General features: G+C 32.4%; 2 protein-coding genes across 2 annotated transcripts in view; both read right to left on the reverse strand.

Moving 5' to 3' along the window:
* Positions 1-1,504, reverse strand: part of LOC132715202 (monocarboxylate transporter 13-like) — a gene marked incomplete at its 3' end in the record, with an annotated part of 2,124 nt that extends 620 nt beyond the window's left edge. The window contains exons 1-2 of the mRNA XM_060698191.1: positions 1,346-1,504; positions 392-568 (exon numbers count right to left, since the gene is read on the reverse strand). Coding sequence (XP_060554174.1) covers positions 392-568; positions 1,346-1,355 — 187 coding nt within the window. The remainder of the gene's footprint in view (positions 1-391; positions 569-1,345) is intronic.
* A 28,057-nt stretch (positions 1,505-29,561) lies between these two features.
* LOC132715203 (fibronectin type-III domain-containing protein 3A-like) lies at positions 29,562-57,037 on the reverse strand. The gene is made up of 12 exons (XM_060698192.1): positions 56,978-57,037; positions 53,733-53,871; positions 51,812-51,877; positions 44,851-44,963; positions 43,862-43,967; positions 43,226-43,398; positions 40,223-40,414; positions 35,796-36,124; positions 34,803-35,003; positions 34,067-34,233; positions 31,936-32,060; positions 29,562-31,508 (listed from the first exon to the last, which is right to left on the reverse strand). The coding sequence occupies exons 1-12, from the start codon at positions 57,035-57,037 to the stop codon at positions 31,167-31,169; spliced, it is 2,013 nt and encodes a 670-aa protein (XP_060554175.1). The 3' UTR covers positions 29,562-31,166.
* Between the last annotated feature and the right edge of the window lie 6,070 nt (positions 57,038-63,107).

A 63,107-nucleotide genomic window follows, 5' to 3' on the forward strand; every position in this document is an offset into this window, starting at 1 on the left:
GTGCGAGTCTTAAAATTAGCCGGATTTTAGTGAAAAGCGTTGCAACGCATTTTGGGGTCATTTTGAACAATAAAGATGATAATTCTGCGAAAATGTAGTGAGGGAAGGACCTGAAAATGATCACATAAGTTACTAGTCTAGACCTTCATTGAAAGTTACACAAGTCTCGGAAAAAATATTTCCAGTAGTGACATGTCAAAAAAACTCAGTGAAGTCCCTTTCATTTGTAATGAAAGGGAATGTATGTATAAGATTATACAATGTAACAAGTAATCATTAACATTATTCATAACATAATTATCATTATGATTATAAGATCATTTTCACCTATTTATTACTGCCTGTATTATGGAATTACATTGTTTCAATGTGGAAACTATAACATACATACCTACAAAACAACTGCATGCGAATGCAAGTCCACCAATGACAGCCGTTGGTAAAGCATCTGTTTCCAGGCGGTCGATAAAGTCAGTGTACAATATTCCAAAACTAAATATAATACCCCCAGCCAGGAGGTTTGCAAGAAACGCTCCAAACAGAACGATCCATGACCAGTTCTTGTCAACTGAAGGTATGAAGTAATGAAAGCAATTTTATAATTAGTTATCGCGAATTTCGTCAATGTGCACGATGATTTATATCATGTATTACATTTTACATGAAGACAATGTTTATATTTCTAAATTCAGATCATTTTTAATTTTGTCGTTTTAGGCGTTCTTTAATATGATTCAGTTTATTTGTATCTGCTTATTTTAGTACCCACCCGAGATTCAAACAAATCACTTTAGTACCCACCCGAGATTCAAACAAATCACTAACAGTTCGTAGGCAACTGGTATATGTAATTGATATAAAAACATATATTTCAATGAACATGCTGAATGCATAACATACTCTATCAAATAAGACAAAAATAAAGGATTTCTCCCGAGATATAATTGAGCCGCGTCACGACAAAACCAACCGCGCAGTCTGATCAGGATCCATGCAGTTCGCTTACCAACTCTATTACAAGTAGTGAAACTTACAGCGAACAGCATGGATCATGATCAGACTGCGTGGATGCGCAGGCTGGTCTGGATTCATGCTGGTCGCAAACGCACTATGTTGGTTTTGTCGTGACGCGGCTCATATTACTTTGAAATCGTGTATGATTAAATTTTAGTTAGGTTAACGAAGTATTGACTGTTGTACGAACCATCCTTCTATATAAGTATAGTTATCAATATAGCATATACATGTATAAGTTATTCTTATTAAACAAAACACTATTACACCCTTTGAATTATGTATTCTTACTTTTGGATATAAAAATGAATACAAGAACAAGTAAACAAACCTGCATTCATCGTGATTTTCGTGTATCATTTATATCCGGGACAATTTCATCGTCGCTTGTTTTTAGAGATTTACACACCACAAAAAAACGTAAAATGGATAAAAGTTGTATATTTCATAGTTGAATAGACCCCAATAAGCTACATATTGCATTGCCTAGAGTAAGTATATATTATAACCACCTTCGCACATTTCATCACACGCAGTTAAGCTAGCGACGCGTTATTTAATTGAACGAAATGTATATAAAATCAGCATAAATACAAAATACATTTCACGGTTACATTTTATATTTAAAGTTTAAGATGCGTTTAATTGATATATGTTAAGGTCGGGGGCGGATTAATCATCTCTATATTATATTTCAAGTAAACATATTGTGAACTGGAAATAAACGATATAATTTATGCCATTCATGAAAATTTTGTTATTTTGTATGCAAATGTATGATAGTGATAATGACTACTAATGTAACCTGTAATGATAATTATGATAACAAAAAGTGACAACATATGCAAGAACACTCAAAGTTCGCTGCACAAAGTCTAAAAGCATGCACATATGCAAATATAATAGGAATATTATACACATTTGCACATTTATAATTGTTTAAAGACTGCTACATTTACATTATTTGACAATTTCTTCTTGACAGAAAAGATACAGTAAACACAGAAGTAGTATGGCCAGTGAATAGACCGACTCCGAGCGTTGTTTCTTGCTGTCTCAACTAGAGCCTTCTCAGTGACTTATTCTATCTTTGTAAAATATTTTATATTCTATAATTAGTTGGGCGTTCTTTAGCCAAAATATGTTCAGCGGTGTAAATACCGAATGATAACACACATAAAATCAAAGCACTAAAAGTGATGTTAGCGGCAAGTGTGATTACATAATCAAATAGATAACATAACTATTTTTACTGCGCAACAATAAATCAAAGTTATCTTCACTCAAATTCATCCCATTTTTAGAATTTAAATTGTTACTAAAGCGGCTTGCAACATCAAAAAGGGTCGTGCGTGGCCGAGTGGTTAAGGTGATTGACTTCCAGACTTCAAACCACTTGCCCCTCACCGTTGTGGTTTCGAATCCCGATGGCGACTTTGGATTCTTTCATGTGAGGAAGCTATCCAGCTATAACGGAACGTTCTACTCAGGTGCCCGTTCGTGCCTGAGATAATGCATAGAAGGGCAACTTAGGTCTCTCTCCACCAGTAAAGCTGGAACGTCGCCACATGACCTATACTTTGCGGGGTGACGTAGAACCGAATCAAACAAACAATAAAGATATAAGGATATAGCCAATTTGCTTGTAAAAAACGTCTGAACATGGTTCTTGTACATTGTTATTATATAACAGCTATAACATGTTAAACATGCGCCCTCGTAATTTGTACTTTCACATGCCTATTATCAGCATAAAAATACATGCAAGTCGAATCTAGTCGTTTTCATTACTGATTATTGATCAGAATCTTATTATTACTGCTGAAAGTCTTCGGGAGCTGTATCCGAGCGTTTAAGTTATAAAAGGACGATGCCAGTTTCTATGGTTCTAATACGGCTGATATTTTGAGAATTGTCTGTAACAAAGCGCGTTTGTTTTTATTAAGTCTTAGAATTGGTAATTACACCAAACAGACATATCAATTAACGAATAAAGTCATTATGCCAGGCCTACGGTATGTCTTTTTTATTCTCTTACACCTTTGTAAAAGCAGTTTGTATATATAGATCTACTTCTTTTACTGAAACGGCATCAGTTGTTCAGAAACCAAAGATGGGGTTGTACAGTTTCTCGTTATACTTGCTTTTGTCGTTTGCTGTTTTAGAAAATTCCCGCGGTCAAGAATTTGGAACGTTTTTACCAAGGTATGAACGTTCAATCAATACTGACTACGGATATGGATCGAGAATACAGGCTGGAAAAGACGTGGTTAATGATTTGGACATTTTTAAATCGGTTTTTGGGCAATACGGACCTGGCAAACGGGCTGTTTCACTTTTAGAAGGTTATCCAATAAACACTGATTTCGGTTATGGTTCCAGGCTTCGTGCTGGAGAAAACATTGCTCAAATCTGGGACAAGTCCGGATTATTTGGCTTACATGGTCCAGGAAAAAGAAACCATGCGCAACAGTTAAATGATTTTGGAATTACAAAGCGAATCACAACAGATTTTGGTTACGGATCAAGGTCACAGGCGACTGAAAATGCGGCGAAATATCTTTCGCAAGGCGAACTGTTTGGAATTCAAGGACCTGGAAAACGAAACAATGGATTTGTAAAACTAGGTGAAAGTACTGAAAAAGAAATGTCAAAACGTGAAACAACTGATTATGGATACGGAGCAAGAATAGATGCCGGGGAAAATATCGCAAAGGCAGCTGCAACTCGTGATCTCTATGGCATTTATGGTCCTGGTAAAAGAAACACAGATTATGTTGAAGGTGTTGGAAGTGATATTTTCAAACGTAAAACATCTGATTACGGATATGGAGCAAGAATTCAGGTCGGAGAAAATATTGCAAAGGCAGCTGCAAACCGTGGTGTTTATGGAGGTTATGGCTCTGGTAAAAGAACTGACAGTACCGAAGGACGTTTTCATTTGTGATACATTTGACGAAAAATTATGGCAATAATGAATATAGAAATTTGACAATAACTTTTTAATCAAACATGATGAAAATGTAATCAAAACTTTGATGTAATGTAAAAACAAGAGACACTTATCCAATTAATTATATGGAACATAATGGAACCATGTTATGTCTGATTCGGATGATTTTGAGCTTTAACATACAGACGCTGGAGAAAATGAATTTGAGTTTCTGACAGTGAAATAAATAAATCGGTTTCTTTATTAATATTTCATATTTTCTGTCAGTGATTTGAGGAAACAAAAGAAATTTTAAAGATCAACACATTTCTTTCTGTAACTTGATAGGTTAACATTTTGTATATGCACAATTTTCATTAACGGTAATTTAAAACACTGGAAATATGATTTTATATGGATAAATGAGTACTATTGAATCCACAAGTAGGGCTGTCTTAATTTCAAGATATTTTTTTTGCATTTTTAATAAAAATCCTATACAATATAAACTATGCTATTGACGTTTCTGTTCATATTGAGTTTATATTTATAACATTGTAGGTCTCTGGTTCACAGAATCCATGTTTGTTTAAAGCAATTGATTTCATTTTGCTTTCATTAAAATGTACATTGAATTTATTCCTAAACATTATTTCCCGTTCTTAGCGTTTCATGCCGTTGTTTGACGTTTAATCCCGAATATTTAAGAACCGAGTATTACGAAAAAAATCGATACGATCACAGACACCCGGAAGTCAGTAAAACTGACCACACCCGTGTAATGCCTCGTCAACTTTCATTCATTCCAACACTAAATGTCAGTGTCAATGATGAAAACGTGTTCTATTACAATGACTGACCACACCCTTGTTTTTTTTAGTAGTAATTGTTGCACAAGAGGCAGTAACAAGCAATTATCAAGCGCATGGAGCGACAAAAGGGTCAATCGTTGAAATTAATCTTGACGTTCCGTCTCGATTAAATTCCTCTGATTGACCCTTGTTGTTGCCCCATGCACTGATACCATCCGGTAAAATCCTCGTGTATATATTCTATAACTATTACATATGAACACGTATGAACATTTAAAAGGTTTTTTATTGTGCCAGTACCCTTTTTGTGAAGCAATTTAACCCTTTCCCTCATGAGCATATTGTGAAAAATGGCGGTTTTCATTGAATAGCCTCCTGTTACAAGTTCAAACCATAGGAACTCTGGAACAGGACCGCATATTGTGGCGCATAAATCCGAATCCGTACCGGTTTTACATATTGTTTGTCCGACCTTTGAATATCTTTTCATATTATGAGAGCAGGTGGTCTTTAATTATCTAATCTCAATTTAATATAATCTGCTAATTTAAAAATCAAGTCAAATTTACGATATTTTTTTTTATAATACCATTAAAGCTGGTCAACAGTTTTAAAAGGAAAGATTGGATTCAATTGATAATATATTTTTTGAGGTCATATACTCGGATAATACTAAAAGATATTAGATGTAGCAGAAACGTTTTCAAAAACCGTTACACGATCGAAAATATGCGCCGCAATCTGCGGTCCTGTTCTCGAGTTCCTATGGTTCAAACTGCTACAACTTCAAGTGCTGCAACTTCTAAATGGATTGAGATAGAGTCAAAGGCTTTCAGCGTTTGTTACACATTACTTTGTGATCGACCTGGGGTAATTTTTAGCCTCTCACAAGTCCAAAATTTTCTTGGCGAGATGTACCTTTTTCATAGGGGCGGCGCCGAAATTTTAGCAACATTTCCCAAACGTGTTTGGGGCCTTAATAGGGTAATTCCTCAAAAGGTGGGGGGCGAAAAGCCGTCAAAACACGTCTATATGAAGTGAGGGTTAACAAAAAAATGATTTGATGATATTGTTGATCATTATTCCTGAAAAGTTGATTATTCTAACTCAAGCACTCCAGGAACAAATAACAACATAATGAAACGGTTTTACGAAGTCAAGGGCAATAACTCTACAAATACTGGATAATTCCACAAGCGAAACCCAAGGTGCACAACTACATATGCTGAGCAACATTCACGTAAGGTTGTCAAATCCTTTTTGAGTTACATGCGACACAATTTGAAAATTGCAAAATTTTAATAAGTCAAGGGCAATCACTCTAAAAATACTAAATAAATCAACACGAAAAGACCGAAGTGCACAACTACACATGCTGATCAACATTCCTGTAAAGTTTCATTCCTTTTTGAGTTACATGCGACACAAGTTGAAAATTGCAAATTTTTACCAAGTCAAGGGCAATAACTCTAAAAATACTAAATATATCCACACTAAAATACCCAGGTGCACAACTACACATGCTGAAGTACATTTCTGTACAGTTTCATGACTCTAGGTCAAATACTTTTTGCAACGTGCGACACAAAAGAGAACGGACGGACGGAACGATGGACGGAAGGAAGGACGGACGCACAGACAAGGGTAAATGTAAATGCCCCACCCCTAAAGTGGGGGCACAAAAATATATTATTTAAGTTCTCAATTTTCTTCTGTAAAAGTTTTCGCTTTAATTCTAAGCGCGTGCAAGAAAATGCTTCCTGAAATCTAGGTGCATCGTTGTTAAAATTTTGTCTATACTTAATCACGATGCCGTGGCTTAGAAGACATAGAGGGTGTGAAGACGGTGGTTAGCTATCATAAAGTTTGATGAACACGGCAAAACTGATTTAGGTTTACAATCTAAAATTGAAAGTTTAAAATCATTATTTGCTTACAATAAGTATATTGGGTAAGTATTTAATGATGTTTAGCCTAAGCGTTTACTTTTCCATTCATTCATATAACTAGACAACCTGAAATTCAACATTATTTGATTGAACCGAAAAAGTAATTTTTTGAATACTTTGATGGCTTGTTATCGATACAATTTTAGTAAAACGAAGCGTTCAGTAAAGGCAAATGACATAAAGTTTGCAAAATTCCTATGCAAAATGCAGTGTCCATTGTAGGAATTGAACCCAACGGTGACAAGAAGAGATTCCAATGTTGTTTTGACACAAGTGGGCACCTGAATTGAACCATCAACCATAACTTTACGTAAGCTAGCTGGATAGCTTCCTCACATGAACGATCCAAAGTCACTGACGGGATTAGAGAAAGTCATTTGAAGTCGGTTATCTTACCTATAAGACCACGGTGGCCATTTTGAGTGAAAATATAAAGATAAAATAAGAGAACAATTATATTGCAGCTTAATATTTTATTGATAGAATATATATCTCATTATGACCTTCAAATACAGATGTAACTCAGAAAAAAATCAGCGTACAGATGTCAGCATTTATAACAAAGAATACAACACAGTAAATTTCAGCAACATCAGAGAAGGAAAGAGTAACCATGGCAACATGTCAGCAAATATCTAATAACAATGAAATAACAGAAAAAAATACATTGTTTCCTTTAAATTCAAATTTACATGTCGAACAATTTCATGCATCACAACAACGAAATACATATTCATTAATTAGCTGACCATGACATTAAAATATGCTCCAACTATATATGACAGCTGAATATGATCAGACTGTAATTCTCATATAATATACATCTCATGGCAAAAAAAAAATGTGAATTTCATGTGACTGTCAAAATGAAGCTAATTTCAATACCTTTTATTGTACACATTTTACTTATTACATTTCCAAGGCAACACAATATGATAATTAATCCCCCTTTTTTAGTATTTCATTTCATCGAAGACATAAGTCATACGATTTTAACAATAAATATTTTTAAAAACCCACTATTACAAAATGTAGATCAACTCCCATTGTCATTAATGTAGAAATATATTTCTGAGAAATAATAATAAAAAATCTGGCAACATATTTGACAAAGAACAACAATACACTAAAACTTGTTTTTTTTTATTATATAATTTGCATGAATGAGTCAATGTCCGATTCAAACACAACACTTGCTAAGCTTCTAATAAATCCTGCATCCTCAAAAAAGTCCGAAACTATCATAACACCTTTAATAAGTTAAACTTAACAATAAAGTTCTTGTTATTCAAACATAGCCCCACCAATAATACTATTATTTGGCAGGCAGCTAAAGTGTAGATACAGTACTTAGTTGACAAGATTGCCTTTATGAAGTGGTATGAATTTTACAATAAAATCATCTTTATTTTGCTTTAGTTGTCAATATTAAATGCATACTTCAGTTCTCAAAATCAAAAAAAAAAAAATACAAATGACTGATAATAGTATTAAGTGATAAAAAAATGTTTGAATTTTTTTTTAAAAATGACACAATGTTCCCAATATTGCATTTTTTTACCCCATCACAAATCAGACATTACTTGATTGAAATCTCCTTCAAAGTACAAAACAAAATGCCCCAGCCATAGTCCAGTTTAAATCCATTGCCCTATAACAAATAATAACAAATAGAATAATAAAGGTTGATTTGAAAATAATATATGGTGAAATATTATCTATATACATGTACATTTCATTATAGAATAAATATACGATATATTGCACATATATAAACTGGCCCACATCCCACCGTTCACACGGACATCTGTACAAATATGAACACTGTTCAAGCTATGTTTTCCATCATTTTAGCATTTCTTGAAACAAATTTTTACACTTCTACAAACAACAACATGTTCTTTTTTCAAATCTTTTGAGAATTATGCTTCTAAAATACAGTTTTTCATAACTACTGGAATTTTTTTACAAATTATTATCAATTTTCATTTTTGACACTTTTTTTAACATTTCGTGGAAAAATTTTTTTTTTACAATTAATGAAACCGATGTCATATTTTCTACACAAAACTTCCAGTATGAAACAAGTTTGTACCTCGCATCAATTCTTCTACCAAGAGATTTTAAAATCAATTTTAAAAATTTTCAGCTCATTTCAAAATATCAAAGAAATCAACTTCAAAACTTCAATAACTAATCATACACTGTTAATGTTTAAAAAAACAATAACAACAACAATAATGAATAGCAATGACAGAAATGATGCCAGTGTAACATATATATTGTTTATTCAGTGAGAAAAAATAGCTTTCACAGAGTCCACTTCACACAGCTTTCACTGTAAGCAATTGTCATGTAAACAAAACTCACCATCTCTGATACAAACTTTCATGTCATGGTTTTAATGAATAAAAAATTAACATAAAAATTCATTTCAACACAATTGTTTTACATATTAGAAAAATAAATCTACTAACAAAAACTTTGTACAATATATATACTTTATGAAATTCTTCAAATACATGTATATCCTTAATATAGAACACTAAAACATGCAAATGTGTCTTAGAATTCATTTCAACCAATTTTAGATAATTTATTGTGTTATAATTCTTAACTATATTTTAAACAACTTCCACATATTAGTAAGATGTGGAGACTTACTGACTGGCCTGTACAATATATCTCCATAGCAACATGGGCAATGTCATTGCCTCAGTAACCAACACTTAGATATGAATCACCACACTATAAGTTATATAGTATGTCAAGTAACAACATATTATAAAGGCTGTATCTTTTCTAAGTTTACAAATAAAATACTGAATTTAAGTAGAATTTTGATCATGTTTTTTTTTCAAAGGAAAAAGGCCCACCAAAGAAAAATGGCATAACATGCAGTGTATTTAGTATACAACAAAATATCCAAATAAATCCCAACCAAACATTTTTTCATTTTCTCAACAAAATAAATGAATATATTTACAGTGAAATTATTTTTTTAAAAAACCCTCTCTCGACTGTGACTTTTTTTCTATGAAAAAAAAAAAAATTAACCTGTACAAAAAAAAAGTATTTTATCTTGTATCTTAAATTTTTTATGCTCTTTATTTTTTCTGACTGTTTAATTCTTATGTGCATATTTCGTAAACCTGTGTAAAAAAATATGTAAAATAATAAAAACTGTGTAAAGGGTGGTTACTAGTCATTGATTTTATGCGTAAAGTTGTGTTATGAAATTATTTCTGATATGGCTAAATAAATGTTTATATTATCAATTTATTCTTCTTTAATTTTATATGAATGGCTTGGTTCGGCCCAATTTAGTCTATTTTAATAGACAAATCGTCTTTGTCCAAACAGACAGTTTGTATCACAGATGGTGAGTTTTGTTAACATGACAATTGCTTACAGTGAACCCTGTGTGAAGTGGACTCTGTGAAAGCTATTTTTTGTAATAGGGCAATGGATTTAAACTGGTCTAGGGCTGGGTGAGTTTTGTTTTGTACTTTGAAGGAGATTTCAATCAAGTAAAGTCTGTTTTGTGATGGGGTAAAAAAATGCAATATTGGGAACATTATTGTCATTTTTTTTGTTTCAGACATTTTTTTATCACTTATACTATTATCAGTCATTTGTATATTTTTTTGATTTTGAGAACTGAAGTATGCATTTAATATTGACAACTAAAGCAAAATAAAGATGATTTTATTGTAAAATTCATACCATTACATAAAGGCAATCTTGTCAACTAAGTACTGTATCTACACTTTAGCTGCCTGCCAAATAATAGTATTATTGGTGGGGCTATGTTTGAATAACAAGAACTTTATTGTTAAGTTGAACTTATTTAGGGTGTTATGATAGTTTCGGGCTTTTTTTGGGATGCAGGATTTATTAGAGGCTTAGCAAGTGTTGTGTTTGTATCGGACATTGACCCAATCATGAAAATTATATAATAAAAAACATGTTTTAGTGTATTGTTGTTCTTTGTCAAATATGTTGCCAGATTTTTTATTATTATCTCTCAGAAATATATTTCTACATTAATGACAATGGGAGTTGATCTACATTTTGTAATAGTGGGTTTTTAAAAATATTTATTGTTAAAATCGTATGACTTATGTCTTCGATGAAATGAAATACATGTACTAAAAATGTGGGATTAATTATCATATTGTGTTGCCTTGGAAATGTAATAAATAAAATGTGTACAATAAAAGGTATTGAAATTAGCTTCATTTTGACAGGCACATGAAAGTCACATTTTTCTTTGCAATGAGATGTATATTATATGAGAATTACAGTCTGATCATATTCAGCTGTCATATATAGTTGGAGCATATTTTAATGTCATGGTCAGCTAATTAATGAATATATATTTCGTTGTTGTGATGCATGAAATTGTTGGACATGTAAATTTGAATTAATAGGAAACAATGTATTTTTTTCTGTTATTTCATTGTTATTAGATATTAGCTGACATATTGCCATGGTTACTCTTTTCTTCTCTGATGTTGCTGAAATTAACTGTGTTGTATTCTTTGTTATAAATGCTGACATCTGTACGCTGATTTTTTTCTGAGTTACATCTGTATTTGTAGGTCAAAATGAGATATATATTCTATCAATAAAATATTAAGCTGCAATATAATTGTTCTCTTAATTTATCATTATATTTTCACTCAAAATGGCCACCGTGTTCTTGTGGGTAAGATAACCGACTTCAAATGACTTTCTCTTCATCGGTGTGGGTTCTCATCCCGTCAGTGACTTTGGATCGTTCATGTGAGGAAGCTATCCAGCTAGCTTACAGAAAGTTGATGGTTCAATTCAGGTGCCCAATTGTGTCAAAACAACATTGGAATGGCTTCTAGTCACCGTTGGGTTCAATTCCTACAACGGGCACTGAATACTACACTACATAGGAATTTGCAAAATTTCTGTCATTTGGCTTTAGTGAACGCGTCGTTTTACTAAAATTTGCTCTATAACAAGTCATCAAAGTATTCTTTAAAAAGAAAATACGGTTTCAGTTCAATCAAATTATGTTGAATTCCAGGTCATATAGTTATATGAGTGAATGAAAAAGTAAACGCTTTGGCTAAAAATCGTTGAATACTTACCCATACCAAATAATGATTTTAAACTTTCAATTGGTAAACCTTAATTAGATTTGGACAACGCCGTATTCATCAAGCTTTATGATAGCTAACCACTGTCCTGAAGATTCACGGCCTCTATCTCTTCTAAGCCACATTATCGTGATTTAGTATAGACAAAAGCGAAACCTTCCAAGTTTTCTAAAGGAAAACCTCACACTCGAGAGGGGACGCATTGTCGTGTTTAAGATCTTAAATTTTGCTTTGACGTTTCTTCTGGTATTCATCATTTGTACAGAAGAAAATTGCGAAATTCAATAAATTTTCCGAACTTGATGTGTCACTGCAATACCGGAGCGGCTTCCGCTGCTTGTAACCAAACAATCTCTGTTGCATGAACATGTGTACCAAGGTCTTGTCACCTGTATATAAATAAGAAATACAGCTTCATCTCAGCTTTTCTATCGTTTCATTTCGTTTCATTTCCCCGGCCTTACGTTGTTGCTTAATTAGCTTTACAAAAAGGGTACTGGCAAAATAAAAACCCTTTAAAATGATCATACGTGTTCATATTTGCTTGTTACTGCCTTTTGTCTACTACTACTAGTATTTTTACTTACGAACAAATCGCACATCCTGTCCGGCCGCAGCGTTTACAAGAAAAGCGATGTTTTCATTGATAACACAAAACTTAGCCCTATGATATTTAGCACGTGAAAGCCTTAAAATTATTGATTACAGAACATTAAGTGTTGAATATTGAACATTGCTTAAGTCGGTGCTAGTGGTGTGTGAAGTTTGTTGCGTTTTGCCGTTTTCCCTCAAGAATAAACCTAATCTAACCTAGTCTGCATTTTTCATATAATTTTGATTGCTTGTAATCATTGCTTTTATACTTTACAACAGCAAGTGTCAAGTGCTGTGTGGCAGCTCTAAAAATGTCTCGTAATTCACTTCCATGCTGTCATATTTTTCTGATATTTCGGGTACATTGTTGAAGATTGATCACTACTAAAGACGTGAATGGTGTTACATTTTCCCACTGTCCTTCATGACCAGACACAATTTTAAAAAATCATGTACTTTTCATGTTTTCATGGCTTCCGACGGATCACTCTTTTTCCTGATTTTTGACAACATCAAACACACTGACCATGATGTAATGGTGTTTTGAAGAAACTGAAAACTTGTCTTATTTCTTTGTCAATGTAATTAATCAGGTTTGTAAATAGGAAATGAGAAATATTTCTGTATGTTTACACGAAACTAACTATTTTGATAAGTGCTAGGTGTTTTGGTAAGTGATGTAGGTATTATTATATCTTCGGCATTAACTGCTATGGTACTACAAAACATGTAAATAATTTTGAGTAACATTTGCAAAATCTCTTAAAGAATGGCCAACAAATTTTCGGGCATTTTTAAAATTATGATATCAACTGCAGATTTTATGTCTTGTATTAGCACCAGGATGAGATATTCTGCGTTTATTTAGTCGGGACACAGACGGCCGTGCGGCTCAGAATGCGAAAGAAACTCAAAGGCAGAATTCCATGCCTTGCTTAGCCGTTTACATTTCTGCACTCTGCATCAATCTTTCTTTACTGAAATTTGATGGTAAATGCTTCTCTTTTTACATGTATATTCATGAGGAAAATTGTAATAGAACACGTTTTCATCATTGACACAGACATTTAGTGTTGGAATGAATGAAAGTTGACGAGGCATTAGACGGGTGTGGTCAGATTTACTGACTTCCGGGTGTCTGTGATCGTATCGATTCATTGACTCCTCTTTTTTGTAATACTCGTGTCTGAAAAAATCGGAATTAAATGTCAAACAACGGAATGAAACGCCGAGAACGGGAAATAATGTTACGGAATGAAATTCAATTTATACTTTAATGAAAGCAAGATGAAATTGACAAACATATGGATTCTCTGATTCAGAGACCTACAAAGTTATAAATATAAACTCAGTATGAACAGAAACAACAATGGCATAGTTTACATTGTATGGGATTTTTATTAAAAATGCAAAAGAAAAGACAATAAACAACAAGGGACTACTTGTGTATTCAATAGTACTTATATATCCTTAGAAAATCCTATTTCCAGTGTTTTAAATTACCGTTAATGAAAATTGTGCATAAACAAAATGTTTATCTATCAAGTTATAGAAAGAAATATGTTCGTTTTTAATTTCTTCATTTCTTTTGTTTCCTCAAATCACTAAAGGAAATATGAATTATTAATAAAGAAACCGATTTATTTATCTCATTATTATTTTTTGTTATTTATTTCACTGTCAGAAACTCAAATGTATTTTCTCCAGCGTCAGCATATTAAAGTTAAAAATCATCCGAATCATACACAACATGGTATCATTATATTCCAAATTAAAAATTGAATATGTGTCTCTTGTCTTTACATTAAATCAAAGTTTTTGTTTACATTTTCATCATGTTTGATTAAAAAGTCAATGTCAAATTTTCCTATTCATTATGGCAAAATTTTTCGTCGAATGTATCACAAAAGAAAATGTCCTTCGGTACTGTCAGTTCTTTTACCAGGGCCATAAACTCCATAAAGACCACGGTTTGCAGCTGCCTTTGCAATATTTTCTCCGACCTGAATTCTTGCTCCATACCCGTAATCAGATGTTTTACGTTTGAAAATATCACTTCCAACACCTTCAACATAATCTGTGTTTCTTTTACCAGGACCATAAATGCCATAGAGATCACGAGTTGCAGCTGCCTTTGCGATATTTTCCCCGGCATTTATTCTTGCTCCGTATCCATAATCAGTTGTTTCACGTTTTGACAAAATTTTTTCAGTACTTTCACCTAGCTTTACAAATCCATTGTTTCGTTTCCAATGTCCTTCTTTTCCAAACAGCTCGCCGCGTGAAAGATATTTTGCTGCATTTTCAGCCGCCTGCGACCTTGATCCATAACCAAAATCTGTTGTGATTCGCTTTCTTATTCCAAAATCATTTAAATGATGAGCATCGTTTCTTTTTCCTGGACCATGTAGGCCAAATAATCCCGACTTGTCCCAGATTTGAGCAATATTTTCTCCAGCACGAAGCCTTGAACCATAACTGAAATCAGTGTTCATTGGATAACCTTCTAAAAGTGAAACAGCCCGTTTGCCAGGTCCGTATTGCCCAAAAACCGATTTAAAAATGTCCAAATCATTAACCACGTCTGTTCCCGCCTGTATTCTCGATCCATATCCGTAGTCAGTATTGATTGAACGTTCATTCCTTGGTAAATACGTTCCAAAATCTTGACCGCGGGAATTTTCTAATACAGCAAACGCCAAAAGCAAGTATAACGAGAAACTGTACAACCCCATCTTTGGTTTCTGAACGACTGATGCCGTTTCAGTTAAAGAAGTAGATCTATATATACAAACTGTTTTTACAAAGGTGTAAGGGAATATAAAAAGACATTTTGTTATTTTGTATGCAAATGTATGATAGTGATAATGACTGCTAATGTATCCTGCAACGATAATTATGATTACAAAAAGTGACAACATATGCAAGAAGACTCAAAGTTCGCTGCTCAAGGTCTTAAAACATGCACATATGCAAATATAGTAGGAATATTATACATATTTGCACATTTATAATTGTTTAAAGACTGCTACATTTACATTATTTGACGTTTTCTTCTTGACAGAAAAGATACAGTAAACACAAAAGTAGTATGGCCAGTGAATAGACCGACTCCGAGCGTTGTTTCAACTAGAGCCTTCTCAGTGACTTATTCTATCTTTGTAAAATATTTTATATTCTATAATTAGTTGGGCGTTCTTTAGCCAAAATATGTTTAGCGGCGTAAATACCGAATGATAACACACATAAAATCAAAGCACTAAAAGTGATGTTAGCGGCAAGTGTGATTACATAATCAAATAAATAACAAAACTAAAATCTTCACTCATATTCATCTCATTTTCAGAATTTGAGTTGTTACTAAAGCGGCTTGCAACAACAAAAAGGGTCGTCCGTGGCCGAGTGGTTAAGGTCATTGACTTCCAGACTTCAAACCACTTGCCCCTCACCGTTGTGGTTTCGAATCCCGAAGGCGACTTTGGATTCTTTCATGTTAGGAAGATATCCAGCTATTACGGAGCGTTCTACTCAGGTACCCATTCGTGCCTGAGATAATGCATAGAAGGGCACCTGAGGTCTTCCTCCACCCGTAAAGCTGGAACGCCGCCACATTACTTATACTTTGTCGGTGTGACGTAAAACCGAATCAAACAAACAACGATAAAGATATAAGGATATAGCCAGTTCGCTCGTAAAAAGTCTGAACATTGTTCTTGTACATTGTTATTATGTAACAGCTATAACATGTTAAACATGTGCCCTCGTAATTGTAACTTTACGTGCCTATAATCAGCATAATACTGTAACCCAATTTATATTCGCGAATACAAATGTTCGCGTTTTGCCGAGGTCGGACATATTCGCGAATATTAATTTCCGCGTTTTCTCGATTTCCGAAAAAAATATATTCGCGGATTGGAAAGTCCGATGGGGCCGTGAAAACCAATTAGCCAACTATTAATCTTCAATAAGGTAAATTAATTTCAACATCTTATTTTCAAAGCATATTTATATTTTGTACCCACAGTATATCTAGAAAAGCCCTTAAGAAATTTAATTTAAGCGTTTCATAAAAAAATACCTTCTCCAATCAGGGATCGTATACACGCCGAGAAAATTATATGATTCCGCAATCTAACCAACTGAGCTATACAGGCTGTTAAGTTTGACGGGTAAAAATCGATACTAATGAAACCATCTTGTATTTCACTGTTTGTAATTATGTACACACAATACCCTTTTGTGATACTCGATAGGTTTATACCACCTTTGTCTTAACAATTCACTCAAAGAATTATTTTATAGGATCCAAAAAACAATAGCCTTTTGTGATGCTCGATAGTTTTCCCACTTTTGTCAAACGATTTATTCAAACAGTACCCTATACGGAACGTGATTGACAATAGGTCTACTAGTATTTCATAAACTGTATTAAAATGTGGATGTTTATTTTGATTGCTATATTGACATAGAGTTCTTTTGATATTTATAAAATAGTAGTAGTTTACTTAGTTTGTGTTTTTATTGCTTTATGGCAATATTCATAACAAGTCATTACTTCCTAACAGGTGCCCGTAAAATTCGAATATATTTGGTCAAGTAGCTTTGCATGAACAACGTCTAAAATAAAAATTTCTCTCCAATTTATTCGCGAAATCGTGCGGACTTATTCGCGCAAACAAATATTCGCGCTTCGTGGCCATCCGCGAATAAAGCGAATATTAATTGGTCGCGAATATTCGTTGGGTTACAGTAAATACATGCAAGTCGAATCTAGTCGTTTTCATTACTGATTATTGATCAGAATCTTATTATTACTGCTGAAAGTCTTCGGGAGCTGTATCCGAGCGTTTAAATTACAAAAGGACGATGTCAGTTTCTATGGTTCTTATACGGCTGATATTTTGAGAATTGTCAGTAACAAAGCGCGTTTGTTTTTATTAAGTCTTAGAATTGGTAATTACACCAAACAGACATATCAATTAACGAATGAAGTCATTATGCCAGGCCTACGGTCTGTCTTTTTTTTTTAATTCTCTTACACCTTTGTAAAAGCAGTTTGTATATATAGATCTACTTCTTTAACTGAAACGGCAACAGTCGTTCTGAAACCAAAGATGGGGTTGTACAGTTTCTCGTTATACTTGCTTTTGTCGTTTGCTGTTTTAGAAAATTCCCGCGGTCAAGATTTTGGAACGAATTTACCAAGGAATGAACGTTCAATCAATACTGACTCCGGATATGGATCGAGAATACAGGCGGGAACAGACGTGGTTAATGATTTGGACATTTTTAAATCGGTTGTTGGGCAATACGGACCTGGCAAACGGGCTGTTTCACTTTTAGAAAGTTATCCAATGAACACTGATTTCGGTTATGGTTCAAGGCTTCGTGCTGGAGAAAACATTGCTCAAATCTGGGACAAATCGGGATTATTTGGCCTACATGGTCCAGGAAAAAGAAACGGTGAGAACCAGTTAAATGATTTTGGAATTACAAAGCGGTTCACAACAGATTTTGGTTACGGGTCAAGGTCGCACGCGGCTGAAAATGCTGCCAAATATCTTTCGCAAGGCGAACTGTTTGGAATACAAGGACCTGGAAAACGAAACAATGGATTTGTGAAACTAGGTGAAAGTACTGAAAAGGATATGTCAAAACGTGAAACAACTGATTATGGATACGGAGCAAGAATAAATGCCGGGGAAAATATCGCAAAGGCAGCTGCAACTCGTGATCTCTATGGCATTTATGGACCTGGTAAAAGAAACACAGATTATGTGAAGTTAGGTGTTGGAAGTGATATTTTCAAACGTAAAACATCTGATTACGGATATGGAGCAAGAATTCAGGTCGGAGAAAATATTGCAAAGGCAGCTGCAAACCGTGGTCTTTATGGAGTTTATGGCCCTGGTAAAAGAACTGACAGTACCGAAGGACGTTTACTTTTGAGATACATTTGACGAAAACTTTTCCATAATGAATATGAAAATTTGACAATAAGTTTCTAATCAAACATGATGAAAATGTAATCAAACACTTTGATGTAATGTAAAGATAAAAGACACATATTCAATTTAAAAATTGGAATATAATGGTTTCCATATTGTGTATGATTCGGGTGGTTTTTAGCTTTAATATGCAGACGCTGGAGAAAATAGATTTGATTCTCTGACAGAGAAATAAATAAAAAACATTATAATGAGATACCGTAAATAAATCGGTTTCTTTATTAATATTTCATATTTTCTTTCAGTGATTTAAGGAAACAAAGGAAATTTTAAAGACCAACACATTTCTTTCTTTAATTTGATAGGTAAACAGTTTTTATATGCACGATTGTCGTTAACGGTAAAATATGATTTTATAAGAATAAATGAGTACTATTGAATACACAAGTAGGCCTTTATTGTTTATTACTCAATTTCAAGATTTTTTATTTTGCATTTTTTTATAAAAAAAATCCTATATAATGTATACATTTACATATAATATGAAATTGATGTTTCTGTTGATATTGAGTTATAACATTGTAGGTCTCTGATTCAGATAATCCATATGTTTGTTAATTTCATCTTGCTTTCATTAAAATATAAATTGAATTTCATTCCGTAACATTATTTCCCGTTCTCAGCGTTTCATTCCGTTGTTTGACGTTTAATCCCGATTATTTAAGACACGAGTATTACAAAAAAGAGGAGTCAATGATTCGATACGATCACAGACACCCGGAAGTCAGTAAATCTGACCACACCCGTCTAATGCCTCGTCAACTTTCATTCACTCCAACACTAAATGTCTGTGTCAATGTTGAAAACGTGTTCTATTACAATTTTCCTCATGAATATACATGAAAAAAATCAAATTTCAGTAAAGTAAAGATTGATGCAGAGTACAGAAATGTTAACGGCTAAGCAAGGCATGGAATTCTGCCTTTGAGTTTCTGTCGCATTCTGAGCCGCACGGCCGTCTGTGTCCCGGCTAAATAAACGCAGAATATCTCATCCTGGTGCTAATACAAGACATAAAATCTGCAGTTGATATCATAATTTTAAAAATGCCCGAAAATTTATTGGTCTTTCTTTAAGAGATTTTGCAAATGTTACTCAAAATTATTTAAATGTTTTGTAGTACCATAGCAGTTAATGCCGAAGATATAATAATACCTACATCACTTACCAAAATACCTAGCACTTATCAAAATAGTTAGTTTCGTGTAAACATACAGAAATATTTCTCATTTCCTATTTACAAACCTGATAAATTACATTGACAAAGAAATAAGAAAAGTTTTCAGTTTCTTCAAAACACCATGACATCATGATCAGTGTGTTTGATGTTGTCAAAAATCAGGAAAAAGAGTGATCCCTCGGAAGCCATGAAAACATGAAAAGTACATGATTTTTTAAAATTGTGTCTGGTCATGAAGGTTAGTGGGAAAATGTAACACCATTCACGTCTTTAGTGGTGATCAATCTTCAACAATGTACCCGAAATATCAGAAAAATATGACAGCATTGAAGTGAATTACGAGACATTTTTATAGCTGCCACACAACACTTGACACTTGCTGTTGTAAAGTATAAAAGCAATGAAAACAAGCAATCAAAATCATATGAAAAATGCAGACCAGGTTAGGTTGGGTTTATTCATAAGGGAAAACGGCAAAACGCAACAAACTTCACACACCACTAGCACCGACTGTAGCGATGTTCAATATTCAACACTTAATGTGCTGTAATCAATAATCTTAAGGCTTTCATGTGCTAAAGATCATAGGACTAAGTTCTGTGTTATCAAAGCAAACATCGCTTCCGTTGTAAACGCTGCGACCGGACAGGATGCACGATTTGTTCGTAAATAAAATTACTAGTAGTAGTTGCACAAGAGGCAGTAACAAGCAAATATGAACACGTAAGAACATTTAAAAGGGTTTTTATTGTGCCAGTACCATTTTTATGAAGCAAATTAAGCAACAACGTAAGGCCGGGGAAATGAAACGATAGAAAAGCTGAGATAGAGCGGTATTTCTAATTTATTAACAGGTGAGGTAACCTTGGTACACATGTTTATGCACAGAGATTGTTTGGTTACAAGCAGCGGAAGCCGCCACGGTATTGCAGTGGCACATCAAGTTCGAAAAATATATTGAATTTCGCAATTTTCTTCTGTACAAATGATGAATATCTGAAGAAACGACAAAGCAAAATTTAAGATCTTTAACACGACAACGCGTTCCATCAAGAGTGTGATGTTTTCCTTTAGAAAACGTGGAAGGTTTTCGCTTTATTTCTAAGCGCGCGCAAGAAAATGCTTTCTGAAATCTATGTGCATCGTGAAGCATTGTTGTTTAAATTTTGTCTATACTTAATCACGATGCCGTGGCTTGGAAGAGATAGAGGCTGTGAATCTTCAAGACAGTGGCTAGCTATCATAAAGCTTGATGGATACGGCGTTGTCCAAACCTAATTTAGGTTTACCAATTGAAAGTTTAAAATCATTATTTGGTATGGGTAAGTATTTAATGATTTGTAGCCAAAGCGTTTACTTTTTCATTCACTCATATAACTATATGACCTGGAATTCAACATAATTTGATTGAACTGAAACTTTCATTTTAAAGAATACTTTGATGACTTGTTATAGAGCAAATTTTAGTAAAACGAAGAGTTCACTAAAGCCAAATGACAGAAATTTTGCAATTCAGTGTCCCTTGTAGGAATTGAACCCAACGGTGACAAGAAGCGATTCCAATGTTGTTTTGACACAAATGGGCACCTGAAATAAACCATCAACTTTCCGTAAGCTAGCTGGATAGCTTCCTCACATGAACAGACGGGATTAGAACCCACACCGGTGAAGAGAAAGTCATTTGAAGTCGGTTACCTTACCCACAAGGCCACGGAGGCCATTTTGAATGAAAATATAAAGATAAAATAAGAGAACAATTATATTGCAGCTTAATATTTTATTGATAGAATATATATCTCATTTTGACCTACAAATACAGATGTAACTCAGAAAAAAAAATCAGCGTACAGATGTCAGCATTTATAACAAAGAATACAACACAGTAAATTTCAGCAACATCAGAGAAGAAAAGAGTTAACCATGGCAACATGTCAGCAAATATCTAATAACAATGAAATAACAGAAAAAAATACATTGTTTCCTATTAATTCAAATTTACATGTCCAACAATTTCATGCATCACAACAACGAAATATATATTCATTAATTAGCTGACCATGACAGTAAAATATGCTCCAACTATACATGACAGCTGAATATGATCAGACTGTAATTCTCATACAATATACATCTCATGGCAAAAACAAAATGTGAATTTCATGTGCCTGTCAAAATGAAGCTAATTTCAATACCTTTTATTGTACACATTTTTTTATTACATTTCCAAGGCAACACAATATTATAATAATTAATCCCACGTTTTTTAGTATTTCATTTCATCGAAGACTTAAGTCATACGATTTTAACAATAAATATTTTTAAAAACCCACTATTACAAAATGTAGATCAACTCCCATTGTCATTAATGTAGAAATATATTTCTGAGAAATAATAATAAAAAATCTGGCAACATATTTGACAAAGAACAACAATACACTAAAACATGTTTTTTATTATATAATTTGCATGAATGAGTCAATGTCCGATTCAAACACAACACTTGCTAAGCCTCTAATAAATCCTGCATCCCCAAAAAAGCCCGAAACTATCATAAAACTCTTAATAAGTTAAACTTAACAATACAGTTCTTCTTATTCAAACATAGCCCAACCAATAATACTATTATTTGGCAGGCAGCTAAAGTGTAGTTGACAAGATTGCCTTTATGACGTGGTATAAATTTTACAATAAAGTTGTCAATATTAAATGCATACTTCAGTTCTCAAAATCAAAGTAGTATACAAATGACTGATAATAGTATAAGTGATAAAAAATGTCTGAAACAAAAACAAAACATGACACAATGTTCCCAATATTGCATTTTTTTACCCATCACAAAACAGACATTAATTGATTGAAATCTCCTTCAAAGTACAAAACAGAACTCCCCAGCCCTAGACCAGTTTAAATCCATTGCCCTATAACAAATAAAAGAATAAAGGTTGATTTGAAAATAATATATGGTAAAATATTATCTATGTACATGTACATTTCATTATAGAATAAATATACGATATATTGCACATGTATAAACTGGCCCACATCCCACCGTTCACAATGACACCTGTGCAAATATGAACACTGTTCAAGCTATGTTTTCCATCATTTAAGCATTTCTTGAAACAAATTTTTACACTTCTACAAACAACAACATGTTGTTTTTTCCAAATCGTTTGAGAATTTAACGCTTCTATAATACAGTTTTTCATAACTCCTGGAACTTTTTTCACAAATTCATGATCGATTTCTCATTTTTGACACTTTTCTTAACATTTCATGGGAACAAACCCATTTTTTTTGTTTTTATTTATTTTTTTTTATTCTTATTTCACAATTTATGACACCGATGTCATATTTTCCACCCAAAACTTCAAGTATGAAACCAATTTGAACCTCACACAAAGCTCTTTTTCAAAATATCAAAGAAATCAACTTCAAAACTTCAATAACTAATGGTGCACTGTTAATGCATAATGAATTCTGCTTGAAAAACAACAACAATATGAGAATAGAAATGGTAGACATGATACCATACTGTTTATTCAGTGAGAAAAAATTGCTTTCACAGAGTCCACTTCACACAGGGTTCACTGTAAGCAATTGTCATGTAAACAAAACTCACCATCTCTGATACAAACTTTCATGTCATGGTTTCTATGAATAAAATATTAACAAAGATTTCATTTCAACACAACTGTTTTACAGATTTGAAAAATAAATCTACTAACAAAAACTTTGTACAATATATATACTTTATGAAATTCTTCAAATACATGTATATACTTAATATAGAACACTAAAACATGCCAAACTGTCTTAGAATTTATTTAATAATTTATTGTGGTAGATATTGTGATTATTATTGTAAATTATTATTTTAACAACTTCCACACATTAGTAAGATGTGGAGACTAACTGACTGGCCTGTACAATATATCTCCATAGCAACATGGGCAATGGTATTGCCTCAGTAACTAACACTTAGATATGGAGCACCACACTATAAGTTATATAGTATGTCAAATACAACATATTATAAAGGCTGTATCTTTTCTATGTTTACAATTAAAATACTGAATTTTAGTAGAATTTTGATCATGTTTTTTTCAAAGGAAAAAGGCCAACCAACGAAAACAAGAGGGCCATGATGGCCCTGAAGTCGCTCACCTGTATATAGGCCCCCCCCCCAGCAGGGCAAGTTTAAACCCCAGGGCTTTTATTTGAATAAACTTGGTAGACACCCATTAGAAGATGTTTCATGCTAAACATCTAAGGTCTAGCTTGTTGGGTTTTTTAAAAAAAAAAAAATTTAAGTTTTTTCTTTACACATATACTATTATTTAAAAACAATGACACTCCTGGGGCAGGGCCAGTTTTGACCCAAGGGCTTTTATTTGAATAATCTTTGTAGACACTTACTAGAAGATGTTTCATGCTTAATATCTAAACTCTAGCTATTCGGGTTATTTCCATGAAGATTTTTAAGTTTTGCTATACACATATAAGGAAAATCAATGTCCCCCGGGGCGGGGCCAATTTTGACCCCAGGGCTCTTATTTGAACAAACTTGGTAGACATCCATTAGAACATGTTTCATGCAAAATATCTTAGCTCTAGCTCTTTGGGTTCTTTAAAAGAAGATTTTTAAGTTTTTACTATATTCATATAGGGAAAATCAATGACCCCCTGGGGCGGGGCCAATTTTGACCCAAGGGCTCTTATTTGAACAAACTTGGTAGACATCCATTAGAACATGTCTCATGCTAAATATCTTAGCTCTAGCTCTTTGGGTTCTTTAAAAGAAGATTTTTAAGTTTTTACTATATGCATATAGGAAAAATCAATGACCCCCTGGGGCGGGGCCAATTTTGACCCAAGGGCTTTTATTTGAACAAACTTGGTAGACACCCATTAGAAGATGTTTCATGCTAAATATCTTAGCTCTAGCTCTTTGGGTTCTTTAAAAGAAGATTTTTAAAGTTTTTACTATATACATATAGGGAAAATCAATGACCCCCTGGGGCGGGGCCAATTTTGACCCCAGGGCTTTTATTTGAACAAACTTGGTAGACACTCACTAGAAGATGTTTCATGCCAAATATCTAAGCTCTAGCTCTTTTGGTTTTTTAGAAGATGATATTTAAAGTTTTTTCTTTTGGTTGCCATGGCAACCAGAGTTCTGCATGGAATTAAATTCTTTGAACAATTTCTAAAGGTGACCACCAAAGGAACATTCCTGTGAAGTTTGGATGAAATTGGCTCAGTGGTTTATGAGGAGATGTCATTTAAAGTAAAAGTTTACGGACGCCGGACGGACGGACGCCGGACGAAAAGCGATCACAAAAGCTCACCCTGTCACTAAGTGACAGGTGAGCTAAAAAATGGCATAACATGCATTGTATTCAGTGGACTGTGTACAAAAACAACAAATATCCAAATAAAACCCAACCAAATTTTTTTTCATTTTCTCAACAAAAAATGAATGTATTTACAAGTGAAATTATTTTTTTTTAAATCCTCTCGACTGTGACTTTTTTTTCTATTTTACATCTGTATGGTCAAACACATACCTATTCATTCTTAAAATGACCTATTTTGGCAAAGGACCATGAATAAAATAATACATAAAAATATCTGAAGACAGCAAGATATCTGTCCAACCAATATACCTTTACTTATATTATTAATGCAAAATTTAGGCACTGTTCTTATCAGGTGTTTTTTCCCCCAGTTGTTTGAAGATCCGTGATGCTAATTCTATCATGTTCCATAATCTATACAAAATAGTTCCAGTTTTCTATCTCAAAAGCAAGTTTTCATCACAAATGTTTTTAACTTTCATCAATTCCCTGTGAAATTCTCTGTCCCTTTTTGTTTCAATTCTGAATGGGATGGGATGTGGGGGTTATTTTGTTCACTGCAATGGCTGATAATTAGGTGAGCAGAGTTTTTTGTGTTTTGTTTTTCTCTTTTCATGTTGAATCAAAGAACTAATCAAACACAGGCTTTTATTTTACCAGGTAAACATGGTTATTCAGATAACCTGCTGTCTTTAAACACAAAAATCAAAACAATTTGTTTTCCACAAAGTAAGGGAAAAAATACTCTGTACACAACAACTTTATAAAGTGAGAAAAAAAAGATTAAAAACAAAAAGAACCCTCACAATTAGATACTAATAAAATGATTGTTATTATGCAAAATAATGCAATTTTAAAATCAAAGACTGCATGCAAAAAAAAGCCATAAAATATTTTGGTCCAAATACAAGAAATCATCTAATGTACATAGAAAAAAAAATGACATAATTTTTTCCGTTACGTTTTTTTCTTCAATCTTTTCTACATTAAATTGCTGACAGTCCATTTGTACAGACAAAGCTAAACATTTAATTAAGACATGCATCGGACATGTATTTAAATTATTTTAATGTAAACATGTAAAACTTGTATTTCAACATTTTTATGTAAACATGTAAAACTTGTACAAAGTTTTAGCATTGCATTAGAAACTATGACCTATACTATTTCACTCCTGCAAAATATTTCTTGATGGTCACTTTAAATATCGGACACACAAGACTTTCTTTTTTATTCGGATAATTTCTACTAGATTTAAGTCGGACAGTAAAGTAGCTGAAAATACACATTTTATTCTTCAAATTGACTAATATATCCTTTTTTTTTTAAATAGTTAAAATACTATTGAAATATGCATCAACAAGAAGCAAGAAAACCATATCCTTTTACTTGATATGTAAAAACCCTCTTTAAGATACTTCACTTTAACAATTAATGTCGTCCCCTTACTCAACCCTATCCTAACTTATAGATGCTGTTTGGACAAATACGATTTGTCTATTAAAATAGACTAAATTGGGCCGAACCATGCCATTCATAAAAAATTAAAGAAGAATAAATTGATAATTATAAGGAATAAACATTTATTTAGCCATATCAGAAATAATTTCATTACACAACTTTACGCATAAAATCAATGACTAGTAACCACCCTTTACACAGTTTTTATTATTTTACATATTTTTTTTACACAGTTTTACGAAATGTGCACATAATAATTAAACAGGCAGAAAAAATAAAGAGCATAAAAAATTTAAGATACAAGATAAAATACTTTTTTCTGTACAGGTTAATTTTTTTTTTCATATATAATTTGAATAACACATTATTATCTTCACATATATATATATATATATATACATATATATTTATAAACGCCACATTTTATGAGATTATATTATAAAGTTAAATCACTGACAGATTGTATACAAGAATAATTTTGTTTTGTTTTTATAACATATCACATCAATTAAGCAAATTAGCTAACACGAGACAGGCTAACATGTATCTCAATATATACAAATTATTTAATATATATATTTATTATAACATATAACGTTACAGTATTAGTATAAGTGTCATATTTAAATCCGGCAAATTTTGTTGCTATACAAATTCACAAGAGAAAATTCGGCATAACCGAATTTTTTTTAATTTCTAACCCCTTTTCAGTATTTTTTTTAAATAAAACAATACATTTTTAAATTTAAAATGGAGTTGATTTCTATATTCAAACTGATATTAACTCATTTATGTAAGAATAAATTTTATAATATAAATGATACAAAATTTTTGAAAATGCCCACTTTAAATGAATGCTCCTAAAACGCATGCCTACAAAATAAACAAACAAAAGTTGAAGCTAGTTAATAAATACAACCTCTATAATTTATAAGAATTTAAAAAAAACATTTAATTTCATTTCATTTTTCAAACAAGTCACCACCTGCATATTAACTCAACAAATTCATTTTAGACACAATTTTAACACTGTAAAGGAAAAAATGTTACCACAAGTGAAAAACCACAAGTGAAAAATAAAGTATACTTTATTAAATAAAACAAAATTGATTGACTATATTTATAAAGCTATTACCATTTTTTCTTGCAAAGAACTTTTACTAAAAATAGGTCTTGGAAACAGATTTTTGCCAATGGTATAAAAGAATCATTAGTTACAGGGCAAATGCTGTCTTACTCTTGGTTAGGCCTTTTCAACAGCAGTTTTGACAAAATATTGTGTGTGTTTTGCTCAAAATCACACATGTGTTTAGGCAATGCTTATAATTATGTAAAATGCCAAATATTAATAAATAAGATGCAAAAAAATAACTTTAAACATTTGAACTGGTCCATACGAACGTGAGCCATTATTAGAGAAAATATTTACCCTTGTCTATATATCAGAGATGAAGTCACTGTTACAAAATTTTGTATACAACACTTCTATTTTCTAAAAGCAAGCATGTGGCTTAGAATTTAGAAATTCATATTTTCCTGAACTTTAATTCTCAGCTGAAATAAGACCATGATTAACAAATTTGTGTAAAGAAAACAATTAACTTTTTTGTTCATTATTTTTTTTTTCAACACATCATCTAATCATTTTGGTTTTGAAAGTTATTCCTTTAAATGTAAGGCATTTAAAAAAAAGACTATTTGCATAAATTGTATAACTTTAATTATCTTTTACTAAAATTGACTGCCCATGCACTTCTTTAGACTATAATTGCTTCAAACCACCATGATTCTGCTTACAGTTTGAAGCACTATAAAGCTGCATGCCTCCAGATGAGCCAAAATATTTAAAAAAACAACAACAATCTTGAGAAAAATGTACTAAGATATAAAGAAAAGTTAAAAGATTCAAGTAATAATTTGCATGTTATATATTTTGTAATATTTATCATCATATTTTGTGTTTATCACCACATTTCTACTGTGTAAATAACTCAGGCTATATTTGCATATTATGACTTTTGTTTTTGGTAATCTATGTGAATCGTAAGTGCTGTTCGCAATTTGTAAATTACTTTCTTTATTAACTTAACAATATTTTACTTTTGAATACATTTTCAAAATGTTAATAATTTTTTTTTGCATAAATCTGTAGGCATGCTGCTTTAACAGTTAACAATCATGTAACGGCCACTATAACAAATAGTAAGTCATTTCTACTTCCCACATAAAGCAACAAAAATGGGATGAAAATCAGATCTAGTAAGATTTTTTTTCTGGTCCAGACAAAAAAAATATATAAACCCACAAACATTATATTTAATATATATATAACAATGGCATGATGGGGGGGGGGGGACATGAAACCATTCCTAGCCATTTCATATCCTTGGCCTTTCTATAAATACAAAATACATGCCATTCTGAACAAAGTAATATGCTAAAAGGCATAAAACAAAATCTTTCATCTGCAAAATCGAATGCAAATGAACAAAATTCTTCAAATGGTGAAATGAGGAAAAAGACACATAAATGAACCCAATGCATGTAAAAATAATGGCAAGATGATTTTCAAGAAAAAAAACTTTTGACAATTTGTTACCCAAGCAAGATGAAGCTCTAACTAAAACAACAAACAAAAAAGTTTTAACAATTTGAGCCGCGTCATTTCAAAACCAACATATTGGGTTTGCGACCAGCATGGATCCAGACCAGCCTGCGCATCTGCGCAGTCGGATCAGGATCCATGCTGTTCGCTATCAGTTTCTCTACTTGTAACAGAGTTGGTAAGCGAACAGCATGGCTGGTCTGGATCCATGCTGGTCACAAACGCATTACGTTGGTTTTGTCATGACACGGCTCATTTCTCAATAAAAACACCATAAATTTATAAATTTTTCCTTACAATAATAAGGAAATAAACAAATGCTTTAAACAGGGAAATATTTCACCAGATTTCTCAGTTTGGGGAGATTATCCATAGAGGAAATACAGCAAGTTTATCTAAATTGACAATTTAGGACCATTCAGTATAATCATAATCATTTTAGGAAGTCAAGAAATTTCTAGACACTGAATAACTCAAATGATATAAACCACTTGTCATGAAAGTAAAAAGTATTTTACTTGAGTCTACCACTACTGCAATACAGTATCATACAAATATTTTATTATCAATTGAGTTATTTCAAATTGGTTTTTGTTTTTTAATTTGCAACAATGAACTAATAGGACCTTCACAGCAGTGGCATAAAACATGCCTGTATGAAAATGAAAGATTTACACAAGTATATGTTTTTAGCATTGACACAATAAATATTTATGGACAAAGCCCATATTTTTTTAAAATAATGAATAATAAAATAATATGTGTATATATACACAATCCCAGATTCTATTTAATCCAACAAAAACTTAACAGTTTAGAAACTGGCTATTTTCAAACTAATATCATGCTCTTTTTTAATTATCTGTTTCCTCTTTCTTCATCTTTGGTCTAATTTCTTAATCATAGTATCAATCACTTTTGCTTCCAGCTTTCAAATAAAACATAAGTCTTTTTAAGATGCAGAAGTCATTAATGTTGAAATACTTTATCCCCCAAAAAAGTTAAAATATGAAAAATGCTGTATGTGGCCATGACCTTAATAAAAATAATAAACACCCTATCTTTTGATATATACCATTTCCCAAGATTGAACAATGAAGATAAACTGACATTTGTTCCTATATATTCCACTATTTCATTCATAAGAAACAACCAAAGAAAATAAAATGTCCTATACTCAGCTATATGAAAACTGAATAGAACTTTTCACAATCATAAAAGTATGACAATGAAAAAAAATTTTTTTTAAGCAAAATGAAACAACTGGCACAAAAATTGTATAAACTTAAATGAAATCTTGGACCAGCCTTACAAAATAATCCTGTATGTGATTCGAACACAGAGGTGTGCATTTTATAATCATGTTATAATGTTAATCATATAATAATGAAATTTATGCAAGGGAGGTAACTCTCACCAATTATGTGATCACCTCCATAATCTAATTACTTCCCTTTCCCTAGAAAAAAGGGGAATTTAGTTTGGCAATATATCAGAGTGCAACAAGCAAAATAATGAGACCTACACTTACTTCTTTTTTTAAATAATTTTCATGAAGACCATTTATATATACATTAATAACATTCAAAAATCAAGACTCAGATATATTATGCCCAAAAGTTTTGTTTCTTTGATCTTCATGCATATTTTCATCGTTGGTATTAAATCAATATTGAAAACTGGTGAAAACTTTTTCACTTCTATACCTAATAATTTAAACAACAAGGGAAGGTTGACAATTTTTTTTTTACAGAAAGTCATTTTACATAAATTGTAAAGAATCACTTATCAGCTGTTTTACAACTTAGCCAAATAACTCGGTCTCGTGTCATTATAAATAACATAGCACTATAATATTCTTAACAATACAAAAGTCATTGTGCCTGCACATGGACAAAAAAATTTCTTTGAAAAAAAAAGAAAGAAAAAATTATAAAATGACGAAAAAGAATTTTTTTTTAAATGCCAAAGAAATAAAAGAACAAGGAACAATAGAATCACAACATTTTGTACAGAATTCCAGCTCTGTTATTGTTATATCCGTAACGGTTTATATATATATATAATATATATATATTCTCCAACATCATCCCCCAACAACATTGCTACTTTATCACACTTCATCACGAATATTTCCAGATCCGGACGTGTACGACAAGAACGACTGGGCTATATAAGCAATTAACACAGCCACCACAGTGATCCCTAGCACGAATAACGCTGCTAACTGCTGATCTGTCAATTGTTTACGTTCCGACACTTTTGTCTCCGCCAATGGTGAAATGATGTTTTTAACAGGTTCCGGACTAGCCGTTGAGAAATTCTGACCAGGACTAAACGCCCCGCTAATTTCACTGTCATCACTGAATTGTCTGATAGCGCATACACGTACATGATAGTCAGTTTTACACTGTAGATTATCAAGGCTATATGAAGTCTCTGACCCTTTGTAAATCTGCATAAAAATATATCAAAGTGTAACAAATAAAATATCAATAATATTTTTTATAAAAAATTTCTACTAAATTAGCTCTTGATAAAAGTGTACAAAGCTATGTCTGATTACATATTTCATCGAGATTTAAAAAAAAAACAGTAAAAGCGACAGGTAATTTTTATAACGCAATGGTAAATTTTTGAAAAATTTGTAACATAGAATGTCAATGTAATTATTATATATGAATATTTTACAAAAATATGATTAAAATGTTTTGGAAGAAAATATTTGGCTGGTATTTCAGAAGGTTTGCCAATGATTTTATGCATGCCCCACTCATTTTAAAAAAACATATCTCTGCAAGTGCAGTTAAGAAATTCAGCAGTTTATGGTTGTAATGTGAAAGAGCAGACTTGTTAGTTGTAGAATTACAATGTTGACATACCTGTTTATATTCATGATCTCTACTCTGTAATTGCAGTACGTATACTATCCTGTCCTCTCCCATACGTTTACATGCTTGCCATTCCACCAAACAGCTTGTTAATGTAATGTTATCAACTTTTGGTGCTGAAAAAATCAAAACCAAATATAAATACATATGTATTATGTAATGTAAGAAATGCGAACAAAATAAAAGTAGATATATACTGCTCTGTATAGCTTCAATTAGACTCCCAATTATCTCCCAAGTAAGAAGAATAATCATTGGACTGTTAATCACACAAAATTGTTACAAAACCAGTTATCCATCAGTATAACATAAATATATTGAACCAAAAAACCAGGTTTCGTACAGACATCCAATGCAAAATTCAAGCACTTATAAGCAGAATTTTCCTATTTTTCAAGCACAATTTTTGTTGCATATAATTATATCATTTGTAACCAATGAAAAAGTAGCTTTTCTTCAACCCATGGATAATTTTTCAAGCCTTTTTTTGTTGAATACAGATTTTCAGGTTGCCATTTTATGGTTTCTGTAAAAGAACAACAAAGGGGCCCAATTACAATATATTCGTTTCAAATGCACAATTTGTCCCCTTCCTGTTACTGTTGGGCAAACATTTCATTAATTTTGGTACTAAATTGTATCCCTTTTTTAGTTGTTTTTTTTTGTAAATTGTAAAACAGTTGATTTTCACAGACACTATTTCATTTAATCATGTTCAAGCATATTTGCAGCAAATATAAGCACTTTTTAAACACTTTTCAAGAGAGTAATCAAAGTCAATGACTTTTAACTACTTTTTCATTTTTAAGCACTTTTTAAAAAAGGGGCTCAAATTTAAGCACTTTAAAAACAGTATGAACAAAGTTCAAATGAACAAAAAGCCAAAAACAGATCAAATCATAACATCCCAATAATATGTACCATTGCACTTAATAACCATTCTGTGAAGTTTATTGAAATCCCTTGAGTTATATAGTTGTTTATACCCAGTTGTTCATGCACCAAATTGCCATTCATCAATATAATAATCAAGTTTTCTATTGGCATATCTAGTTATAAAGCATATATAGGATTAATGATTCTACCATCATTACATAACTTTTCCCTTGTTGTTACTTGGTTTTATCTGGGTTTTTATTTATTGTTGCAGCAATGAGATTTTCATCATTCAAACTCAAGAAGACCTTTCTGCACTAACTATAAAAACTTTATTATTAAATATTTTCTCTCTTTCTGTGTGGCTGTATGTAAAAGTTTACTTTTCAAATTTCACTATAAATCTAAAATACAACAAGAGCATACAAGAATTTAGCACATTCTTCACCCCCCCCCCCCCCCCCCCCCCAAAAAAAAAAACAAGCAACAAATTTCTCAGTGAGTGACTGTTTCACAACAGTACATAATTACATCCTGTTTTCTGTTAATAAAAAAACTACATAAAACACTCATTAAATCTTTTAAAGTCTAGAAAACCAGGCTGTATATAATGAACCACTGAAATTCTATTATCATGCAAGTTTGTTACTCAGCAAACTAGAACATAAGCTAGAAGAGCAGGAATGTGTCTATACAAATAACCTGTATACATTACATTATCATAACTACCGTCAAAGTTTGTAATATTGTAAAACAACACTCCCACTACATTTCTGAATATACCCTGCCTTGTATTGAGTCAACTCAAGACTTCAGGTGAACAATAGATTTAAATACCAACTAAAAACATTACATTGTTTTGTCAGTATATGGACAGACATTAAAGATGGCAGGACAAGCCAAATCTTTTAGTGTCTCTTCCTCTAAAGTGAGACTGCACAAATATGCCTTAGCTGGCCTGGATTTATATTGATGGCAAATGCATGTCAACGGTTGTGAAGAGCAAATTATTTTAAATTAAACAACCCTTAATCAGGGTTTTCAGTATTAACAAAATAGCGATCCATATCATTGGTTGGAACACTTAAAATTGGTTGTATTTTCAGCTTATATTATATTATTCCCCTTGATCCTTCGCCAAATCTGTTATTTTCATTGTCACATCTGTTCCGTCAGATGAAAATGAAAACCCTGCATAATCATGCATCAACTTTAACATTGCTAATTATGACTGTGTGGTTTTTACCTTTTAATGCTGGGGGTGGGGCGGTGGTCGTGGAGAATGTATAAGTTTCTGAGTATGGTCCGCTTCCAGCATCGTTACTAGCATATATCCTAAAATCATAATTTGTCATCTCCAACAGACGATTTACTTTATACGTAAATGCCTGACCTTTATACACCTCTTGGAAACTGAAAAATACAAGATTAGGTTGTCATTATTTCTAGTAAGAGTGATGGTTGGTTTAGGATAGGTAAAGGTATGGTAGTTTGAAAGATTTTTTTATGTAAAACTTACATAAATTTTCTAGGAAACATAAAAGTAAAGGTAAATTTCCATAGAAAATTACTTAACAGCTTTTTAAAGAAAACCTTATTGTATGTGGTGGCATGGCCTAGTCATTAAGCATTTTACTAGTAATCTAATGGTCGCTAGCTGCATGGGTACAAACCCCTTCAGGGGCAAGTCCTTGATTCCTTCAGGAAGAAATTTTACACTCATTGCTCAGTATAAGTTGGTTCCAGGAACAGATTCAACAGTGTGTCTTTAAACTTAAAGCTACCTACACAATAAAACTTAAATAAATTCTATGTAAAACAAAGAAAACCTAATTCATGCTATTGAGTAAAAGAATAAAATGCCAAGGAGATTTTACATAGAATTTTTAATAAAGGTTAACAGGTGGTTTATAATTGTAAATTTGTCCAGACAAAGTTAACACATGAAGACCGGGTTAGAAGCTAATTTCACGGAAACTTACTTTCCATCTTCCCTATCCATTTCCAGTGTAAAGGTGATGAGATCTATGTTACGTCCCTCTCCCCATTTTAACTTTATACTATTATGTGATGCTCCACAACATTCAAGTTTTGGCGGTCGTGGTGGTAAAGCTCGAGTCGTGAACTTCACTTGTGAACTAAATGCTCCTACTCCTATACCATTCACTGCTTGAATACGAACCCTGTGGTAACAAAAACACATGTATCTTATCAATTACACAAACCTTGCGGAAACAAAAGATGTGTTTTGTCAAACAAACCTTGCAGAAACAAAAGATGTGTTTTGTCAATTAAACAAACCCTGTTGACCGTTAATGTGAAGTAGTAGACATGCAGTATCTGACAATTTGTACCATTGCACCAAACCCAAATGAGACACAAATGACCAACAATGTAAAGGAGATTTTCACCTCATTGAGGACCTGAGTATCAATCCCTGGAGGGAGTGAATAAGTTCTTCAGAAAAACATGTCTTTTATGAGCTTAGGATGTGACATATCCTTTAATACATGTATTAATTTCATAAAGTTTATTCACATAGCATAATACATGTACTTTGTTAAAACATATAATTGTCACACTGTATTATTTTTAAAATCATGAATCTAATCTAACGTAATTTCTTCAAAACTGTATTAAGACCTCAGTTGTCCTTCCAATTTTTGTGCATTATTTCAGGCATGAATGGGCACCTGAGTAGAACCAATGACACTCCATTAGCTAGCTGAATAGCTTCCTCACATAAAAGAATTCAAATTCCCTGTCAAGATTCTAACCCACAGCAGTGAGCAGTAAGTAGTTTAAAGTCAAAGACCTTAATAACTTGGGCAGGTCTGCATTCCCAATAGACTTTCCAATATTTAGCTGACTACAATAGGAACCTGTCTCCAGTATAGGGTCTAGAATTCATAGACGTGCAAGTTGACCTGACTCTACTGGTGTAGTGATATTAATTTATAATCTACAATACTCACTTGTAAGTTGTTTCTGGTGTTAGATCCTCTAACGTGTATTCCGTTACAGCACTAACACATGTCAACTGTTTATCTCCAATGTCTATATTATATGCGTATATTTCACTTCCGTTATCGTGCGGTTCTTTCCACACCAAATGAACACTTGTGGCTGCCGCGCTTGCGCGTATTGAAATAACTGCAGACGGGCTTGAAGGAGGAGTCTGACACATAGCTACAGGGCTATATAGGCCATGCCCGGCACTATTTATTGCTTGGACCCTAAATGCGTAACATGTTGCAGGATTTAGTCCTTTTACTTCAAAGCTGGTGTTTGGGCCAAAATATAGCTGAAATATGAATAAAACAAGATTATACAAGAGCTGTCACAGGAGACAGCAAAGCTTTAGTAATGAAATATTGGACACAGTAAGGAAGACAAACTATGAAAGAAAAATCAATTATGTATAATTTTTATTAAGTTACAGTAAACAAGAGGAGGGCCATGATGGCCCTGAGGTCGCTCACCTGTCGCCCCCGCACCCCCCCCCCCCGGGGGCCAATTTTTACCCAAGGGCTTTTATTTGAACAGACTTGGTAGACACCCATAAGAAGATGTTTCATGCTAAACATCTAAGTTCTAGCTCATTGGGTTTTTTAAAAGAAGATTTTTAAGTTTTTACTATACACATATAGTTAAAAACAATGACACCCCTGGGGCAGGGCCAGTTTTGACCCCCGGGCTTTTATTTGAACAAACTTTGTAGATATTTACTTAAAGATGTTTCATGTATAATATCTAAACTCGAGCTATTTGGGTTTTTTCAAAGAAGATTTTTAAGTTTTTGCTATACACATAAAAGGAAAATCAATGACCCCCGGGGCAGGGCCAGTTTTGACCCCAGGGCTTTTATTTGAACATATTTGGTAGACACCCATTAGAACATGTTTCATGCTAAATATCTTAGCTCTAGCTCTTTGAGTTCTTTAAAAGAAGATTTTTTAAGTTTTTACTATATGCAATTTTAGGGAAAATCAATGACCCCCTGGGGCGGGGCCAATTTTGACCCCAGGGCTTTTATTTGAACAAACTTGGTAAACACTCATTAGAAGATGTTTCATGCTAAATATCTTAGCTCTAGCTCTTTGGGTTCTTTAAAAGAAGATTTTTTAAGTTTTTACAATATGCATATAGGGAAAATCTATGACCCCCTGGGACGGGGCCAATTTTGACCCCAGGGCTTTTATTTGAACAAACTTGGTAGACATTCACTAGAAGATGTTTCATGCCAAATATCTAAGCTCTAGCTCTTACGGTTCTTTAAAAGAAGATTTTTTAAGTTTTTACTATATGCATATAGGGAAAATCAATGACCCCCCGGGGCGGGGCCAATTTTGACCCCAGGGCTTTTATTTGAACAAACTTGGTAGACACTCATTAGAAGATGTTTCATGCTAAATATCTTAGCTCTAGCTCTTTGGGTTCTTTAAAAGAAGATTTTTTAAGTTTTTACTATATGCATATAGGGAAAATCAATGACCCCCTGGGGCGGGACCAATTTTGACCCCAGGGCTTTTATTTGAACAAACTTGGTAGACATTCACTAGAAGATGTTTCATGCCAAATATCTAAGCTCTAGCTTTTACAGTTCTTTAAAAGAAGATTTTTTAAGTTTTTACTATATGCATATAGGGAAAATCAATGACCCCCTGGGCCGGGGCCAATTTTGACCCCAGGGCTTTTATTTGAACAAACTTGGTAGACACTCACTAGAAGATGTTTCATGCTAAATATCTTAGCTCTAGCTCTTTGGGTTCTTTAAAAGAAGATTTTTAAGTTTTTACTATATGCATATAGGGAAAATCAATGACCCCCTGGGGCGGGGCCAATTTTGACCCTAGGGCTTTTATTTGAACAAACTTGGTAGACACTCATTAGAAGATGTTTCATGCCAAATATCTAAGCTCTAGCTCTTACGGTTCTTTAAAAGAAGATATTTAAAGATTTTTCTTTCGGTTGCCATGGCAACCAGAGTTCTGCATGAAATGAAATTCTTTGAACAATCTTGATAGAGCTTCATACAAAGAGTATTCCTGCCAAGTTTCATTAACATTGGCCTTGCGGTATCATAGAAGATGTCCTTAGAATATTTAAAATGTGGACGGACGACAGACGAGGGACGCCATTTGGTTGGCCATCCTAAAAGCTCACCTGCACTTTGTGCAAGGTGAGCTAAAAAAATAACATTTGTTAACATAAATTCCAAGATCAAGGGGAATAATTCTAGAAATAGTCACGCTAGAGTTATGATCCTTGTCACACAACATGTGTGTAATGATAGGAAATATATATTTGAAGTTTGAAGTAGATACCTTAAAAAGTAAAGAAGTTATAATATTTCTTTAAAAAACTTCAAAAAGAGATAAATCTGAAAATATTGCTCCAAGAGTTATGCACCTTGTCAAATAAAATGTAATAGATGTTAAGGAATAATTATTTGAAGTTCGAGGTAGATACCTTAAAAACTAAAGAAATAACATTTTTCAAGTAAAAAAAAATCTAAGTTTATGGGGAAATAATTCTTGCAATATTGGTTTATAGATCCCTTAAGAAATAAAGAAGTAACAGAAACAAGAGCTGTCCGTAAGACAGCGCGCTCGACTTTTTTATTGCTTGCCAATAAAAAAAGTTTTTGCAGTAAAAGGCAATACAAGAATCTCTGTATTTTTAAAGTGAACAATGGCCATGAGCATTAAGATATTTAGTGAAGAATTATTTTACTGAATTGTGTGATACCCTTGAACACTGCAGGTTCAGTGGATAGGAATGAATTTTTTTAGATTTTTTAAGTTTTTTAGTGCTTGCCTATAATACAAAACATTGACAGTTAAGGGCCATAATTCAAATAAAATCTTTGACAGAATTACCTTCTCCTGGACATGTTTGGGAATCATGATTGTAAACAAGTATTCCAACTTTCAAATTAATATCTCAAACAGTTCAGTCAAAAAGTGGACTGGTACTAAAAACTTAACCAAGATTCTAAGTCGATAAAAGGCCTTAATTTTTAAAACAAATCTTTGACAGAGTTACCTTCTCTTGCGTACAGATGGGGGTAATGATGTGAAATAGCATTAAAAGTTTCAAAGCAATATCTCAAAGGGTTAAGGCAATAAGTGGATTTTACCCATATTCAATGTATTTTCTAAGTCAAAAAGGGGCATAATTCTGTCAAAAACCTTGACAGAGTTATGTCCTCTTGTCTGTTGATGAAGGTCGTGATGGTAAACAAGTATGGTCAGTTTCAAAGCAATACCTCCAATGGTTTTGAAATAAAGTGAGGTGGTACAAAAAACTTAACCAAGCTCAATACACTTTCTAAGTCAAAAAAGGGCCATAATTCTGTCAAAAACCTTGACAGAGTTATGTACTCTTGTCTGTAGATGGAGGTTATGATGGTGAACAAGTATGGTAAGTTTCAAAGCCATACTTGTAATACTTCTGAAATAAAGTGGGGTGGTACGAAAAACTTAACCAAGGTGTGACGCCAACGCCGACGCCGACGCCGGGGCGAGTAGGATAGCTCCCCTTTTCATAGAAAAGTCGAGCTAAAAAATAGTATTTTTTTATGAAAATTCTAAGTTCAAGGGGAGATAAATCTGAAAATATTGGTGCAATTATGAACCTTGTCACATACGATGTGACTGATGATAAGGAACATATATTTGAAGTATGAAATTGATCCCTTAAGAAATAAAGAAGCAACAGTAAAAAATAGTATTTTTTAAGGAAAATTCTAAGTTCAAGGGGAGATAAATTTGAAAACATGGGTGCTAAGAAAGGCACATTTGAAGTTTGAAGTTGTTTCTCTAAGAAATGAAAAAGTTATATGAAAAATATTTTACTGCACCAAAACTTTAATCTGAAATCTGGACGCGACGCCAACGCCGGGGGAGAAGGACAGCTCTCCATATACTTTGTATAGTGGAGCTAAAAATTGATATACCTTGAATTTTTTTTATAGTTCTATAATGCAATAACATATTTCTACTCGCCAGTTAAGGGTTAATTTAAGTGACAGAAATACTAACATTGAGCAGTTCTGTCTTTGTTACCGAGAAAGAAAATCATTTCAGCTAGTTGTAAAGCAGCCAATAAGAGGTCTAGCATCACCTATCAATGCTTACAAATTTTGCTTAAATAAATTGATGAAGCTAAAAACATTGTATAACTGTGATACTGTGAGGATGTGACCTTGTAACCTGAAATTCAATGCATGAATAGAGGTCCATGGAAGGTAAAAACAAAGATATCAGTTAACAAATAATCAATGATGGTGCTATCGCAATAAGTATGTATGTGCGATACAAGGACAGAACACTATACATGCATATTCCACCAAACCAAATCTCAGGGAGCATAATAAATAAAATGTTCAAATGGTTACCTGTGCGAATTCTTGGTCTGATTTTAACTGCCACTCTAATCTATAGTCTGTTATTGTAGCACCATTATTAACTGGCCCCTCCCACTGCACGAGTGTACTATGTGCTGACCTGCACATACACAGTGGCATCTTGGGAGGGTCCGGCACACCAGCACCGCTGACAACCTCTAGAGGCTCAGACCAAGGTCCACCCTGAAAATATGTTATCATATTGTCAATAATTAAAATATTTCATAATGGCCTTGTTATTGGGCTTTAGGCAATCATATATTGTAATAATATAATTAAGAATTTTCATGATGGCCTTGATATTGAGCCGAACACTGTCATATTAAGGCCAAGGCTAATATGACTGTCTAAAAACCACCACCAAGACAAGACTTTTGGTCAAACTTGAAAAGATGACATATTTTGGGGGTAAAGCTTTACCATTTTTTTTTTTGCATTTTTTTTTCAATTGTCTAACGTGTATTTAAGTTTGCAAACCTTATGATAACCAAAACACAAATATTTCAGTAAGTAATTTATTCAGAGATTGGATATTCGTAACATTTTTAGTCATGGGGGAGTAATTAACAGCACCCTTCGCAGCAGTTTTAGTTGTGAGTAATTAACAATCAGCCAATCAAATAAAAGAGAATCAGACTGGTTCCAAGAATTTCAAAGTCAAGAGAAAACAAGTCTAGCATTTAACTCTTGAATCACTACAGAAATAAACGAATTTTTTTTTATCTAGAAATCAGTGAGGGGAAATGGTAAAGTAATATGAAGAGATATGATCAGTTTGTTTTCATATTTTCTGGAATTTTCATTTACATCTGCTTAACATTTTATTTCTACATATCTATAGATATTATCACTATATTCATTCATAATATTTGATGGTACCGGCAAAAATTGATGTGTGTATTATGCAAGATTCTGTACAAAAATGTTGATTTTGTTATTTTAATTGACATAATGCTTTTTCTTTATCAAGTTGAGCTGAATTGACTTTATGTTTCAAAAGTGACTGTTTTAATGGTGATTGACAATTAAAAAATAAATCTGTCATAAATATAAAAAAAAATTGCCCCACTTTTTTTTTTATAAATTGAATGTTACAGGTAAACTCCGATAGAAATTTACAGAAATTTCCATGTGTCACTTTGGGTTATTTATTGTTCATGCAAAGTACATTGTAAAATTGAAAGGAATCATGGCAAAATGTAAACTTATTTAGACTTTCACCTGTTAACACACTATATACCATTATACATGTATGTACATAATGTCACTGTAAATATTCTCATAAAAACTGTAACCAGGCAGACATGCAACAATGTGCCACAATGTCAGTATTTTAATATCAACATACCTAGTCATACACCTCTGTCATCAAGGACTTTAATTCATTAAAACTTTAAATAAAGGTCTTGATAGGTGGCTACTCAAAACAATTCATTATAATCTCTCACATCAGGAAATAAAATATACTCCTTTAAAAATGTAAAAAAAAAAACAACCTATACAGCATGTGGTTTTTATTTGGTGTTTTTTTTACAAAAGTTTGACAGTAAATTGATTTGATAGTCAAAAATAATTTTACAAACATTTAATCTTGATATTTAATGATATTGCAGTTAGCTTAACATTTGTAGACTATAAGATAAACTTTAACAGGACTCTACTGCACTGCTAACTTTTAACTCAAACCTGGATGGAAATAGTGCAAAAAATCTATTTTCAATGTATTCCTGTATTTATTTTTTGCAGATGTTTCAGTTTTATTAAAAGTGTAATCACTTGATATATCCAAGAATATCAAATTCTATGATTTTTTTTTTTTTTATTTTTTTTTTTGGCTTTTTGACCTCAGTGAATCTCTTTTAATATAAAATGATATTTATGTCCTTTTCATTTTTTTTCCACATAATGATAATAGGGGTGATATGTAAGAGAGTTGTATCTAATATTAACTCATGACTGGGATACAATAAGTGTGCAAAAAGGCCTATGTAGCTTATAAATCCAATAGATAAAGCTTTCCTGGAAATTAAAATGGAAACATGTTCCTGACATGGTGTATTAATTTTAAGATGAACTTTAAAATGAGACAGACACAATTTACAGTAAATTACATGTCAAACAGCCATGGAAACCAAATCTCGGTTGCATTTTTTTTTTTCTTTCGCATATCCTTGAAAATGCATAATCTCTTAAATAGATCAGAAAATTATTCTGGAATTTACAACATGCATACTGAAAGACCATGAAAAAACAAAATACAAATCTACACAAAATGGAAATCAAAATGCCATCTTATTCTTTTTCTGTTTTGATAGAACAGAAGTTCATTTTTTATATTTTCTGCTAGCAAAGATGCAAAGGTGTTTCAAACAGTTGTTGCCAACACTCATAAAAAATATTTAACATACATGGTATAATTGTATTGAGCGGAAACACACCCCATGGATAATTGAACTAAAACAATGTTTTTCCTGTACCAGTGAATTGATGGAACGCCTGGTTTAATTAAATTTTATTCCAGCTTATCTGGTTTCTAGATCTTGTACCATAATTATACTTATAAAAAAGTAGAGCATCAAATAATATAAAGTTTGGTCAAACTGTCCGTAACATACAGGCTGCTCTAATCTTTTACTGGTAGCATACGTCAGTTACTATAATCAATAACATTTCATCAGTTTCCACTTTAACACAGGCACATCCCATTTCCGGGACAGTCCCGGATGTCTGGGGCAATGGGTACATGGACATTTACTTCTCTTGACAATTGCCCACCGCCGCTCAATGAATCAATAAAATTTTGAAACATATCTTGTCCTTTAAACAAACTTTATAAACTAACTGACATTTTGAAACATATCTTGTCCTATAAACAAACTTCACAAACTAACATTTTACATCACCTTCAGTTCAAGGCAGTATTGCCATTTAAACTTCTCACCTAAGCCAAAGTTCCAAAACGAAAAAAAGTATAAATAAATTATCGTAACTCACCCCTGCTCTATTGAAAGCTCGAACTTGGAAGAGGTAAGGACGCCCTGGGGACAATCCTGCTACTATACAGTCAAAGTCCCGACCCTTGTAAACCTCTCGACTTGTGTTGTCGGGAAGTATCATCTGGGCCGCAAACTCTGTCACCTGGGCACCACCATTATTATCAGGACACGCTGGTTAAAAGAAAATATAACCAATATTAAATAGCAGAAATTAGACATACAACCAATCAAAATGAAACAGAGACAGTTTGTTTCAATAGCAAAATTGGTAAAATCTTTATTCCTTACAAAGAAGGTGGTTAAATGTTAAAATTTCCTGGTCTCTTCACACTGCTTCTTGCACTTTCTAAGCTAAATCAAACATGCAGTAATAATATATTACCATTTTCTTTCATATAGATTTCTTCTGTCAGTACTAATAAAAAAAAATTTCCAAGAAAATTTAACCGGTCAAAAAATATTTATAAAAAGATTTCTATAAGTTGCTGTTTTACAACATTTGAAATTTTACAAAAGTTGTTTATTTTGTTCTTTTATCTATGATGCTGGGTTGTGCCTCACTGAGACAAACAGGTTATTTAAACAGTAAAGTTTTAAAGCATAAAATAATGATAAGAAAAGAGAAAGTTCTTACTCCATCTGAGGTGTAGAGATGTAGCTTTAGGTTTGCCCTGAAGTTTTGGGACTGAACACTGTCCTGGTGGTACTGACTGAGTTGTTGCAATACAAACTTCAGAAAACTGTCAATAAAATAGAAAATTCCAACATTAACCCATGAAACACTATAAATATCTTAAACATTAACCCATGAAACACTATAAATATCTTAAACATTAACCCATGAAACACTATAAATATCTTAAACATTAACCCATGAAACACTATAAATATCTTAAACATTAACCCATGAAACACTATAAATATCTTAAACATTAACCCATGAAACACTATAAATATCTTAAACATTAACCCATGAAACACTATAAATATCTTAAACATTAACCCATGAAACACTATAAATATCTTAAATGAACTATGACCATCTTTTTCAATATCTGAATGAAACCATTCATCATTTTTAGGGAAATTTTCAAAATATGAACTTGCTGAAATAGTGAGCAGTTCAGAGTCACTGGGAGCAATCTAAGGGTGACAAAGAAATTGCATGAGCTAAAACTCTCGGTTTACTTAAACTATTCATCTGTTTAACTTTAAATTTTCAAGAACTGCTTAATCAAAATAACGGATTTGCCCTGGATTTAAAAATGTCAGAAATTTGTCATTATAATAATATTAAGCAACCAACAGCTCACAGTCATTTAAAGCGACCTTCAGCTTTTATTTTCTGTTGGAAAAAACAATTATGTGTTGTTTCAAACATAATGCTTTTGCGACCAGCATGGATCCAGACTAGCCTGCGCCTCCCCCCAGTCTGATCAGGATCAATGCTGTTCCCTATCAGTTTATCTACTTGTAATAGAGTTTGAAAGGGAACATCATGGACCCTGATCAGACTGTTGCGCAGGCTGGTCTGGATCCATGCTGGTCGCAAAAGCATTTTGTTGGTTTTGTCATGACTCAGCTCATATATAGAGTGAAATGTTTTATAAATGATAAACTTACATCACTACGACCCCCAACACTGCATGCTGCAACTCGTACGTGGTATGTATGACCCGGAATCAATTCATAACATGTATGTTCCCGCTCCGTACCTTCAAACACCATCTCATAACCTGTAATACAAAAATAACATCTCATAACTTATAATATAACAAATACCGTCTCATAACCTATAATACAACAAATACCGTCTCATAACCTATAATACAAAACACCATCTCATAACTTATAATACAAAAATACCTTCTCATAACCTGTAATACAAAAACACCATCTCATAATTATCTTATGTTACGAAAATACAATCTCATAACCTACAGGACAAAAACACAATCACATAACCTATAAGACGAAAACATCATCTCATAACACATAAAACAAATACAGGAAATACGAGGGGTGATCCAAAAATTCATGGACACGCTGCATAAAACAAAAAGTAACTAGAGGATGCTTTTGTAAAAAAGCGCATGTCTCCCCCACTGCTGAGAATAACTGTGAATGGAAACAGGAATGGAAATGGAGATAAGATAATGTAAATACCCGGTAGTCACTTCAATGAAGGCTGTCTATGGATGGTTTCTATTGTTAAGGTTGTATGAGAAGATGCTTCCTAAACTGTTTGTTTTTAACCAGGTATTCAATTTTGAAAATCCTGGTTATTCAATCAGCGTATGGCAGGCGGGCGTCAAACGAAATTGCACTTGATGGTCATATCATATATAGTTTCACAAATGAAATTAAATGAAATTGTGTCTGCTCCATAATTCTTCAAACCTTTAAAGGATTTTGATGATACTTGAAACAAACGTTCATATTGTCAGATTTTTTTACACTATTGAAAGACAACTCAAATTACAATGTATGTAAAATCATGATAACTGTAGTGTGTTGGGATGACTCCACTCGTTTTCACAATGAAGCCTCTCTGGTAGATACTTGAAACAAAAATTCACCACATCCAGAGAACGTGTAGAGTACATGTTTCGTATGGCTGGTTCCAAGGTCAAGGTCTACTTGACACTTGAATGTCATATCATATATAGTTTCACAAACGAAATTAAAGGAAATTGTGTCTGCTCCATAACTCTTCAACCCTTTGAAGGATTTTGATGAGTTTGAGGGCTGTAGGTCAAAAGGAACTCTAGTTATCATCCGGAAACGAGAAATTGACCAACGGTCACTGTGACCTTGACCTTTGAACTACTGACCCCAAAAACAATAGGGATCATCTGCTCAATAAGACCAATCATCCTATGAAGTTTGAGGGCTGTAGGTCAAAAGGAACTCTAGTTATCATCCGGAAACGAGAAATTGACCAACGGTCACTGTGACCTTGACCTTTGACCTACTGACCCCAAAAACAATAGGGATCATCAGCTCTATAAGACCAATCATCCTATGAAGTTTGAGGGCTGTAGGTCAAAAGGAACTCTAGTTATCATCCGGAAACGAGAAATTGACCAACGGTCACTGTGACCTTGACCTTTGACCTACTGACCCCAAAAACAATAGGGATCATCAGCTCTATAAGACCAATCATCCTATGAAGTTTGAGGGCTGTAGGTCAAAAGGAACTCTAGTTATCGTCCGGAAACGAAGAATGGACGGACGGACTGACGGACGGACGGACGGACAGGGCAAAAACAATATGTCTCCCCCCGAGGTGGGGGAGACATAATAAAGCAAATCACATGAAATTCTAGTATCTTATTAAGTGAGCATATGTCGACAAATTTTCAAAATATTGTAAAGATTGTACAAGAATTAACGATTCTGCACCAGTTTATATACATAGACATGACAAAACGCAGCGCAGCTCACGACGTCACAAACGACGTTATGCTATCATAGGAAGTAATCTATGTTACCGTTTTGCCTTATAACTTTTCAAAGTATTCCCCTTAACCCGCACACATTTTTCATGGCGGCGGACCCAGTCTCTAAATGTACTCGCATACCATTCCTGGCTAAATGATGACAGTATGCATTGGGTGGCTCCTCTCAACTCGTCCAGATTGTCAAAACGTCTCCCTCTCAACTCTTTCTTTAACCTGGGAAACAAGGCGAGGTCACACAGGGAAAGATCAGGCGAATATGGTGAATGACTGAGTACTTCTGCTCCAAACTGAGAACTAGAGAACGACACACTGACGGTTTATTTGTCACACTTTCGATCATTGTTTTTGTCTCGCCAGGCGTCTTTCCAAGATTTACACAGAACTGTATAACTGTCCGAAATTTTGCTGGATCCGTGACGTCCATTTTTGATAAAGCTGTTTAAGCACCTGTTCTTTAAAGCATGAGCGTAAAATAACCGCAACTTCAAAATGTCTTCTAATACTGACAGAATGATGTCATACACATCAAAACAACGTTATTATAACGTTTCCCGCAATTTTCTTTGTTTGCACAGGGTTTACATGTGTTTAAATGAGATGAAAACGTTTACATCACAGAGAAAAAGTAAGCTGCGCCGCGATTTTGATACTTAATGTTTTTATGTTGTCATATATAGATAAAAAATGCAATTGGTGTTTTAAAATTTGGTCAATTTATTAAAAAAGCATTGATTAATAATATCCAAAGAGTTCACCTCGGTAGGACGTCACGTTATGGAGATACACACATTGTCCACGAATTTTTGGATCACCCCTCGTACACATTTATTTTTTACTTATGTTTTACAATAATGTTAAGAAAATTTAAAGACAAGATATAACTGCAAAACACAAAACATCAATCATTTACAGTAACAGATATAAATCATGTGACAGGTGTACATTGATCAAGTTTTACATCTATCTATCTATCAACAATATATTAATTCAGGGAGTTGTTTCATTTCCTAGAAAATTATTTTAACCAGGAAATATCAAAAGCAGTGGCCTGCCAATCTGAAACAGGTGCAAATTCATTCTTTAATTTTCTATTTCTATGTGTACTGCATAGCCCAATTAAATTTATTATTCATGAAGGAAAACAAGCATTTCCTGTGACTATTTATTCATATTGTAAAACCAGGAAATATAGGCCAGCCTGACTTGTACCTTGTAACAGGTGTTCAGTAAGTGTTGTTTTGTGAATGGAAAATTTCAGACAAGCTATTTAATCAATCAAACCTGTAGTTGTTATATTCTTCATTTTTCTTTCTTCTCATTTTTTATATGATATATGCTTGGAGGCATTAAAATCACACAAAATGTATGACCCTATATTACAGTGCACCTGAATTCTAATCTAAACATACAACTCATAGGTTCAAAGACTCACAAATTCATAAGCACACAACTCGTATGTTCATAAACTCAAGTGTCATAGGTTCATAAACTCAAGTATCATAGGTTTTTAAAATCACAAGTCATAGCTTCATAAACTCAAAAGTCATAGCTTCATAAACTCAAAAGTCATAGCTTCATAAACTCACAAGTCATAGGTTGATAAACTCAAGTGTCATGGGTTTATAAACTCACATGTCAGATGTTCATAAACTTAAGTGTCATAAGTAACAGACAGACAACCCATAGGTTGATAAACTCACAGCCCATAGGTTCATAAACTTACAACTCCTTGGTTTATAGACACAAAACCCATAGACTTACAGCTCATAATTTACTCACAACTCAAAAGCTTTAATATTCAATACAAATTTGAAACAAAATACTTTGCTGAATGAAGAAAAGTAATTTCATTGTTAACCTAGGGTAAATAAGTCCCTAATACAATGGTAAAAGCACGAACAACAGGGGATAAGTATAAAATAATTCTTATCTAAATCTATTCAATTTATTACAAAATCAACATTAAAACATAAATAATTCTAGCAGTGGTAGAAAAACACCCCCTAAACTTATAAAACAAAGCCAACAAAATCACTACAAAAACTTGTTTACAACGAAAATGTTGAAGTTGTCACACTTTTATATGTTTTTCTTTCTATAACCTACTAAATGAGTTTTCTATTTCCCCCTTTTATACCAACTTTATAAACTTACCAGTCATTTTCCCTTTTTTTAAAAAACAAATAAATAAATAAACAAATGAAAAAAATCTGAACAAAATCATGTCTTCAATCAAGCAATACATTAAAGTAATTGCTACAAATATTTTTTATCATTTTTGTCATGACTTCATTGATGTCCATTTATTGCATTTCCTCAATGTATTTTTAAATTTGTTACTACCATAAACTTTGCTATTAATCTATAGAAATGCTATATCATTGCTATTGATTACTATTGCTATGTTTTTTAAATGTTCTTATAATTAAAAGATAGCTGTTCAGTATATGAAAAGTTATGAGTTAAAGGGACTCCACTGAGGTTTTATTGACAAGACGGGACTGGAAATAATTTTTTCGAGATTAATGTTCCAACAGATGTTAGTCTAGACCAATGAAGCATGTGCAACATTTCAGATCATTTGCTCATGTCCTTTTTCCCTGAATAATTATTCCAATTGTCAAAATGACCCAAAATTTGAAAAGCATTCCAACCCTAAAATCTGACTAATTAAAGCACAAAACTACAATTTTCTATTTATTTCTGAGTATATTTCTTCATTATCTTTTAATACCTTTCTGTTTAATGTGCCTAAGCTGATTTATGTAAGAAATTCAAATTTTATGTTTTTAGTCTTTTAGACTTAAGTCAAGTCCCTTTAAATGAGGATTTTTATACAGTTTTTTAATATATACAAAAGGAACTCTATATTGCAACAATACTAATAATAAATGTACACATTCGTAAAAAAAATAAAAATAAATTCTATGTCTACATTATGTTGATAGACAACTCAAGTCTTTAATGTCCTTTCTATTACAACATTTAATACATTTCTTTACATATAAACATTCAGTGAAAACATTTCCTTTTCTCCCTAAAGCTATGGGTCACAGTTATAGAATATTTCATTTTTCAAAGCTCTAGGCTATAGGTCAGACAGACATATTGTCCACAGTCTTAAAATAATGTATCGTGTCAATTAATCATTCACGTAACACTTGAAATCATGTACACAGAATGAAAATAGATTAATAGCAATTTGTTCGAGTGACTTGTAGCAAAAAATAGTCAACTTGAATAGGATGAACTCTGCAAAGCAACTACCTTTGTGATGTGGGCAAAGATTTTGGATGTTGATGAGGGGGTTTGCTCTGGAGAGGTTAAATTCCATGTAAAGCCTTAGTTTGAAATTAACAAACAAGCTACACAAACACGACCATTCAGTAATTATTTATTGTAGATGTATTACAGAGCATGCATTATTTTTTAATCTCAGACTGGAAAGATCTTATTTGGCTGCTGTAAAGAGGTTCATGCTCTACAGAGGGTCAGTAGCTCTGCAGATGTTACACTAAATTAACATTTTAAAACTATTTCAACATTTTCTCAAAGGTGGATGATGCAACAGATAAAAAAAATTCTTGTCCTCAGAATGATGTTCTTAAATTACATAATTCTATTGCTGCTTTTATAACAGAAGGAAAAGTAAATAAAATATGAATGTCTTAAAACCATTAACGAGCTAAATATCATAAAGGAAATTGTCAATATTTTAATCTAGACAATATCCATCTGAATGATTCATACTATTTCCTGATTGATTAGTGAATATTGTACACCATTATCAAATGACACAGATGTACCAGCTTATCTCGGTCTGCAATGGTTGCATGCCAACAGCAGGACTGGGGTTAATCTGTTACTGTTCTTAACATTATGTTGGGTCACACCAATACAGTAGAGGTGATATGGCTAGTTTACAGCTTTACTGGTGAAGGAAGACATCAAGTGCCCCTCAGTGCATTATTTCAGGCATTATAGATTACATTAGTAGAACCACCTAAGTTTCATATGCAAGCTGGATAGCTTCCTCATTTGAAAGAATCCAAAGTCTCTGACAGGATTGAACCCACAGTCATGAGGGGCGAGTGGTTTGAAGTCTATGACCTTAACCATTCTGCAATGGACACCTTTTGTTTCAAAGTACTGATTTACCAAGTACAGAAATTCTAGACTTTGTGAATTATGGAGACAGAAAAATAAAAGAATGACAATATATTCAACTCAAATGATGAAACGTTACAAGAACATGACAACAACAAAGTTGGAAAGAAATTCAAGAAACAATTTATCAACCACAAACATTTAAATTAAAATAGTTATATATTTTACCTGATCCTATGGTCAGAAAGCATTGTATGTAAAAAAAATATCATATTTAACTCTCATTAATTATAACAATGAACAACATACTTAAATAAATGTTACTTCTTAAAATCTGTTCTGGATTATTAACAAACACCATATACATGTACTATATTACCTCACTTTATTGTTACTGATATTATTTCATTATCTCAAACATCTACCAACTAGTACTATATTTAAACCTGCTGAATTTGTGTAATGAATTTGCCCTGCTTTGAATTCGGCATCTGGACAATGCCCCTCCTGGACGATCCCCCTCCCAGTAAATTTGAATGTTTTTTCACAACCCGGACATTTCCCATCCCGTTATTTTTTTAGAGCATTTAATTAAGGGCGGCAATGATTAAAGATTTTTTATTGACAGTTTGTTTATCTTACGCAGCGGCGGCAATGATTAAAGACTGTATAATGTCACCTTTGTGAAATAATGATTGCTAAAAGTTCCGCTCACAACAGTTTGTTGTTAAGAGTAAAAACTTTCATTTTAATAAGAATGATTAAAGATTTTTTTCATACGCAGCTATGTATAATGACACCTGCCGCTCAAAAAATTGGAGGGGAATTGTCCCCTCTGCCAAAATAACAAAAGGGGAATTGTCTGCCCTGTAAAATATAGAGGAGGGGAAATGTCTGGGTTGTGAAAATAATATGGAAGGGGAATCGTCCGGGAGGGGAATTGTCCGCGATTTTATGAATTCCTAACAGTCCATTCTAAGTTTAAGGTTATATGCTAACAGATCTGAACCTACCTTTCCCATCATCTAGCTCTACAATATATTTGGTGATTTCAGCTCCACCTTCATCTTTTGGAGGATCTAGAAAATAAAAAAAAAAAGAAATCAAAAATACTATTTGATTGTAACATCCAAAATTAACTATTTTCTTAACTCTTCCTAGGAGGACCTATAAGATAAACAAAAACAAAATGAATGTAACTGCCAGCATTTTCTTTCATCAAATCATACATTCATCAAATTCATGCAAGATGTTTTCATCCGAGAATGATTTTTAACCTACAGGAGAAAAGTACATTTCCATTATAACTAACACAAGCCGAATGGAGTAATACTTTCTCTTACTAACTAGTGACAGAACCTATGCTCTGGTGAATTCAAACCGGCTTTAGGCCATGATCCAGAGGATAAACTACGAAAACCAGCACCAGACCACCAAAACTATGTTGTTATTTTTTTAATGGTGTTATCAATTTTCTTTACTGAATTTATTGTCCTGTTTGAATATAGGCCCCAGACAACATTATCTAAACACCATATGTAAGCTACAGTGTATAGTTCTGTAAGTCTGCATGGGCATGCAGGCCAATCTAATTCTATACAATAGAACAGTTAAAACAAATTAACATAACCATTAGCTGTATAATGATAATTCCCATCACGCAATGCAGTATTATTATTATTTTATATTGTTACACTATATGAAAAAGCCTCTTTAAAATACAGTCTAACAACTTTATCCAGAGGTGATCCCTTTATGCAAGTTTACGTTTCCCAGGCATTTTACAAAATGAAGACTAAATCTTGTAAGATTGTATGCTTTTCCAATGACAACCTCCTCCCAACTTAGCTAAGAAATCAGTTTTATTAACATTCCTTTTCTCCTAATATTCACTCAAAGGAAAAAAAGAATTAAACCACATTTTCGTCAAATCTTCCCGCCGCACTTTATGAGAAACTAAGTGCAGGAAAACAGCAAAACAAAAAAATATGCACAACAGCATCTGTAATAAATAAAAACCAAGATTTAACGATATGCATGATGTGAAATGCCAAGAATATTTTCCAGGAAAATACGTAAACAAAGTGGCAAAAACTATGCTAGAAATATGGAGTATAAAAAGTTTTACTCATAAAATTAAAATCTGAGACATGTTATACTACCAAGAGAAAAGTGGAGACTTAAATGAAATCTACATGCTGTCATGAATCCAACTTGATACATTCTATTAAAATTTCTCACAGTCTGTCAATATTCTGTTTTTATGAGAGGTAGAGATCTTACTCCTGTCAGTGGTTTTATCATGATCTCAGAGTTGGAAATAAGCCTCTGCCATCTTCTTACTTTTGATATTTACTATATCATTCTCTCTCAAGCATGTACTTTAATTAATGGCCTGGTTATTTCAAACAAAATGAAATCCTTGTTTTTAAAGGAGAGATATAGTTCCTTCTTTACAATAAAAGACGAGGAATATAGTTCCTTCTTTACATGGAACAGAGTTCTTCTCTACAAGGAACTGAGTTCCTTCTTTACCAGGAATAGAGTTCCTTCTTTACAAGTAAAAAGCAAGGGATAGAGTTCTTTCTTTAAATGGAACAGAGTTCCTTCCTTACAAAGAATAGAGTTTCTTCTTTACAAGTAAAAGACAAGGGATAGAGTTCCTTTGTAACAAGGAAATGAGTAACTTCTTTACAAAGAATACAGTTCCTTCTTTACACAAAAAAGTTCTCCTTTACAAGGAAAAGAGTGCTTTCTTTATAAAGAATACAGTTCCTTCTTTAGTTTCTTGTTTTTACAAGGAAAATAGTTCCTACTTTACAATTCACATGAAATAGAGGCATCCTGCATGAATTTGGAGGCATGCTGCTTTAAGTTACCTGAAAATAAATTCTTCTGTCTAAAATATCATACAACAATTTTTTGCAAACTTACCCCATGTGATTCTAAAATAATGTGGATGAATTTTCCCCTTAATTTGAGGTTTGCTAGGGGGGTCGGGTCGAGCAGGAAGTGTTTTATATGCAACAATATCACTCCATTTACTATTGCCTTCTTCATTCCTTGCAGCTAACTATAAATAAAATAAAAATTAAACAGTATAACTAATGTTTTATATATCTCGGATAAATGATATAATATTCCCTGTAAAGTCTTAAAGACTAGTGCTATAAACTTCTTCTTACCAAAAGTCCTTGAATAACAAAAATAATCACCTAAGTGCAGTAATGGGTAAATACCTTCTCAATCTAATAGGATTTAATCAGTCATTGCAATTAGGTGACAAAATATTTCATTTTTAAAGCTAGGACATATTTTTCTGTGCAATCCTACTTAGGAGTGATACCAACTTGCATGCAAAAATTTAACCAAAGTATGACAGGGACGCCGACATCAACATTATGTTGATAACAACAGCTCTCCATATTTGTCGAATAGTTGAGCAAAAACATGTTCTCCCATTTAATCATTTGTATATTATATTTACATTGTCACAAGAACTTGTATTTTGAAAACATTTAATTGATTTATTGAACTATATCACTTGAATATCTTATATCTACAAAATACAACTATCAAAATCTGACACTCTTCATTGATTATTGATTTCCAAACCACAATGTCAGGCTTTCAACTATTCCTCTTCTAAAAGCAAATTGATTTCACATTGGAAAATAAAGTATATTAACTTTTATGAAAATATTTATGATATATAACTTAGTTTTGAGTAGCGTGGATTAGTTGAAACTCGTATAACTAACATTATAGGACTCATAAATTATAGCTTTAACAACCCTTCAGCTTTATCAATCGTTACCACATAAAATGTGAAAACTGAATTTTGCATTTCCTTGAATTTAGAGCAGTTATTCAGGATTTCCAGATATTTCAAAACCAAAATGATAGCATTTAGCATGGAACTTTTGTTCTGATTATCTTGGTTAAATACTGTAGGCATAAGAGAGTAAGTCATCATCTCAGTGCAGTTAGGAGTTATCCCATCACTGCACTAAAGTGTCATAACCAAGATGGCAATACATATGTACCAGTGGTGTCATAATCATAACCCAGTAGCCAGCTAAGTTCACAAACATGTTTACAACCACCTGCCTACCTTTGTTAGCTTCCTTTACAATCCCTTCTGTTCTTGCTTGTACCACTATACTTTCCTTGTTTAAGAAATGACCATGAATCATTCAAAATTACCTGAATCGCCCCCTCCCCCCCACAAATATACTGGTGGCATTCTAGCCCTGTAAATCTTGACAATTTAAAGGTCAAATCCCAGTCTTCAATAAAAAGATTTTAGTTCAACAAAATTTCATAAAACTTACTCTGAATTTTTTAATATTCTTTATTTCTTCTTAAGCCATGTATTTCTATGTGAAAGCAGTGGAAAACCATTTGTAAACGGGGATAAAACCCATGACCCTGGTAAATATGAGAGTAAGTAATGTTAAACATGTACAGTTAATTCATATAAGTACATAATGCATAGTGAAAATGAAACTGCGTAAACACATTAAAATGAACCTATGCAACCTTTGCATGTTGTTTCTTGTCATTTCTGGGTTATGTACAATAACATGTAATTTTCAATTATAACTTGGGTCTTAAATCTGTTTTACTTTTCTTCAAATATTGTGATTTTTTTATCTTCTCAAGTTTGATTTTCTTGAAATATTTTGGCTCATCTGGAGGCATGCAGGTTTAAACATATGGCATACAACATTATGATACAAGGATAACACAAAGATTGAAACTTGACACAAAACATATTGTTGTATGCAACACCCAGTTCCCACTAGGAATAAATATTCCTGTTGTTAAGGAGGGCTTAATATTTATATAATAACAATTCTAATTTGCATTTCCAGGGCTGATTGAAAGACTGTGGTAAGTCTTTCTTAATGTCCTGTAAGTTACTGCAGTTTTGCAGTCAACCCTCAATTTATAGACTTTAATATACCAATTTTATCAAATGTGTATAAATTTACCAGTGAAAGTATCCAGTGAAATTTGATCCATAAATAACTTATTGCCTTGGTATTTTTTTAATATTTTGATATTGTTGTTTTTTTTTCCCCCTTTATTATCCTTCCTAATATGAAAGTTAGAAACTGCCTGCAGGAGAGAGACAATGTTACAGTGATTTTATATTTATTAACATTATCATGCCAGAAAAGTCTAAAGTTTCCCTATAATTAGATCAATAAATGGCAAAATCTTTCTGTTCTCTCAATACAATGCAAAAAAACGACAACAACATATTTTTGTTTTCTGCAATACAGTCCATAATGAGGACAAAACATATAAATGCAATAACTTTGAAAGTTTTTTTTTTAATATAAAATATACAGTATTACCTGATTTTATTGAGATTTTGTAATAACCCACATTGTAAATGAAAAGAAATGATCCTAATTAAGGACTTGTTTGTCTAGGTTACATAGGTGGTGGTAGTCTAGAACCTAAATCTTAACATAATCATTCTTTATAAATTTTGTGTCTGATACATCCAGAAAAGTGGTAACACATTACCATCAATGATTAAGACAAGCCTCTACAACCAGTCTATAAAATTTTAAATTATCTTAGATTTTTTTTTCACCGACTTTGTTCTGCTGATGAATTTAAGATTTTGTGCTTAGGCAGACGACTTTTTCCCTGCCTTAAATATAATAATATTTTTACTTCATTTTAGAAAGGTCTTACAAAACAAAAAAACTGATTGTGAATATGCCAACAACAATAGAATCTGCTAAGAGGACCATGCTTAAATTTTTTGGGTTGCCTTTTAAACTGCCCATCAAACACCATAAAGGTGTTGGCCGACTAAGTCCCTTTCCGGCTTTACTGGCGGAGAAAACACCTCAGTTGTCCCTCCCTTGCATTATTTTCGCTCCAAGCAGGCACCGGATTTTAAGAACCACCAACATTCCAATAAGATAGCTGGATAGCTTCCTCCTGACAAAAGAATCCAAACTCCCTAGCAGGATTTGAATGCACAGTGGGTAAAGGGCGAGTGGTCTGAAGTCAATTTTTTTAACCAACTCGGCCAATTGGAAGTCCCATCTTAAAATGTTGTGAAAATGCAGCCTTGGTCGGGCTCTATAATTGGGTGCCATAGATCAATCATTACCTCCCCTTGTCTTCCAGAGAGATAAATAAACACTTACAGAGATCTGATCATCTATTTGCAGGGCAAATTCATCAATCATTGGGCCTCTTCTATCCATGATATGACTAGTTCGGTGACGTAACACCTCAACAACATGGGGGGACTGGTTGGGGATGGGGCTGACCCCTTTGTAAAAAAACTAACGGGTTTTCACAAATTTTCCCTTTTAAACAAAATACAAAAAAAATAAATCAAAAGGGAAAACTGTTTGAATTTTTTTTCCCCTTCCAATAGTTAAAAATTTAAATTTGACAGAAAAATACATATAATCATTTTCTTCTCTTTTTAGGGTCTTTTAGTGACAAAAATTATTTTTAAAGGCATCAAGGGCCTTTTTTTGCATTAAACAATGACCTTTAAAAAAAAGTCTTTATTTAAAAACACTACTTTTTAAAGAGAAATGGGGTTTAATTTCTGGTTTTATTTGAAAAAATTGACATGACAGAAGGTTGAAAAAGATCCATGCAATATACATTATTCATATCAAGTGATATGTCTGAAAATTTAAATTCGCTACCTTTTCAACACGAGGAAATATCCACTTACACATTTATGTGCCTTAAAATCTTATAACAACAAAATCAACTCCCTAAGAAGGAATGCCTTGTTCAGTTATGGGAGAAAAGTTGCATGATACAGTGTATTCTCTAGTTTTCTATAATCTACATGACTCTCAAGGGTGTAAGGTGTAAAATGGTAACATTTGCTAACTTGATTTACCATATCTTCTTAAAGACTCAATGTCTAGAAATAAAAACAATCCGAGTGTCTTATTTTCCTCTACAACCATGCTGTAATTCTTATATTCACTGATAAATAATTTTGAAAGTCCCAAAAGGCTAATGCATATAATATTTTGTATTCTTGTCTTTTTAGAAAATTTTTTTTATGTAGAATGTGTGGAATTTTAAAACAAAAGAAGAACCCTTTTTGTGTTTTATAAATACCAAAAATTGTACAAATAATAAAAATTTTGTTTTTAAACTTTATAAAAAGGCCAAAACAAATATTTCAGTTATTCTAGCTATTTTGAATTTTTTTTTCTATAAAAATTTATCTTATTTTTTTTTCCTTTTTTACCATTTGTTTTTAATTTTTTCTAACAAATATAGTTTTGGGGGGGCCGTTTTTTGACCCCCTTTTTTTTAGGCAATTTTAAACTTTCCACTAACCAAGGGTTTTTCCCCCCCTTTGGGAAATCCTTAGGGAGGTTTTTTAAAGAAGGATTTTTAATTTTTGCTTAATAAAGGGAAAAAAACCCCCCAACTTTCCCCATTTAAAAAAAATTGGGGAAAATTAAAATTTTTCATGTAAAAATTTTGGTTTTTTGGGTTTTTTAAAAAAGGGTTTTTTTAAAAATTTTCTATAATTTAAAAACAAAGGTTTGGGGGAGGAAATTTTTCCCCCTTTTTTGAAAAAAAAATTTGGTTTAAATACCCGAAGAGGCCCAAAAACAAAATCTTAAAACCTCTTAAAAAAACTTTTTTTTTTTTTAAAAGAAAATTTGTTTTTTTTTTTCCCTAAAAAAGCATAATAAAATTCAAAAATTTTTTTAAGGGATTAAAAAGGAATTTTATTTTTCAAGGGTGAAAGTTGGTATTTAAATAAAATTTCGGGAAATTGGAGGGGAAAAATAAAAAATTGATTTTCGGGGAAAATGTGGGAAAATGGAATGTCTCTTAATTTAAAAAAACATGGAATATTGTTTGTAAAAAGAATAAACTTCTGGCAAAAAATATACTGTTTTTAAAGGGGGTTTAATCATTTGCAAAAGATTACAAAGCCCTTTTTTTTAAGGCAAAAAACTTCCCTTTTTTTTCAAAAACCCAAACATTTTTGGGGGAAAACATTCGTTTTTAAAAATTCAAACAAAATTTTTTTTGGGAATTTTCTTTATTAATTTAAAAAAACCCTTTTTTAAAATTTTTTAAAAAATTAAAAATTCCCTAGGGAATGAAAGTTTTAAAATTTTTACAGTTTAATTCAAAGTTTACCAAATTAAAAAAAAAGGGGGGTTGTTTAATTTTTACAGTTTTTTAAAGTTAAAATTTGTTTTTTTTGGGGAAAAAAAAATTTTAAAAAACACAATAAATTTTGTGAAAGTAAAAAATTTTAAAACAAAACCAAAAAGGAAAAAAAATTTTTTTAACCGGTAATTTTTTTTTCCCAAAGTTTTAAAAACCCTTGAAAAAATGATTTTTTATTTTAACCCAAAATAAACCCTTTTGGTTTCTGTTTATGTTAGAAATTATTGTTCCAACCCCGGGGTATTTTGAAATAAAGTTTTAAGATTTTAATTTTTAACTTTTTTAAGGGGCAAAAAAAAGAAATTGTTTTTTAATGGTAACCGCCTTAAAAACCAACTAAATTTTTCAACGCCCGAAAAAAAAATTCTTTGTTTTTGGGATAATTTTCTTTTTTAATTTAAATTTTTTCTAATTTGTTTAAAAAAATTTTTTTTTAAAAAAGGCGGGAACAAGGCCAATTGGGTTTTCCCGCCCCAAAAAAAAAAAAACCCCCAAAAAATTTTTTTTTTTGGTTTTTGGTCCCAATTGAAAAAAACCCAGCTTCCCCTAATTTTAAGGTTGCCCAAAAGGTTGGGGTTAACTTAAACCCTTCCAAAAAAATTTTAAAGGGAATTGGGAAAGAATTAAAGTTTTTTGGATTTTTTGCTGTTTAAAAAATTTAAAAGGGTTTTTTGGGGGGGCTGGTCTGGGTTCCCCCAAGGGGGACCCTTTTTTTGGTTTTTTTAAAAAACTTGATTTTGGCTTTTCCCAAAGTGGGTGGGGGATCCCCGCACATCGTTTAATATTGTAAAAACCCCTGGGAAAAAAATTTAAAAAAATTTTTAAATATATTTTTCCCTTTTTTATTTTCAACATTTCAATATTTTTGTTTTTTATTGTGAACTTAAAAATGAAATCTATGCCATTTAAAAGGGAAATTCACTTAAAATTTTTTTTTTTTTAAAATGGGGAAAGGGATGCTAAAAATTTTTGGGTCGTTTTCAAAATTTTTTTTCAGAATAAATTTTTGCCAAAATGACCCCCCAAAAATTTAAAGGGTTTTTAATCTTTTTAAACAAATTTGGTTAAGAATAACACAATACCAGATTTTTTAATTTTAAACCAAAATATTTTTTTTTTATCTTTTGCATATTTTTTTTTTAAGGGCCCCGGATCTATGAGGAAAAAATCCATTTAAGATAACAGTAAAAAGGGTCAATGAAAAAAGTTGCTTTTCTGAAAATTTTTATCTTATAAAAAATTTATACAGGGAAAAAGGCTCAGCCCAAAAAAAAACCAATTTTTACTGTAACGACGGTCATATTTTTTAAAACTGCTATAAATGGGTTTTGTCTCATAAAACCACTCAGTATTTCTTTTTTAAATGTCACTAAAATTCTCATTAACAAACAAAAACCAAAGTAGCCTTCATGTTTGTTTTATTTTTTGTCTAGAAAACCAAAATTTGGCAATTATCTTCTGCTTTTGTCATAATATTACATAAAATACAATCCAAAATCATGAATAATACACGACCCATTCTCAAATTTGATCCCTATAAGCCATTAAGCAGAAATGTAAAACACAATGGACTCGTTAAAGACCAATAATGTATAAACTTGATTCAATATGCAGAGAGTGATCTTTAATTTACTACGACAATTTTAGTTTGTGTTCACGCTAACACAAATTTATTTCTTTTCACTATCAACATTCACGTGCATCAGTCTTGCAACTAAAAGCCGTGGCCACTACCTGTCATGATACAACACCTTTTTAATGGTAATCCCGGTATTTCTTTTTACCCCCGCCTTCAAAAACATTGTTTTTTAATAATGGGGAAAAATGTTTATTTTGGTCAACATTTATAGGGGGGAAATTGTCGGATCTATGAATGAAATGGGAATTTTTTATCCCATATTTAGGAAAACCTTTCTTCACCTACTTATTTACTTATTTGGTTTGCACCACCTTTAACAGATTTTTTCTAAAAAAAAATATGTGTAAGTTGCCCGTCATTCTATCTATCAAAACAGGAAACATTAAATTTCTTAACCATCCCTTGAGAGCAACTCCACGAGTTCTTAAAGCCCAAAAAAAATAAAAAATGGGAATTTTCCTTTACAAAGATAAACTAGCATTTAAAACAGAAAGATATGCAAATGATAATATACTCAGAAATAAATTGAAATTTGTAAATTTTTGCATGATTCCAGTGAAAAAAGTGTTTCAACTTTTCACAAAAAAAGTGTTTCATTTTTTACAAAATTAAGAATAATTTGAATAATTATACCCTGAAAAACGGAGTAAATAAATGACCTGAAATTTTGCACACCCATAATAACGGTCGAGCTTAACTAAACAATATCCTCTAATGTCTTTGTTCACTACATAATATTTTACTTTTAATACAGTTTTTAAAAAATTTCATTTCAAAGCTGCTTTAACTTAAAAACTACTCCCGGGGCTGTATGTCCTTGAACAAAAAATTTAAAAAATGACTGCATAAAACTTTCACTTTTTAGTTTACTCTAAGTTACACTGCATGGTTTAAAGAAACTTTTTTTACGTAAGTTTTCGAATAAGTAATCATTCTATTTTTTGTAATTTGTAGTACTTACTTTAAATGGTTATTTTCTGTGGCTGGTTTAAGAATCTTTTTAAGGTTTATTTCTGTGGCATCAAAACCACTGCAACAAAAGGAAAATATTACTGTAAAATTCAATTTAAAATAAATTTTAGATCTGTTGAAAAAACATTTATAAGATATACAGCAACTTTTCAAGGTTTACTGGTGAAAGAAGATCTCAGGTTCCCCTCTTTGCTGTGTGATAAAAATGTGCGGGGGATCCAAGTAGAAACCATTGTCTGACCTTCTGGCAAGATTTTTTGTGAACACGTAATGGTGAAGGGCAATCATGCAAAAGTCCCTGGCAAGATTTCAAAACTCATACAAGCCAGTAAATCTTGCGAAGAAGCACTGACATTTTTATACCTTAAAGAAACTATTGTCAGGATCAGGCAGGTTTTTTTGGTCTTCCCATTGATTCCCGGTAATATATTTTTACAAATGTTCACTTTATCTTTGCTATAAATAGAAACTCCAGTAGATAAAAGCTGTTACACCTAAGGCATTACCATGTTGACAACTTGTTCTACGACATGTTAACACATTATGTGATTTTACATGTCAAAACAGTCCTCTCACAAATGTTGGCTTAAAATTATTAAATATTTAAGGAAACAATAAATACAACCCTGTGAGACAGCTGTCATTTTATAATTGACTTTTTATGAACATAAAATTCCTTCACTGGAATTATGCTAGGTCATGAAAATTGCGCACACTTCAGATTTTTTTAATACATGGCAAAACCTTTTTTGATTTAGTAAGCAAATTTTTATTTTTATCAACATCAGGTATTTCTTTTCATCAATACCTTAAATACGTTTCAGTGAACTTTGCCACTTTTGTATCCTGATAAAGGTAACGGGAATTTAACGTCAAATTGGTTGATTTTTGTTTCCGTTGCTAGTCACATGAAAACCTGCCACATGATCAGAAACAGCAGATGAGAAAAGTCATGAAATTTTCGAACTTCATCGAGCTTATTACTTTTTTGTGTTATAACCCCTTCGTTACCCTTATTACGAGTTTATATTGCCGTCTCGTCCTTTTTCGCACAGTAACAGCTCATAGTTAAATTCTCCTATTGTCTATTTCATATTCTTTTGTGTCTATTTCAGGGGGCCGAGAGCTGAATCAAAGCACCTCCGGGACTCTATATCTGTCACCTGTACACAAATAACAAAGATATAGATATATAGCATTTCAAATTTGTCTTCTTTAATTTTATGGTTATTTAAGGCAAACAAGCATAATTAAGTCAATATGGCGCCAAAACAGGAAAGATTTCATTTGATTAGTTTCAAATAACACTTTTTTAAATGCATGTTCATTTTAATATCATTAACATTTCTTGGAAATAAAAGCTTCTAAAAGTTACTTTAATGAGCATATTGACAAAGATTGTTTTTTGTTTACAATTAGAGATAAAACTATAGATTTTTTCTTTAAAATACATTCCTTTTTTTTCTCTGTTATATGGCGATCAAAAATGA

Source organism: Ruditapes philippinarum, unplaced genomic scaffold (assembly GCF_026571515.1).
Source record: "Ruditapes philippinarum isolate M1 unplaced genomic scaffold, ASM2657151v2 ctg4720_1_1_1_1, whole genome shotgun sequence".
Lineage (NCBI taxonomy): Eukaryota > Metazoa > Mollusca > Bivalvia > Venerida > Veneridae > Ruditapes > Ruditapes philippinarum.

Bases quoted from the DNA above. Each gene is read 5' to 3' on its own strand.
- LOC132715203 (XM_060698192.1), bottom strand. From the start codon at position 57,037: ATGGATAGAAGAGGCCCAATGATTGATGAATTTGCCCTGCAAATAGAT. The intron at 32,061-34,066 runs GTAAAAACCACA...TGATTTTTTCAG, and splicing joins CCCACCCCCAGCATTAAAAG to CACCAAAAGTTGATAACATT. The intron at 31,509-31,935 runs GTATGTCAACAT...ATTTTTATGCAG, and splicing joins GAGATCATGAATATAAACAG to ATTTACAAAGGGTCAGAGAC.